At 39.9% G+C, this 66359-nt stretch overlaps 1 protein-coding gene across 1 annotated transcript; it reads left to right on the top strand.

The window, feature by feature from the left end:
* Positions 1 to 1391: 1391 nt before the first annotated feature.
* On the top strand, positions 1392 to 31115 carry FBXW7 (F-box and WD repeat domain containing 7, E3 ubiquitin protein ligase). Its single transcript, XM_010014667.1, has 10 exons — positions 1392 to 1486; positions 4907 to 5048; positions 12400 to 12534; positions 16715 to 16838; positions 18602 to 18738; positions 20333 to 20446; positions 23553 to 23734; positions 24806 to 25031; positions 29265 to 29466; positions 30491 to 31115. Exons 1-10 carry the CDS (start codon positions 1404 to 1406, stop codon positions 30757 to 30759), a joined length of 1614 nt encoding a protein of 537 aa, XP_010012969.1. The 5' UTR covers positions 1392 to 1403; the 3' UTR covers positions 30760 to 31115.
* The last annotated feature ends 35244 nt before the right edge of the window (positions 31116 to 66359 follow it).

Here is a 66359-nt window from a genome sequence, read left to right on the forward strand (position 1 = left end):
TTGCTCTGGTGAAATGCTGTGGAGTGTCCCATGCGAGGCATGGGCAAGGAGACACAGCCACGAGGCAAGCTCCTCTGGCTGCCTTGTAGCTGTTACGGTAAAAATGAGACCAGTTAATTGTAGTTAGCTTTCCTTTGTAATTGCTAATGCAGCAAAACACGAGATCTTCGGCAACTGTTTCTCAGGAAAACCATAAAGGGATTTTAAAAGTAAAAGAGGAAAAAAAACCCAACCCAACAAAAGTGTATGGACCAGAAGCGTTAGAGAATCCTGTGGGTTTTTGGTGTTCTGTTTTTAGGACGGTAGGTTGATACAGGAAATGGTTAAAGAGCTGTGGTGTAACATAACGTTAAAAAAGATCAAATCAGTTGTGTCAGAAGGATGCCAACTTTTAAACTGTGTCTTAAAGATGAGATTTTGAAAAAAGGGAGCAAATGGTCAGACTAAAGTCTGAACTGCCATAGGAGTAGTTTCTGTATTTTGCAGCTCACAGTTGTAAACAGCAGCAGGCATTCTTCTGCTGGCTGAAGTGTTTTGGCGTATCGCATCTTAAAAAAAGAAAACCAACAAAACCCTCAGGAATCGCGTTTGGCACATGTATGTCTTGCTGAGTCCAAGAGCCTGTGGTTAAAGATTACCCAAATATGTAGAAAGTAATCTTTATTTGTCTGACTGGATAAATACGGCTTTCACTGGTCTCTATCTCTTCGGTAATTTTTGCAGACTGGCTTTCCCTTTTAGCAGCTGCCCTGCTCATTATTTCGGTTTGATCAGATCTAATTGCGGGTGACATTCAGGACCGAGGCGCAGTGGGTTTCGTTCTTACCCTTCATGTAGAAATGTCGGTTAATCCATCAGGCAGTTTTATAAATGTTTTCAAGATACAGCTTTAATAAAAAGAGAGACAAGAGAAAAAACTGTATTTGATTTTTTTTTTCTTTAGGCCCTCAAATGACTATTTGCTTTATAATGCAGACAGGCTGCCTAAAATTTAACCATTTCCATGGGAGACTTAGCAATGAACCTGAACACAAAGAATGAAGAGGTTCGGTTTAGTTTTTTCCCTCCCCTCCCAGGAGAATAGAGAGAGAACAGCTTGGTAAATAAACCAACAGAGAGTTCTGCACACTTTTCACATTTGAAATTTGGAAATTAATGTAATTCCAACAGATTTAGAACACTAAATCAGCAATAGCATATACATGCACTGTATAAAAGATGTATCAAATACTGTTGAAGCTAGGAACCAAAATGTTGCTGTAAATCATCTTCTGAGCGTCAACTTTGTTGAAATTTGATATTAAAATAGAAGGTAAAAATGGATTAATTTTACAGAAGTATGTGTAAGTACAGCTGGTCATGTCACTAAATCCATGTTGTTACTCTTTTCCCTCACCTTACAGATGAAGAGAAAGTTGGACCATGGCTCCGAGGTCCGTTCTTTCTCTCTGGGAAAGAAACCCTGCAAAGTCTCAGAATACACAAGGTAATTAAATGCAATACGAGATCACCGGATCCTGATTCTTGCATATATCCTGTCTTTCCAATTGCTAAGCCTGGTTCATGGCTGTGTTAATGTTAAAGCACCGTACAGCAAAGGAGGGGTGGTATCAGCATTCATATATTGCTTAGTTAATTTAAATGACATGAACTGAAGACAAGTTTTAATGAAGTAGCCAGACTTGCATTTCTTCAGTTGAGGTTTGTGTTTCATTCTAAATATAGCATGCCCATTTACTTAGAGACTTTTTGAGGGCTGAAGCATTCCTGGGAATAAAATCAATCAGATTTTTAAAAAGGCACATAATGATAAACCCTTAGACTATTACAAACTGTGATCAAATGTATCACTTTGCTATGGTAACAGGAATGAGAGAATGGAAATTTATGTAGGCAGAGCAGACCATCTGATCTTAACAGGAACACACACGTACTTGTTATCCACAGTATTAAAGCATTAGGGGTTCTAGTCTGCTTCCTTACTACTCCTAAATGGTACCAGATCACACAAACAACTGCTGCTGTTCCGGTCAGATGCTTTGTGGTGTAAGGCACTCTTAAACGTGAGCAGCAGTGATAGAGCAGGGCCCTGGGTGCACGCCTTACAACTGCAGTTCTTACTGTAGAGTTGCCATAACAATCGTGCTTGGGTGTCACGCTGCTTCCCAGCCTGTTTGAGTTTACACCATCTTACGTTTATAACCTGTAATAAGCATCAGCCCTCCCACAAGCAGTGCGCTTGCATCTCCAGACTGTTTGGGGATGTTACTTCTTTTGAACACACAGTAGTAGTGCTCAGTCACTGATGGCTCTTTAAAAGTAATTTGTGTTTTATTTCTCTTCCTTTAAGAGGTTTGTCAGGTGATGAGTGAAAAGTTAGCACTGGGGGGAAACAGGTTCCAGGGTTGCTTTTCAGATATGTAAATGCTGCAGTAGAGGAAAAGAGGCGATGTCTTATTGCTGAGAAGCACAGTTGCAGCTTCCACATCCCCCTCGAGTCTCAAGTTGGTAGCTTCTCTGGGTTTCTAAATCAGTCTAATGGAAGAACACTCTTGTTGGCCACCAGTTCTTCAGGTGACAGACCATTCTCTGCACTCCCACAAGAGTAAACAGTTCAGCAACAAAGCAAGTACCTGTTTGTCAAGTGTATCTGTCAGGTTCAGAGGAACTGCTGGACTTGTCCAACTTCCACGGAAACCTGGCTGGCTGTTTCAGGGGGAAGAAAACACACAGGAAAAATAAAGCATTACGCAAAATCTTGTGGTTTAATCTTGGGTCAAAGGAAAGAGGCTTTTAGATCCTGGTTTTGACCGAGAACCAGTTTACAGCAGAAATTGAGGTGTAACCGTTCTTCTGGGGCAGGCTCAGGGCTACATACTGCTCTGATCCAATATAAGTCTATTTTAAGAGCCTTATTTTGGACCTTAAGTGATAGCACCTGTACAGAGATACAGAATCTCTGTACAGGTGCTGAGAATGAGTAAGCTGAAAATCCAGTTTTTATTTGAAGAATACTTTCAAATTAATGTGGTTTGGGTTTTGAGTTTTACTGGCATAAAAGAACCTTTAAATAACATCCGATCCGAGGATAAGAGGACTGGAGCACCTCTCGTATGAAGACAGGCTGAGAAAATTGGGGCTGTTCAGCCTGGAGAAGAGAAGGCTGCGTGGAGACCTCATAGCAGCCTTCCAGTATCTGAAGGGGGCCTATAAGAATGCTGGGGAGGGACTCTTCATTAGGGACTCTAGTGGTAGGACAAGGGGTAATGGCTTTAAACTTAAACAGGGGAAGTTTAGATTAGATATAAGGAAGAAGTTCTTCACAGTGAGGGTGGTGAGGCACTGGAATGGGTTGCCCAAGGAAGCTGTGAATGCTCCAACCCTGGAGGTGTTCAAAGCCAGGCTGGACAGAGCCTTGGGTGACATAGTTTAGTGTGTGGTGTCCCTGCCCATGGCAGGGGGGTTGGAACTAGATGATCTTAAGGTCCTTTCCAACCCAAAACTTTCTATGATTCTATGATTCTTTTAAGCTGTTTGATTATATTTTATATAAATAGCATTTAGGCAAACGGTGCAGTTCTGTACCTGCTTGTTTTCCATTTTCCTTAGGATCAGACACTCTTTAAAACTGACACGCCTGATGAACTTTCTTTGTGTGTAACAGGCAAAGCCAGTAAACAAATGTCATTGAGAGGATCCTTCTTCTGTAAAACAGTATTTTGTATCAGCTCTTATTGATCAGTAAAATCAGCAGTTAAAAATAAGCCTGTTCAAACCAATCTTTACTTTTTTTTATCACTTTGGGTAAGTGCTAGGACATGCTGTGATTGTCCTTCAGAACAAGGAAGACTGGGGCAAAATACTCGTAGCGTATGACGAGATAAATATTAAAATGAACTTGCATTGTTTGAAGCTATTTCTGTAGCCACTGAAAAGTCAGTAAACCCCTGAAGCTCACATCTGCTTAAAAGCTGGATTTATCGTACACAAAAGCAAAAGGTTTTTTGGAGTCCCACGTTGTGTTTAAAATTTTCCTGCTTCGGCAAACACCACTGGAGTTCCACCTCTCCTGCGAGGGAGCACAACTTCGATAGGCTGTGAATGAAGTACTTTACGTTATGTAAAAAAAAAAAAGAAAACCCAGTCAGTTGTATTTCTTTAGACTCCTACAATAGCAGCTTAATCCCAGCTCTTCGGAAAGCTCCATCCCGTTTGAATGAGCTGGTTTTTAACATGTCAGAGTGAAAACATCAGACTGTAATTCAGAGATCACCTTTGGCTCCTTTTCCCTTTTCACCTCGCTCCCCCTCTTTTAATTCCTGTGTCACTCCAACAACATGCAGACTTCAAAAGACTGTATAGAGGATTTCAAAGCCCGGTTCCAAATCCAAACCACTAAGCTACTAGAACTGCTTGATATTCCTAGTTCTTTGTCAACAAAATAAGAGCTAAAAATAGATACTTTTTTTTTTTTCCTGTTTGGTTTTGAAGCAGCACTAGCACATTTTACATACAGGTGAGACTGAACTCTGGCTTGCTACATCACCATAAACATCAGAAGGCGCCAGCACAGCTCAAAAGGAAAGGAATATACAAATCTGCATCTTCAAAGGCAACCTGCTGACCAATTAACAGAGTGGTAATTTTTCAGCCTTGAGAGGTGGTCCCCATTTTCCCGCTAGCTGGAGGATTAGCACTGCAGTGGTAGGAACTGATTTATGAAGGTGAGGGGACTGACCTCATGAGAGACCAGCAGTACAATTTTTCATGTTGCTCTTTTTGCATGAAGTTAAGGAGTTTTAAGGAATAGTTGCAAATTCTGCACTAGATTATTTTGTTCTTCAGTAGACTTCTAAATCTCCAGTAATGTTTTACATGTGACTATCGGTGTTTGTTTGTATCGTAGTACTACAGGGCTGGTGCCATGCTCTGCCACACCTACTACTTTTGGGGACCTGAGGGCAGCCAATGGCCAGGGGCAGCAACGTCGCCGCATTACATCTGTGCAGCCACCGACGGGCCTTCAGGAATGGCTGAAAATGTTTCAGGTAACCAGTGCTTAGAGAAATAAACACCTGCAGCAGTTTGCCTCCATAATTTAAGTGAAAGGCTCTTCAGTAGAGCCAGTCCTCCACATCCATTCCAGAATATCTCTGTCATTGATTCTGTGGACAGTTGCCAAAACAAATGGGCACCAACTTTTGAGGCATTGTTGTTCCCCGTTTCAGATAGTTACTGTAGAGACACACAAAAAATAACTGCTTTTTCTGGTTTCTTAATAAAATAACCCTTCCTGTTTGATGCTTCTGCATCTTCTGCAAAGTCTGTGCAGCGTATAATGGCTGCTTCCATGGCCTGAAGCTAAGCACATGGTTTGCTTCAGTGCAGGTATAGCACTGAATTTGTCATATGTCTGGTGCCTTCTAAGGATAGAAATAAAACTTTAGCAAAAATAGATTAAAAGGAAACTCAGTGTGTATTTTTGCTGATCTTTGTATATGGAACACAATGTCAGCCAGTACACGTGCATACACAGCTGAAGGGAGCAGGGAAAGAGGTTTTCTGTATCTTTCCAACAGCCTTCAGCAATTCCTAAAACTTAATCTGACAAAAGAAAAGGTGTGAAGGACAGTGCTAGGGATCACTTGCACAGCTTGAAACTGAAATCCGTGTGCACACTGATCAGGTAGTACCTAAGTCAGATTTGTGTGTGTTAATACAAACACAGCTTGGAGCAGGCCTCTGCTCCTATTCTGTAACCTGTACTGTGGAGATCTCTTCACCACACGGTTTTGCTGTTGGGTTTTTAAGAAGCAGGGATGAGTCCTAGTCATTGATTTGAAAAATGCAAATATTATGTCTTCCTATCGTGATTAATAAACTGTTACCTCTAAAAACATTTTCAAAAGGAGTAACTAACTAATACAGGCATTGTTTCAATTACTTCATCAGGCAAAGATAGAACAATATTGTAGATACAGTAGCAAGCATACAATTTAGCAGGCAGAAGTGTGCTTTTGGCTTGTTTCGTGCTGCCACAGAATACCATTGATCTCAATCACTGTCAGTTCTGAACATTAAAATAATAATGCAGAACTCCTTCATTCTTTATTTTTACACAGCCTTCTTAAAACAGTAGAAGTTTGGAATTAAGATGTTCTTGTACACATTCAGTTTCTTAAAAATAAATTTAATTATTATGGTGTATCTCAGACTGCTGATATAAATGTCTTTTTTAACCCCTAAGAATCATATTTGGATAGTATTTTGTATATATGATAATGTTAATACTACATTGTATTTTAACGTTTTGTAAGATTACAGCCTTTGTACTAGCAAAAGCTATTTTTAGCTACAATAGTTATCTGCAATTTACAATGTGTATCTTCTTGCATAAGATTGCTAGTTACCAATATTTTTTAAACAAAGACTGTGAAAGGTTGAAATGTTTTGAGAGAGTGGTGCCAACATGCTTGACAGTAAAAGCAATGACATTGGCTGTTTGGTCAGGATAAGGAAAAGAAGTCTATAAGCCTATGGAAATTCTGCCTATAGTTCAGTTGTTATTATCTTAGGGTCCTAAATTTGGGGTTAGTGATGTAGAAACCATGCTGTAATAAATATATGGTTAGATACTTCTGACTTTTCAGAATACTTGGTTGCAGTACTAAGTGCCTAAATACTGATCTGTACTCTTGAGAGAAAGGCCTTTCTCATAACTGGAGATCACTGAGTAGCACTCACTGATCACTTCTATCACTGGCAGTTTTTGTTGTATTCACAGAACCAAAAGCTTTCAGAGTCATGTAGCTGTACCTCAGTGTTACATCTCCTTGGATAATGCCAAGGCACCTCATTTCTGTGTGCTTATTTTCCATGTGAGCTTTATGAAAGGGGCAAGTCTTAAACAGTCAAAAGATGAAAGCACATTCTTGAAGTAAGGGAGGTTGCTCTGCCCAAAGGCAGAATTAAATGGCACATGTAGAATCTTTCTCGCAATACAAAGTTTTCGCTGTAGAGAAACAGAAATGGGAGCGCTTTCTTCATTATGTACAGTATGCCAGCTAAGGCTGTTTAATAGCACCATCTTCTTTTATATGAAAGGGTATTTCCAATTAATTTTAAAGTTAAATTTCCAGGGGCACGTTAGCTGGACACGTACTGTTTCAAGGTAGAACTGTCCTTCGGCATAGGAGCGAGCAGTAACAAGTGATACTCAGTTATTTGGAAGTCTTTCACCTGTACATTGGCCTTCAATCATTCTATGTTATCTTTTAAAATGAAAAAGCAAGACCACTGTTCAAATATTAAGAAAACTTCAGATGGCCTTGAAGGGTTTCTTTAAAATTTATCTTTCGCATGTTAAATTTTTTGCTCTTCCAAGACTTTCATTTTTAAAGTGACAAAAAAACTAATGCAGAAACAGTTGAAAGTGTAGTTGCACTTTCCCTTTAAAAATGAAGATGTATATTGATTTCAATGAAATGTTAGTTTGGAAAGAAAAATAGAAAAGCATTTTAATAGGTTCAATCCATTTCATTTCTTAAAGGCCTATTTAGTTTTTCTGTCTCTCAGTGGCTCTTGGCTTCAGGTCTTTTTAATATCCACTATAGGATCTTTTAAACCCAGTGCCCAGGTGTATCTTTACAAGAGCTTTTCTTTTACAAGAAATTTTATTTGAAGCAGGATATATATTTTTTTAAATCACTAAATTGCTTGCCATAAGGGGGAAAAAATCAGCTGCATGCTAAGCTCAGTCAGAGATAGTACTGCTTTAAATGTAAGTTCTCTCTTCATTCTTTCTACTTCACATACTTAGAGTGTTGGGTTTTATTTAAGTAATGTGATAAAAAAAACGTATTTCTTGGAATATTGATGTTGAAAAGTTGTTCCACACACAACTACAGGCAATCACTTTGAGTAGCTAGTGAATGCTATTATTTTACCTACAGTTGGAAGCATTCTTTTTCTCAGCAGTTTAGATAATGTCCAAAATCCTTTTGCGATTTCTGGCTGGCAAGAGTACTGTTCCTTGCTTCTACGTAAGTGGTTGGCTAAGCCACCTAAACTCAAATTGCTTTCCATTCTCCATTTCTCACTCTTCCGAAGATCCTCATCAATGCATAAACATGTGACTGAGTAGTCCACCTCTTACGTGAAGCAGGCGGTAAAGATTGTGTCATAACCAGCACTGCTGTGTTTGCTGTTCATATCTCATGGTGGGGCCAGGTCAAGGGTTTAGTGTTTCTGTACAGCCTCCCTGCATAGAATGGGAGAGATCCACACTACAACTACATACCTCTTGTGGCTGTATCACCATTAGCAGTTTGTTTCAGAGGAACGGTGCAGACTTACAGTAGATCTCGTGATCATCCCTGCTTATTTCCCATTGCCTTAGGGCTCAGGGCAGTTTCCATATACACAAACCAGACTCCTTTCGGAAGAAACTCTACATTGTCCAACCCATAGTTGGGACATATGGGTCTGAACCAGTCACTGCTCCTCTAGGCAGGTTCACGTCTCACATGGTGCACATGTTAAATCCAGGGGACTAGACTAGGTCTTAGAGATGGGTTGATGTAGGGGCTTCAGCACCCACTGCTCCCAAACCTCCCCTGGTGTGACAAACTGGTTGCTGATGTAGATAGTGTTTCTTTCAGTGGATTTTGGCTCTGCTATTTTGTCTGGAATTAGATACCTTTAAGGTGGAGGATGGCAGTAAGAGCTGGGCACAGGCAGCCTCCAGAAAAGCATTTCCTCCAGGTCTGTTTAATAACAGACCTCCATTGACAGAACTCAGTAACAGAAAACAGCACCCTGAAGTGAAACCCTTTAACATAGGTGTTCTAAATATACCTATCATAGAACAGGCATGTAATTGCTACGAACAGAGCTAGCAGATGAGAGCTGTGCGGTAGGAAAGCATAGGTCATGGAAGAGTAGGGGTGCAGAAAGAGGAGGTGATGAAAGGATAGGTGGCAGGTCAGACAGGAGGGACGAAGAAGTTGTAGAAGCAGAAAAGTTGTTGATATTGGTAATAAAGTTTTGCATGCCTGAAAAGAAAGGAAGGATTATTTAAACATAATAGCAGAGGGGAAAAGGAAGGGATGGGTAGTGCCGTGGTTGCAGCAACTGCACTATGGAATGAAGAAGTGGTATGAACCAGCCAAAGAGCCTTGGCTGACAAGTAAACATCTCCCTGAATAAATGTGAGGGAAGAGCACTACGTGCCTCAGAAGTGTCTGCTCATCTACAATGTTTGAAACTTTGCGAACTGTTTGGCACACATTTATTTCTTTTTTTCCTCTTCCACAGCATTCATTCACCGTTGCTTCTCATCGAAGCCACAAATGTGTTTCTTACCCTCTGCTCCATGTGCTAGATGCATGTATTTTTCTGCAAACAGATCAAGCCATGGGGCCCAGAAACAGTAATTTACTAGTCTTGCCTTCGTTAACACAAAGTTTTGTTCATCTGGCAAGGCTTCATCCCAATTTTCCATGCCAAGCATTTCCCTCAGAGACCCCTTACTGACTGTAGCTGGAGGTTTGTTTGCTTAAGTGAAAGACTAAGGGGACAATGTCCTAGAGAAAGTATTTTGTAGCAGCTGATTGTTTAAAAAGAGCCTTAGGAAGCTGCCTTAACCATCCCCTAATGATGAATGGACAGATGAAAGAGGATACTGCTTTTATTCATTAGCATCTCTTCCCCATTTTTGAATCTTTTCCCTTTTCTGTTCAGATCTGTATTTTATTTTAAACCCAGAGATGTCTAAGTTTAAGAGAGTTACAGATGAAGATAGCACACGGTGAAATTATTAATCAATAACATGTTCATAACTGCGAGCAGTGTTTGCCACAGCAAAAAACAATGCTCTTCAGGTTGAGTTGTTCTAATTTAATAAATGTCGCTGATTATAAATTAAGGGAAGACTGACCTTGGAAATTCATATTATAAGGAAGTAGCACAGGTATTACTTTGCCTTTTTTTAAATTCTCTTAAATTCAAACACAGCTGACATGTGAGATTATAGATTGCAAACACTTGTACCTAACACCAGCTAAGCTCTGGGTTAATGAAACAAACAGCAGTGGGAAAGTTGGTGAGATAAACAGCTCTTCAGTGCATGATTTATGGAGAGCCGCTCTGTGAGGCAAATGTTTCTATTGAAAGAAATTTATAATAAAAGCTGTTTATAACAGCACTGCTGCAATTTATGCTGAGACATACTTGTTTCTTTTTAATATCAGGTGGTGACAGTCTGCACGCACACATGGGTGGAGACTATTTTCTTGCCCACTTAGACCATTTTACAGTTGCCAACAGTGTGCGGAAGGGCTCAGGCCATAGGAACTTCCTTCCCCCTCCATTCCTCTATTAAGGTGGGCTATAGGGTGGCTATATCTGCCACACATTTGCTGTGGAGCAAGAGCACGTAGCTGGGATGGGGAAGCAGCTACACGCTCCCTGCTTGCTCACAGCCATCCCGGCAGGTGCTTGCTCTGTCATTAGGGTAGCTCAAAACTGCTTTCACTGCCCTGGTGGAATAGGGTCATCTGCTTGAGCAAGTCCAGAGAAGGGCCACAGAGACGATCTGAGGACTGGAGCACCTCCCGTATGAAGACAGGCGGAGAAAGTTGAGGCTGTTCAGCCTGGAGAAGAGAAGACTGCGTGGAGACCTTATAGCAGCCTTCCAATACCTAAAAGGGGCCTATAAGAATGCTGGGAAAGGACTTTCTACAAGTCCCTCTTGTATGTAGTAATAGGACAAGGGGTAACGGCTTTAAACTGACAGAGGGGAAAGTTAGATTAGACATGAGAAAAAATCCTTCACTATGAGGGGTGTTGAGACCCCGGCACAGGTTGCCCAGAGAAGCTGTGCCTGCCCAGTCCCTGGCACTGTTCAAGGCCAGGTGGGACGGAGCTTTGAGAAACCTGCTCTAGTGGAAGGTGTCCCTGCCCATGGCAGGGGGGTTGGAACTGGGTGATCTTTCAGGTCCATTCTAACCCAAACCATTCTGTGAATATCAGATGGTCATCATGTGTGCAAATGACACTTTTCCTGACATTCAAGGTATTTTGTCATTTTAATTAGAGAGAAATGATGCAACATGATGATCTTTTTATATAAGTAAAGCCGCATGTTTATCTGCTTGGTGTTTGCTTTCAAAAATTCTGCCTTCTCCTTCACTTGCTTCATCGTTCTGCAGAAACTTCACAATATACAAACACTGTAGTATTGTGGAGACTAGAGTTGATTGTCAGAATCAAAGCCAGAGAACAGAAATGTAGAGCATGAGCAACAAAGGTCCTGAGATACATGGCAGATTAATACAGAAATCTTAATTGTAAGGTATCTTGCCTTTTTTCTTTTTCATTTCAGTTAGCCTCTTACCATAACTACAATATCATTTGTATGTGCTAATTTACTTGTAAATGTCACTCTAGAAGACATGCGAGAGTATGAATGTGAATCTGCTCTCAAAAAATGTTATGTCTCATTTTCTCTCTAAGGCTTTATTCATGCTCTAATTCTGTTGCTACATCACTTAGTGGTGGCTGTTGTTTTTTTCCTGTAGAAATAGCAAATTGAAACTCTTTGATGAGCACAGATGAGTTTAAGACTTGCTTTTCATAAATGCAGTATATTGTCATTAATTTTTTTTCTACAAATGCTGCTGCTGATCTGCTCTGCTCTCAGATGAGTGCCTTATTAACATCTTCACATTTTATGGTGCCCATTAGTAAAAATGTGAAGTAAGAAAATTACCAATCGAAATTCCCTGTTTATTCAAGTGTAAATTGATGCTTGCAAAATACACGTTGGTTTATAGCCAGGATTCTGAAATTACAGCATTGTCACTTAGGGACATAGCATAGCAATAAGCAGGCAGTAAGCTAATGTACTTCTAGAGAAAGTTTCTTTTTGCTCTCATTTCATTTAAACTTTTTGGCCTACAAGGTGAAATAGAAAGGTTAGAAGTTGTCATCTCACTGCATGCACAGTGGAGAGAGATGGAGAGGGAACGTGTTCTGTTGCAACCCCTTCATTGTCAGCGTGTGTAGATTTCATCAACTTCAAAAGAAGCTTAATTAATTTAATTATTATTATTAAATATTATTATCTGTTTAATTGCTAATCTGTATGTGTGTGTATAACAAATCCTTTCTTAGCTTATGAATCAATGTAGTAATTTTGAATATTCGGTGTTGATGAGCTTCTCATTTTTGTGTAATTAACATGAGCATTTATCTTCCTGGCTTCTTTATATGCTTGTCTATAGGTCGATGAGGAAACTTAACTTGCCTTCTTGGCAAAGCGACAGCACTTACTAATATAAACCAAACTCATGTGTTAAACTGACCTTTCTCTTTCTTTTTTTTTTTTTACCCTTGCAGAGCTGGAGTGGACCAGAGAAACTACTTGCTTTAGATGAACTCATTGATAGTTGTGAACCAACACAAGTAAAACACATGATGCAAGTGATAGAGCCCCAGTTTCAAAGAGACTTCATTTCCTTGCTCCCAAAAGAGGTGAGAAATACAGTTTAATGCTGAACAATGCAGTGCATCAGCTGACACCTTTTAAAAACTTCCTTGCTAATTATGGCACTCAGATTTGCCAGTGTGGCGATGTAAACTGGTGTTAGAGATCCACAGTTTGGTACACTGTTGCAACATGGCTACTGTAATTTCAGATGACCATACTTTTACCTCTTGGTAGGCATTTAGATACCTGGAAATAAAAAATAACCTGGAAATACCTTTGAACAAAATCCCAGTAGCTTTAAAAATACCTCTGTATCTTAATTGGGCTGATTGTGCTTTTTTCTTTTTGAGAACTAAATCTGGTAGTGCGTGCACACAAACATTTCCTCTGGATGCAAGACCTTTTGCACATTGTTCTGTAAGTGTGTTACTCTTTAATGCTTTAAGTGGTGGGTGGGGGGCTTGTTAATATTATCTTTAAATTTATTTTAAACAAACTGAGCCTTAAAATCTCTACCAGAAAACCCAAAAGTAAACCCAGAGGAGCGCTTCTCACCAAGGATAAAGGCGAACCCTAATTAAGCAGATGTGTTACAGTAAATCTGTTACTGCAAATGAGGTCACGTTGTATGAGGTTAAAGAGAAACTAAAATTTAGATTTCAGCATGTGTCAGTAAATGATGTCTGCAGAATAGTAATTCTTTATGTCCTCACAACTAGAACATGAGGGTGCACATGAAAGTTTGCAAATGCTGGTTGCTACAATTATTAGATGAACTTTATTTAATTTTGACATGGTAGTTCTAGCTTTGATTGATTATAGGGAATTGGAAATTGGTTGTTATTTGGAATGGGAGAAAGTCTATTTTCTTTTTCCAGATCTACTGCATGTTGGGTTTTCCATGCGGAAATTTTCATAAGGGCTGACATCTTTGTAAGTCTTCAGTTACTAACAAGTTACAAAGCAAGTTCTGAAAAGATATTCTGGTGCTAGTATTTGGTTGCTGTGTTTAACATAGTCTTGTTAGCAGAAGACTGTTCTGTATCTCTGCTTCTTGTCATTTTTTCTGGTATATATCCTATTTTTGAATACTTGGATGTGTAAGACCCTTCTTACCTTTAATATACTGTCGTATATTCACAAATCAGGGGGTGTTACAGCCTTCCCTTGCTGGTTGGCGTTTGTAAGGGTTGGAAGCAATTTATACAACAGGTATTAACTTAGGATACATGAAGATGCTTTGCCACTTCTGCATCTATGAAAGCTGAAAATCTAACGCAGAGTTGATCACTGTAACTGACAGCTCAGGTGTCTTTGTGTGATTTAGTGGCAAAACTAATTCAAGTACAAGCAGCGATCTAGTTAGGCTGTAATTGATGATCATGTATTTATTTCAGCTTTAGTAATTTCTTCATAGAAAAGATAAGCTATTTAGCTGTAAAACTTTCATTCTCACTTACATTTCTTGACTCCATTGTAAGTTAGTTGTGTTTAGTTTGTTTATTTTTAGTGTTTTTACTTGACCCCAGGATATTGTCAGGTGCATAGTAGCTGCATGAAAGGCTGACTTCACCAGTGAAGCTGGTTTAAATAATCTTTGCTTCCTAATTCTCTGTCACTGTCACTAAAATGAACCAAGTTAAACAAAAAAACCCATTGAGCTAACTCCACCATCTCCTCTCCTTTTTGAAGCTCATTCTTCACCCTGATCTCCTAAGTGATGCTGTCCCCAGCTGCAGATGCCGGCTGCAGCAGGGGGTGACGAACTGAGCTGTGGGGGCAAGAACAAGTTGCTGGGGTCAGTAATTCTGCAAACAGGCTTCCCTGTCAAAGCCAGCATCCTGGGAAAACATGCTCCCTTGAGTTGTCGCTCCGTGTTAACATCTGTAGTTATCTGCAGTGCTGTCGGATGCAAACCAGGGCGAGAAGATGATTTGGACAGGAGAGCTTTCCTTCGAAAACGTTTTCAGCAATGCAAAGACCGTAACTTAATAGCTGAATAAGCAAGAATATCTTTGATTTCCTCCTGAGGAAACATGCAATTTAAACAGTTAATCTGAAATGAATACTCCTGCTTTCTTGTTGAGGCTTTAGAAATAATTATTGAAATTACTTGTTTGTGAAAACCAGGTCTAGAAAGCCACAGATTAGGAGTTTAGCGGAAATCAGCCATTTTTGTTGGTGCTCTCTGTGTGCATGAAGGAAAAGGCAAGAGACTGTTTATTATTGGGTATTATTAACGCTCCAGCAGAGAGTAGTCCTAAGTCCAGTGGTGTCAAAGGTCAGATCTTTGCCACCTGAAGTTTTCTTAGAACTAGATTTATGAGCTGAGACAAAGGGACATCATCTTCCATGCACCGCTAATCTTAAAGTCAGCTGTGGGCTGTGTTGACCCTTGATGACTATTTAGATAAATACAGTCTAAAATAAATGTCACCCATATGTAACTTGTTAAAGAATCAGTTGGCTCGCAGGTTTTAATTAACACCATCTTAGCAAGCATCTGCATCTGTATAGACAGGACACATGATATGCAAACAAACTCTGCTGTCAGTTAAGGAACATCCAGCAGAAATGGAAAGGACTATCTGATGCGTGTTAGGAAACACTAAATAATTTTACGTGCCAGGAGTTAAGCCAAGAAGTCTCAAAGGATGGGTACAGTTGCTCTTGTAATAGAGAGCTTTACACCTGATCCTAAACGCTGACTCCCTGAGTAGGGACAGAAGAAAGATTCCTCAGATTTATGACCCAGGGTATATATGGGATCTAACTTAACTTAAGACACAGGTCCCTTAAATGTGGAGTCCTATGTGTTCAACATGAGCTGCAGGTGATGACCTGCAAACAAGGTGTGTGCGTGGTCAGAATGCAAACAGTTCTGGCATACTGAATTTTTATTTCCTTCTCGGTCACTGGCTGATCTAGATTACTGAAAGTAAATGTTTATCACATAATAAGGTCAAAAATCTGCTGAGGTCAACATCCTATCATTATGGCTTCCTTACTGAATTCCAGTGTGTGCTGCATTGAAGGGCAGATTCTATTTATATGCATCATAACTTGAGCTAAAAATTAAACACAAAATCCTAAACACAGAAAGATATGTCAAGCAGAAGCAAAACCTGTCAGTGAAATCAGATCATCCAATTTTTTTACATCCTATTAGTTACTGACAAAGACCCCGCTGTTTCAGCATGCGAGTAGTTCTGTGCATCCCTTTGTATCAATATGGGTGTTTCTGCAGAGTTTTTAGCCATGGAAGGGACTTCTCTGATCTTACACTTTTATTCTTCATGACTGTGGACATACATTGTTGCTGCCAAGTAGAAAAGCTGTACTTGGTCATCCTACCTTTAATGATAGCTGTCCCTGCGTTTTGGATTGTGTTTTAGATGCCCCTGCCCCATTTAAGACTTCAGTACACCTGGAGATATTTGTGGAGATTTTGGGGGGTTTGTCGTGGGCATTACATGGCTTAGCTCAGTCAGCTCTCCCAATAGCCTTTAATCCTGTCACTTGGAAAAGTTCATCTTTTGTTTGTCTTCTGGTGCTCACTGGGATCTCCCATGTGTTTTTGGTAATGTACTGAGTACAGTACTGAAGTGATGCTTCAGTCCTCCCAGTCCCCAAACCGCCTGTAACACTGCTCAGGGGTGCATTTGTGCTTAGGTCAGGAAATGAGGGGTAGGTAATGCTGCACTTCCTACAGCTGTACCGTGCTCCTGAATGTGGGTGCAGGTAGCTGTTAGTTTTCCTGTAGTTAGGCTTTTACTGACTGATGTTACTCATCAAACTGCATTTGCCTATTTGCTCACATGGTCAGTGTTGTGTTTTCTAGTTAAACTCTCAAAATAACTTCTGGTATACATGTTAGGTAAAATAACATTATTTTAGCAATAATTCTGTTAATGCTTCAAAGTGATTTGAATTACATTTGAAAAGAAAAGATAATAGTGATTTCAGGTGACACCTACATTCTTGCAAATACAAGAATCATTTCTAGTGTGATCTGTGTGGATCTAGTTACTTCAGATGATTGTTACACTTCCATGTGCCTGCTGGAATAAACTGTAGCTCTGTTATGGTTCTGAGACCGTTTAATAATTTATCGTTTCAATTTTCTGTATTTCAGCCCCTGATGTGTGATCATACTTGGAGTTAGTTCACTTTTCCTTCCAAAAGCAATGCAGAAAGTACACTTTCTCTCTCTCTTTTTCACAGCTGGCACTGTATGTGCTGTCATTCCTGGAACCCAGGGACCTTCTGCAGGCAGCCCAGACATGTCGTTACTGGAGAATTCTGGCTGAAGATAATCTTCTCTGGAGAGAGAAATGCAAAGAGGAGGGTAAGGCTGAGCAACAAGATGGATGTAATGGTCGAAGTGCTGCTGTCATGGAAAGTGCAGTTCATTTACATAATCATAAAGTTATATGAAGGCAATTGGTGTGATTTTAAATTTACTGCTAGTGATGCTTTGAGCTACCTGGTACATATCTCTGTTGAAAGTAGGAAGCAGAAATAATCCATGGAGTACTAGAAGTGAAATTAGAATTCATTTTGAGGATCCTATTTATGAAGTGTACTAGGTGCATGTTATTCATATTCAAAATACAACCAAAGCAAGTAAGAGCCAAAATGTAAAAAATGCTTGGACTACAGTCTTGCAGTTTCTAAATAACATGGAGGACAAACTATTTTGGTGGTTGGGATGCCGTAATTTCACGGTGTTTGTAGGAAAATTGACAGAGAAATGGCACATGGTGGGGGGAAAAAGGTGTTGACTTCACAGCTTAGTACGGGGGACATAGTCCATAAGCCTGCTTGGTATTGCCTGCTTGTGCCAAATTAGGGTGGAACAGTAGTAGGAATGGGCAAGTAACCAGGTATTTGAGCCCAGGAAGAATGTAAGCTTTTATTTTTAAGGAGAATTAATTACATGAACAAGGAGTCTGTTTTGGGATCACAGAGCAGTATTCTTCTTGTACAAAGGCAAATTTAGGGACTGTCCAGGCTGCATCGGAGTATGGGGGCAAGAACTTGTGAGAGGTCAATGCAAAGGCTTTAAAGACCATGACAATGAGAATGTAGCTGGTTATTTGTAAAGGCATCTAAATCGATTAATTTTACTCTGCAATGGAAACCAGGTGTCTAACCTCTTAAATCTCTAAAGATTCTTCTCTTAACACTTTTCAGTAAAAATGCATTAGGAGGACAGAATGAGGGAAAAAGAGAAGGTTGAGATGGTAATGAGCCTGCATTTGTGAGCTTAAAAGTAATAATAAATGTGGGCAGGCATGAGAGCACAGGCAAACACCACAGTATTGTAGGCTGGTTAGACTCAGTGAGGTGCTCAGTTGCATGAAGGAACTGTTAAGTCCAGGCTTGCAGATGGGGACACCAGAGAAGGGGCCAAAGGCAGAAGAGTGAAATCCACGTACTGGCAGAAGACAAGACTCTTGCTAGTAATGAGATGCAGTGGAGAAAAGAGAGAGATGGGTGAGAGAACTGTAAGAAAAAAAAGTCTCTGTAGTAGCAAGGCTAAAAGAATGCACTGCTGCCTACATCTGCATGTCAGTTCAGAAAGGACAGAGCTGGACTTAAATTCCAGCCAGGAGAGGACAATGCCAGAAGCACACAGCCTTTCAAATCAAGAAAAGAATTAAAAGCTCACTAATACCAAGACTCATAGTGAACTCATAGGCAGTGAAGATGGGTGGCCACAGACAGAAAGGTTTACTTTCAGAAGGGTTCCAAAACAAGCGTATGAGACATTATGGTGTTTGTTGGACAACACTCATTTGAAAAAGGCAATATCCTGCTACGCTGCCTCAGAAAGAGGGATCCAGAACCAAGCTGGTAGGTTGCCAGCAAGGAATGATGAACTGGAACATTTCCAGCCATGATTACAGTAATGATTAAGCTTAAACAACAAGGAAAGACGTATGAAGGGCTGAGGAGCAGGACTGTTGGTGACACACAGTGCAAATATCAGTGTGCGGGAGGTTGGTCTGTCACTGCAGTATGGAATGAAGACTTGGGAGGAAGAGAAGTTGTTGTCTTTGGGGTGGCCTCATCTCTCCTTCCCTCCTTTTTTAAAATTCATTCTAGGTATTGATGAACCATTACATATCAAGAGGAGGAAAGTAATAAAACCAGGCTTCATACACAGTCCATGGAAAAGCGCCTACATCAGACAGCACAGGATTGATACCAACTGGCGGCGAGGAGAACTTAAATCCCCTAAGGTGAGTTCCTGAGCTCTGTGTGTGGTGCCACGAACAAAGAGGGATCAACTCGTAGGTTTGCCTTGGGGTTTTCTGTTTTGTTTCCTTCAGACAAGCGAGACTATCCATGCACAAAAAGCAATTTTTGTTACAGGAAAAAAACCCCAACTTTGTATTTTAGCTTACCCTGAGTTTAAATTAATTTCTGGGCACCACGTTAGCAAATGGAAACACGACTGTTAACAGAGCAGAATTCTTTCACTGCTGTTTGAAAAATTTCTGTATAATGTAATGAACTCCTATAAATATGCCAGTCTGTGAGACAGATAATCTCAGAAACTTGATTGGACGTACTTATATTTAAACAAACATGTACATGCATATATAATATATATAAATACATATATATGTATGTTACATGTATGTATGTAGAGCTGGGCCGTTTCGCAACATAAAAATACTCCACAGCTATTGTGTGATCATTTCATGCTTTATTTTTATACATATTCTTCTAAATTGAGCAGCACAAGACAATAACTTTATTCCATGTTAAGATTTTTAAGTGTCTGATCAAACCTGGTATTGAAGAAGCAGTGAGAACTGTGAGGGAAAACTACATTCCTCATCTCTTAAGATCATTAGATCTTCCTGTTTTCCTGAGGACTGTATAACAAAATAATAAAATCAGAACAAAAAGATTCCCATGGAAAACCCAGGGCTCTCGCCTGCTGCTTATTTGGCCATGACTTATGTGCATCTCTGGCAACAGCTCTGTGTTTCTTGCCTTGATATGCCACATCAAGTTATCTTGGAGTTATTATGAAAATTACAGCCTCAGGCATTATCCAAATGCCCATTTCACATCGATGAACATCTTGAAAAGTGTTCAAAGAACTTAAATAAAAAATTCCTCATCATATGTGTTCTGATAGGGGTTCTTCTTGCTGCATTGCAATAAAATATACTGTAAATCGCAGTTTTTCCCAAATCAAGCAATGAAAATCACACCTCTCTAAAGCAACATTCCAGTCCCCACTGCCAGCACATTAAATTATTGCTTTTGTTTGTGTTTAATTGAGTTAGCGGTTTTCTAGTTTTTGACTTGGTGCTGCCTGGCATTTAATAGATTACAATGCTTGGCTGGGAAGGAAAAAAGTAGATACAGTCAGCCTTGACCACTGCAATACAAGTATGCAGCAAATACTACAACTCCATCCTTTTTGTTCCAAGACTGAAACAACTCTTCAAAGGTAAAAGTAACTCAGCTGAAAAACAAAGAGATGGAATAACTGCAGGGGAATTGAGCAATGTGCAGGTACTAATTCAGCCTACTTTTATTAGTGATTTTTCTTGGTACTCTGAGGAGGCTTGTAGTAATTGTGGTGCGCTTGCTAAGCAATGCAGTATCACTCCATGAGAGAAGGAAAATACCTTCCTTGGTCCCAGCTGGTGGCAAATTAGACTTGACACATGGGACGAAGGGGCCTTATTATTACTGAAGCAACTCTAGCATTTTATAATTCATGAATGGGGAGAGAGCACTTAGTTCCTCCTGCTTCGCTCTAATCTCCTGTGTTAAGTTGTGACTGTACCTTTTCATGTTCTTTATCGTCAGGTGCTCAAGGGCCATGATGACCACGTGATCACATGCCTTCAGTTCTGCGGGAACCGAATCGTGAGCGGCTCCGACGACAACACGCTGAAAGTGTGGTCAGCGGTTACAGGCAAGGTAAGCCGCTGGTCTGGCTGAACTCCTCAGGAAGTGAGCCACAGGTAGAGCACTGGTACGGCAAAAATGCTGCTGCGCCATCAGAGCCTGCTGCAGGGTGGTCTTCAGTGCTGTCTGGTGCAAGGACTGGAAAAAGTACCAGTAAACATTTGGGTCATATTTTCGTACACAGAAACTAGTCGAGTTTGAAAAAAGTCACCTTGATGTGGAATTGCAATGCTGCTCATGTTACTGTTGGCATAGATCCTTGTTCTCCTGGCAATTCTGCTATTCTTGCCGAGTCGTTTGTGACATGGATTCTAAAGAATTCTGAGAGATACGTTACTTCATCTTCCTTAAAGCTTAATTTAGCCTGCTTTTCCCCCTCTGGATCACCCTTTCTCACTTGTCTTCCAGCATTCTTTCTGTTGTTTTCAAGTTACTGAAATGGGGTGTTCACCTTACTGGCTCTGATTTCAAACACAGAATTTGTTTTTCTCTCTAAGCTACCATATTGCTGAGCCACCAAAAAAAAAATAAAATAGTAACTTGCTTTAGGTTTAAATATTTCCTATTAAATTAGATCCAGTTCAGGCAAGAATTTAATAAGCTTCAATAATTTAATTTTGGCTCAGGGAAGCAAAACAATATGTGCAATCAAAAAGACAGTACTGAACATTTCACTCATGTTAGAACATCACAGCCAGCTACTCAGCACACAGTATTTCTGGTTTAAGGTGACTGACTGACCATGCTCCAAGGATACAGAAAAGGCCTCGGGGAAACAGTACGTCTTCTTTCTAGACTAGTATTGTATGTACTTAACTTTGTTTTAATGCCATAGTTAGGGGAACAACAGGACAGCTATTGAGGATATAACATGTTTAAGATATAAAAGGTATCCACTTTACAACATTGGAAGCTGAATGTGTTAAGCATTTGTCTTTGCATGCTTAGGAGATCCTTGACAGGACTGTGAATACTACTGTGGGGAAGAATAAAATTAAAAGCCATGGGCAGCCTCACCCTGCCTCTGTTGGCTTCCCTACAACAAACTGTCTAATGAAGGAACCCATATTGAAATTTACATTTTTTAATTGAAAAGGGAGCTTAAACCCAACTGAAAAATACTTCTTTTGTACGTATCAGCCTCTCAAAAGCAAAATGTTCCTTTAAATACATCAAATTGATCATAGTAGCATGACTTAACAATTCCTGTTCAGTTAGTTTTTGAAAGTAATTACAAATCCTAGTGTGACTGTTTACCTCAAACTTTTAAGAGAGCCAGAAATTGCATATGAAAGATGGAAGAGTGCTGTATCAGCCCTCATGCTTACTGATGCTGAAGAATTAATAAAATAAAAAACCCTAAAGGTTGGTTTGTGCAAATGAACATGACTAAATAATTCCCTTGACAGATGTAAAGCCCAAAATAAGGATTCTGTGTTCTTGCTGAAGGATGATTTCTTAAAATATGAGCAAATTGGTTGAGATTTAAAAAAAATCCAGGAGCTGTAAAAGTGAATAACAGCTATGAACTGAGCAAGATGGATTTGATAGCAGTGAATTAAGCTAGAGCCAGGAATTTCAGAAGACTGGTAAAAAATGTTAAGGAACAGGAAATCTATGTATAGCAAAAGAGTAAGGCATTTTCAAGGGTGTTAGAACAGGATATTAACAACAGAAATTAGTATACTATCACTGATGCACAAAAAAATTGATTTTGGGAGAAGATTCATGTGATGGAAATACTGAATGCAGTGATAATAGAACACTTCATTTCAGTACAAACTCACAAGGATGTTAAGCAACAACTACCAGAGTTATGGTTTTTCTTAATACAGTTGATTCAGATAATCTGAATTTGATGATTTTTTTTTCTGAAGTTACCTGTGGAGTATACTTGGTGTTTTTCAAAAGCTGTGAGCACCAGGAGAAGATCCAAAGGATGGCAGAAAGCTGAAATATTTCAGTATTTAAATGGAGTAAACTGAAAGACAGGGTATTTAGGATACATTACCTCGGATAAAAACGTACCAGACTATGGCAAGAGGAGTCAACTAACAGTTAAAGGGAGGCCACAGCAATTAATACCACTTAGCATTAGATTACAGAAAAAGAGATCATCAAAGTGTCTTGACCTCTTTTCTCGTGCAGTTACAGGTTTGACTGATAGAAATCATAGTGCAGCAGTAGATGGCTATGTGCACTGCAAGACTGTATCCCCATGACACGATTGAAGAAAATAGAATAATGGAAAAATCAACATGTCACATACTTAAATGGGTTAGAAAGTGAGTAATTATAGAGCTCATGTTGTTAATTTAAATGCAGAATCTTCTTGGAGTATCTTTCTAGAGGGGTCTCGCAAGGATCTCTTCTTGTCTGTGCTAATTAGCACTTATTGCAGCCTGGTGAGAAAGCATATAGAGTCATTACTTGTGAGGAATACAGGCTGAGACATGGAGACAGGTCATTGTTCTAGAGTGACGGAGGTTTTCTAGAAGTAGGTGTGAGCAAACACTGTCTCTGCGTGGTGAGAAATCGTGTCATACATTTGGGATCAAAGAAGGGAGGCTGTGCTTAAGTAGTGTGAGATTCTCTCCAGGCCAACAGTAAAGTCTGAAAAAGGTTTGAAACAGGATTTGGCAGTATTGATGCTGCAGCTAAGGGTTATAGAATGCCATGTTTCTCTGATAAACAGAAAAATACAGTAAGAGTATATGGTTTATGGATTGGTGGTAAAACTACAAGGTGAATGCTCTCTCCAGTTCTAACACTTATGCTTCAAAAACCTATTAGAAAACCCGCAGTGACTCAGAAAAATGCCAGGAAAATGACTCAAGGCTGTAAAACATGTCCTGTGTTGAGAAATTTGGAAAGACAGTTTAGTTTATCAAGGGGAGGATTATAGGGAAAATTCCTTCTAGTCGAAGTACCGACAACACAGAGAGAAATTTGATGAGCATTTTTAAAAGGTGGGGGTTTTTTGTTCAATCACAAAGCAGTCTCCAGGGTTTTTTCTGGCTCTTGCTATGAGAGACTGCTGTTACCTTGTAGATTGCTTTTTCTTAAGTTTCCGTTCAACTCTGTCAGAAGGGTAACTAAGTAAAATATGTCTTTTCAGTGTTTGAGAACGCTGGTTGGGCACACAGGAGGAGTCTGGTCATCACAGATGAGGGACAATATCATCATCAGTGGATCTACAGACCGAACGCTGAAAGTCTGGAATGCTGAGACTGGAGAATGCATACACACCTTGTACGGACACACCTCCACTGTGCGCTGCATGCATCTCCATGAGAAAAGGTAAGGCTTTGTCCAAAGCTACAGCCACAGTTCAGCTTGTAATTTACACTTGTGTTCACAGCCAGTGCTTGGTAAACTTCAGTAGCTCATCCAAGATGGGGTGAAATACAAACCAGGTGAAGCATTCAAACTAAACTACATAAATCAACACAAGGAAGGAGATGATTAATAGAAGCAAAAGCACAAGAGTGCTAATTAAAGAACAGAAACTGAGTCATGTACTTTATAAAGTCACATTCTGTGTTATTTCAAAACTCGTTCTTTGTTACGCTGTGAACCAGTCTCCCACACTCTGAATAATTTCACCTTTTTGTCAGTGCCACAAACTTGTACTCATTTTACAGAATGACTGTTTAAATATCATCACTGCAGTCTTTTCTTTACATTTTAACTGATTATATCATAATTCCTGCAATAGTAAACCATGTCTTGATCCAGGCAACAAATGCTGGCAAAGCTCCTTTACTTGGCTGTGGTACGGAGCTGCTGACAGAGTGCCCGTTGGTTGCTTTCCTTCTTTTTTGAAGAATGATGAGGGTTTATCTTTATCAGTGCCATTAATATTAATTCATCCTCATTTCTGTTCTTGCCTAAAAAAGCCTTAAAAAGTTTAAACTGAAAACAATCAAGTAGAATAACTGTTAACTTTACTAAAACTTCTAAAGATCTTCTTTGTTTAATTGTTATAATTAGTTAACTCAGTCATTAAGACAGAATGCTTCTAGCACTGACTAGAGCTCAGCATATTCATAAGCTTTCATAGATAGATCCAAGAGTCCACATAATTCCTCATGGCATCATCATTTTGCTGTTCAGGAATGAAGTGCCTTTTTTAATACTGATTGCTGATTATATCAAATAGATCCTGAGGAGGTGAGTAAAGCAGGGAAGGAAAAACACTGAAGTCACTTTTGACTCTAATAAAATGCCAAACTGGATCTTTGGTGGGTAGTGGACTAATGCTATCTAATGTCTCAAATTAAAACTCGTAACTGATTTATACCCAAGTCTATTGTTGTAATGCTTTTGTGTCCAATGCTAAGTACAGGAGGGGTTTTCTTGTTTCTCCAGAGTGGTCAGTGGGTCTCGAGATGCTACCCTGAGAGTTTGGGACATAGAGACGGGCCAGTGTTTACATGTTCTGATGGGCCACGTAGCTGCAGTTCGGTGCGTTCAGTATGATGGCAGAAGGGTTGTAAGTGGTGCATATGATTTTATGGTCAAAGTGTGGGATCCAGAGACAGAGACCTGTCTGCACACACTGCAAGGGCATACTAACAGAGTCTACTCATTACAGGTATGTGATTTTCATCTGCTGCTTTAGTTTACTTAAGTAACATTTGAAGTCAGTTTATTTCACCTTGTTATGAAATTGTGGGTACCTACTCCAGAATGACACAGGCCACAAGAACACAAAAGACATCTGAAATAGTCCCCTCTTTCATTTCGTTACACTAGTTATATGTTGTCTTAATTCAGAAACCAATATTATTTTTTTTTTAGAGGAGCATTTTTTAAAGCACCCAGTACAATAAAGCCCAAATCTCTATACCAGCAAATGAAGTAGTTTTGTGGGTTGCTGGGTTGTTTGGTTGGGTACTTTTTTAAATCTTGCATGTGTTTTGGAGCTATGTTTTTGCTTTCCCCATAGAAATTCTAAACTGTTTTAAATAAATCAGATGATACAGTAATTGAAAATGTGCCAAAACCCCCATTGGATTAATGTTCTGAATTATGCAGATCTGTTTGTCCTTATTTTGTAGTCCCATCTTCCAGTTCCAAGCTATAATTCACAGTAAGACTGAACCTAAAATTTTAATGTTCCAATGTAAATCTCCAGCCTTCTACTTCCTCTTCTCTGAGTAGAGGCCAGATCTACAACTGTGAGGCTTTGTCAACAGCGACATGTTACTGTAGATGCAGGTTATTGTGGTAGTGCTCTGTGGCATGGCTCTATTGCCTTCCGCTCACGCAGACTGCTCATCAGAACAAAGCTGGCAAAGACACACAGAGCCCTCGTGTAGATTCTTCTTACCTTTACTAACCCAAAAGATCGTCTTGCTCATTCATAGAGTCAAAGCATCACTTCCAGGCGTTGAAAGGCGAAAGAAATTAATTTCATGCTTGTGCCTGTTCTCACCACAGTCTGGCAGGACTTGAAAAACAAATTAACAAAGACAGTTCAAAATGGGGAAATTGCATTCAGCATGTAACTACTCTGGTTTGTGGCTCAGAAAGCAAAGCTTGGTGCTGAAGACATTTTTCATAAACTTTGGCTTTCATAAGGTGTATCTCACCATCATAGATAAAACATGAACAAAATACCTAATTGCTTTCCTTTCACTAAATATGTAGTAAAATTTATCAAATATCTCCAGCAATTCTCTTACATTCATATGCTGAGGAGCACTCTGTAGACAAGCAGCAAGCAAGTTAAAAATGCTGTACTACCTACCTATCTCTTAAAAATATTCCGAAGGGTTGTATTTCATCTAGGGCAGTTTGGGAAGTGTATGTTATTCTGCCTTATCTTCACCAGTGGCTCTTGTTTTGGCTTATGAATATTCATGTCTTGCTCTGATACTCTAGCAATAATGGATCAAATAATTGGGTTATGTTATGCAGTCATACTATTCACACTTGGCATTCTGAAACAGGAGGGGAGTGGGCAGGAGGCCGCAGGTGCTTACAGTTTCAAGGACAGAAAGATTCTTTAAAATTGCTTGGTGAGCCCCTGCCCTTTGGCCTGAATAGTCCCAAACATCAGAACTCCCATAAATAGAACGATCAGGCTGAACAACCAGCCAGTCCTTCCTGTCCCTGCACCATGGCTGGTTCTGTTACACCTCATTTCCCCAGTTGTACACCCCCTACCATTTTCCATAGGTCCTTCTGCAGGGCTTGAAGACTACTGATGGCGTTGTGTTTTCTTACTCTTCCTTACCTGCATTTGAAGTAACCCAGACTTTCTGGGTTCATAAATACAGCTCAACCAGTGATCCAAACCATTCTCTGACTATAGTAGTATCAGATACAGTTTGTCTTGATGCCCAGCCTTAAAGCTCTTTTCTGAATACCTTATGTACATGGAATACAATTAATTTGCAGGGAAAGGGGAAAGAATTCAGAATTTGTTACATAAATCTGGTTTAATTCCATTTAGGGGAATGTAACATTCTCTAGTGTTTCCACCCAACAAGTCCACTGGGCTACTTAACACTCCTGATCCTTTTATCTGAACACATCCTGTTTTGAAAGCAGGGTGCCCAAAACAGGATGCAAAATTCTAGTCAAAGTCCTGTCTATGCTTACTAGAAGTGAAAAATTATTTTATGTGCCTTATATAGCTGCTTTTTTAGTTTATTTTCACCAGAAATGCAATTGCATGCAGCAGATAAGCAATCTGTATATGCCAGTTGCTCTCTACCTTCTTTGGAACCCTGATGCCATGCTCAACCATGTTTGACTGTAGAGATCCAAGATGGGAGTTTGCTGCAGGTCTTATGAAAAGAAGCAGTCTCAGATAGTTGAATTCCCTTAATTGGGTTCTTTCTTTGCCATTATTAGATACCAGTCAGTCCACGTGACCAAGTTGTATCAGATTGCCCTTCTACAACAAAGGCTCCTGCCCAGCCTTCATTCTCCTGAGCTGCAGCTGTATATTCATTCCCTGCCAAGCTGAGATCCTCACGATTTTCTCTTGACTTTTACACTCTTTGCTTCGGGTCAGTTCTACTCTTTCAAATGTCACCCAAATCCTAGTGAAAATACTAAATGCCAGACCCCACCTGCAACTCTTTCTGATATCTCTAATAATGCTGTGAACGAAGTTCTGAGCAGGATAGTATCCCTGCCTCAGATTTGCCTCCCTCTTTCTGAAAATACAACCAAGACATCTGCTGTTTCACATGGCTCTTTTACTCTGTCACAGAAAAAAATAAATCATACCAGTTAAGATCATTTCCTCACAAATCTACGTTTGTTGCTACTTGCTGCATTGCTAAGGGCTTACAGCCCGATCAATTTGTTAGTTCCTTGTGAAAATTGAGGTTAAGCTGACCGATCCATAATTCCCCATCTCCCATCATCATCTCCTTCAATAAAGAAAGGAATTGTATTTGCCATCTGAAACTTGTCTGTTTTCCATGGGTTCTCAAAGATAGCAGCAGATGTCTCTGAGATTGTCTTAAAACAACTTGCCTTATGTGGATTTTTTTTCCCCATTCTAGCAAAAGCTTGTACTCAGTTGTCAGTGGTGTCAAGGCTGTGAGCCTACACTCAGATGGCTGAGGACTGAAACAAAAAAAAAAAGTTAAATAGCTGGCCTCACGTGATGTTTCCTTCCCACTGAGCATAAGTGAGCTATTTTTTATTTTGGCTGTCCTCTTGTTTGGTTTGGAGTTTGTTGTTTGTTTTTTTTTTTACAGAATAGTAAAGCAGCTTTTGCTAGTTTTATCTTGTTTTATGCCCTGCCTTTCTGATTTTGTCCCAGTGTGCTCTTTTAAACACATCTATTGATCTAGTTTCTACTTTTTGTACAATTCCTTGTGCTTTAGCCAAGTGGGTCTTGGTAATTTACTACACTTCCTATCTTCCCTTTACACAAGGATAGTTTGTGTCTTTAAGAAGTGCCAACTCTCCTGAACTCTCCTTCCCCTCAGAGAAGAGATAGATAAAAACCCCATGGGAAGAAGTCTCAATTTATTGAAGTATTACTCCTTGAAGCCCACTGGTTTTATTCTACTGCTCTTTTCCTTTTTTTGAGAATTCTGGACTCTTACGTTATTGTCACTATCACTCAAGTTACTTTCCACCTTTGTATTCTCTACATGTTCAGTCCTCTTGGTCAGAAGTGTCTCACCTCTTAACTGATTTCTCTACAAGTTCACGTTCTACATATTTTTATTTTATATATACTATATGCTCAGAAAAATCCAAGAATGTGGACACCCACGTTAGCCAGTATGCCCTTCCTTACAATGACTTGGAAGTTAAAGTTCCTTACTGCACACAATTACAATTATAAAATGGCTAAACTCAGCATTTTTCAACTATATTCTCCTTCTATTATGTAGAGGAGTAGTCCTGTGTTTCAACTTTTGTGTAGATTATTCTGCATTGATGCTGTTGCCCTTCTCCATCTTAAAGTTCCTCTGACTTGTGGAAAGCAGTTTTGGCTTTATCATATCTTTATTAGGAAAACTACATCCTCTTACTGTTGCATGCTGCAGTACAGTTAGGATTCTGTTGTGTTTAAAGGAGTTGTATTACAGCTAAAAGACCAGAAGCGTCTTTCTCCTCGAACCGAATACCTGATAGCCCATGTCTATTACAGGAAATCACACTGATCATGAATCACCTGCTCTGATACCAAACATGGCCATCTCTACTTAAACTCAATTCTTACATTATCATGTAGTTTCCATAGTATATATAGTTTCTAATGTTGCACTTAGTGAGTTAAATGCTTAATAACCTTCTTTGTAAGATCCTAATGTAATTGTTTGTAATAGATTTACCTTTCTTGTAGTTTGATGGTATCCATGTGGTGAGTGGATCTCTTGACACTTCCATCCGTGTTTGGGATGTGGAGACGGGCAACTGCATTCACACGCTAACAGGCCACCAGTCTCTCACAAGTGGAATGGAACTCAAGGACAATATACTTGTGTCTGGGAATACAGTCAAAATCTGGGACATTAAAACAGGACAATGTTTACAGACATTGCAAGGTGAGCCTGAACTACCTTCATGTCAGTCAAGCTGCCTGCAGTAATCTATGCTGCAGATTCTCTATTAAAAAAAACAACTTGAAAATAATTACAATTACAAAGAAACAAGCACAGACCACTTACATCTTAAATATTTTTCTGATGACAGCAGTATGATCTTTCTCTGAATTAGAAGAACAAAATGTATTTAATTTAATCTATTCAGATCACTTGCCTATTATGAAAGGCAGATGGTCTGGACTGATAGCAATTTGCTATGGGTGTATTAGCCTAATAAGCCACAGAAATATGTAGGAAGTGGCATCTCAAAACAGTCAACGTATTTATTTAGGGGTCACTTGGATTTTTCAAAGCTCACTGATTAATTGGATCGGGAGGCAAAGTACGCTGTCTGTTGCAATAAATCAAATGAGTGGAAGATGTTTTCTTTATTTCAGTAAGAAGAAAGATTGTTGCTGCTATTTTGACAGTTGCCACTCAGGCATCATGCACGTGAACGCATTGGTTTGTTCCTCCCCACAAAAAAGGTCTTACATCATTCCCTTATACCATATGCAGCGTTGCTGGTTGGAACAGAAAATTGAATTTCCCTGTAAAGCAGATTCTGCTGATTTAACAGTATATATTTATATGTCAATATATAACTGTCAATATTTACTGATGGTGTAATCTCATAGTAACACTTCGGAGGGACTTGGAGACAAATGCTTACAGCAGTCACCTCATTCTGGATGGTTAAGTTCATTTTCATGATCGTCCAAGTGCACACTTGCCCTCCCGTTTGTACACAACAGAACAATTTCACTGTAACAAAGAAGGAAATCCTGGGGGACTTGCCTGTACCTGCATTCACTTATTGAAAGCATGGCAAGGCTTCTGTACCTCTTAATGCACAAAAATTGAGTTAACACATCTAATAGATAGAAACAGCTGTATGCAAATAGCTAGGTATTTATTCTATAGGCAGTGCTGTCTGACCTTGCTTTCTAATTACACATGAAAATGTTTTGGTTTACCGTTACAGGTCCCAACAAGCATCAGAGTGCTGTGACCTGTTTACAGTTCAACAAGAACTTTGTAATTACCAGCTCAGATGATGGGACTGTAAAACTTTGGGACTTGAAAACGGGTGAATTTATCCGAAATCTAGTCACATTGGAGAGCGGGGGAAGTGGAGGCGTCGTGTGGCGGATCAGAGCTTCTAACACAAAGCTAGTGTGTGCGGTTGGGAGCCGCAACGGGACTGAGGAAACAAAGCTGCTGGTGTTGGACTTTGACGTGGATATGAAGTGAAGGGCAGAAAGATGCATTTGTCCAAACGTGTAGACGATGTTCTCCTGTCCCTCCCCCTGGAAAAAAAAAAAAAAAAAAAAAAAGAAAAAAGAAAAAAGAGAAAAAGGAAAAAAATATCCCTTGTCCTTGGTGGTGCAGGATGTTGCCTTGGGGCAGCAGATCCTAAAGACCTACAGACTACGAAGGAGAAGACAAAGATGACAAACTATAACTGACAAGAGAGGCATTTGCTGTCTCGTCACATAAAAAGGCTACACTTTTGACCGGGGCAGCTTTGCAAAAATGCGACTTTTGAAATGAAACCAGGTGCAATTATTTCTTTATTTTCCTCCATCTGCTTCTTGAGCAATTTGGAGGTGAAAAAAAAAATATTGTTACAGTTCTTGTTAAAAGGTTATTTTACCACAAAGATCTTGAAAGAAGCTGCACAGGCAAGCCTGCTCGTGCACCCCTGGGCCACCCTGGGTCCCGGCAGCCCCTCCGAGCAACACGCTGTCCTTTAGCCCCGCTCTGAGCAGGGGGTTGGACCGGACAACCTCCAGAGGTCCCTTCCAACCTCTACGAGCAGTCACTGGTTGACTTTCAAAAACTAGAGAGCATCTGCAATGAAACAAACAGAAACAAAGAGTCCATTCCTGGTGTGGAAAAGCTAAAATATTACTGTGAATTGTTTTGTACAGTTTTATCAGAGCTTTTTCTTTTTTTTCTTTGATTCCTCTTTTTTTTTTTTTTTTTTTTTTGCCAACCATTGCCAATGTCAATCACAGTATTAGCCTCTGTTTAATCTATTTACTGTTGCTTCCATCTACACTCTTCAACGCATAAGTTGCTCTGAGGTGGCAAGTTGTCCTGGGTTTTGAGAGTCCTCTGATGGATTTAATTCGCAATGCTGGTGCTAGAAGTAGGTCTTCAATTACGGGATTGTTGTCCCACCCCTGTACTGTATTCCCAGTGGCCAAACTTATTTATGCTGCTAAATGAAAGAAAGAAAAGCAAATTATTTTTTTTTATTTTTGTTTCTGCTGTGACGTTTTAGTCCCAGACTGAATTCCAAATTTGCTCTAGTTTGGTTACAGAAAAAGACTTTTTGCCACTGAAACTTGAGCCAACTGTGCCTCTAAGAGGCTGAGAGTGGAAGAGTTTCAGACAATTAAGAGTGAAGTTTGCCTGCAAATAAAGAATTGAGTGTGTGTGCAAAGCTTATTTTCTTTTTTCTGGGCAAAAATTAAAACACATTCCTTAGAACAAAGCTATTGCAGCCTGTTCTGTGGGGAAATTTTTCTTTGTGAGGGCTGTGGTGAATGGAATGAACATACATTAAAAAAACTGACAAAGTTTTTAAAAAATATTATAAACTACAAAAATGAAAATAAAGTTGCTGGTCAGTCTTAGTGTTTTACAGTATTTGAGAAAAAAAAAGAAACAACTGTTACAGTTATTGCTGGGAGGAACTGACAGAGCAAAAACTTAACGTTTTTGTAAAGATGTCACATGCAAACGAAATGAGAAACGAAAGAGTCAAATGGTTTGCCTCATTCTCCAAGAGCCACAACTCAAGCTGAACTGTGAAAGTGGTTTAACACTGTATCCTAGGCGATCTTTTTTTCCTCCTTTTTTTTGTTTTGTTTTGTTTTTGTTTTATTTATAGTCTGATTTAAAACAATCAGATTCCAGTTGGTTAATTTTAGTTATGTAACAACCTGACATGATGGAGGAAAACAACCTTTAAAGGGATTGTGTCTATGGTTTGATTCACTTAGAAATTTTATTTTCTTATAACTTAAGTGCAATAAAATGTGTTTTTTCATGTTAGTATGTCTTTTTTTTTTTTTTTTTTGATCCTCTCCATCCCCCTAGTTGTTAATTCAATATCATCTCTCCTACAAAGGGTAAAGCAGGTCAAGTTGCTCAGCTTACTGGTAGATGCTAAAATATGTCGCAGGACTTTTTATGTAACCCTTCCACAAACAGGTGCGTGAGTGCCCTCTCCTTCAGTTACTGTATAGGATTTGTCACATGGGCTTCACAAACATGGGGGAAAGCCATTAGCTTCCCATCGCTAAGAACGTGTCAGGAGTTGACTCTGGAGGGAGTTTGGCTATAAAAAGCTGCTCAAGTACATAAAACTTCCTCCAATAGCATCTTGTTACTGCATTAAATTGAAACCTGATGTTTATTATTTATGGATTTCAATCAATTGATTGCAGTCTGACAGCAGAGAATAAATCCATAAATACAACTGAAATCAAAGTTAGGATTGTAGGAGAGCTTAAAATAAAGCTTTTGAGGAAGAAAAAAATCCAAAACCCAAATCATTCCAGATCAGTCCTACAGTGGTGCCCTGAAACCAAGGTAAGTCAAGTCATCAGCTGTCTTAGAAACTTACCACTTGAGTGTCAGTTTCTCTCTCAGATCTCCTTGACCAAAATCACCATTTTCTTCTGTGTAAGACTCTTCTATGAGGGCAGAGCATTTACTTGTTCGTGACAGTTTTCCCTGTAGAAAACTGGCATTGAAGAAAACCAAATCAAAACATTAGAAGAGAAAATACATGGAAAAGCAAAATATTTATATACTTACTTACACATCTATGACTATGTGCTATTCAAATGTAGTTCCAATCCCAATGTTATGCAAAACAAGCAATGCTGAAGGATCACGCTTCCATCTGGCCCTAGAGATTAAAAAGCCATACAGAATGACTGAGGAGCTACAAATTGTAAAAATCTGTTCATTGAGTTGGCGTTTAAGGGGAAAAAAATGCAGCAAGCACTGACATATAAAAGCTATGATCGTCTCGGTATTTATGTGAAAACAATGCGAGAGCTAATCCTCTCCTAAAATGACAGTGAAGGATTGCCAGGACTTCACATTGTTCTGCTGAGAATGTGGGCCAGGACTCGGCCCCCAGATGACAGAAGGTACATCAGGCTGGGCTGAACTTCTGGTGAGAGGGGATGGAAGTACAAGGGTAAAAATATGAATAATTGAATGCAGAGAGCAGAGACATAGCTTTTAAGATTATGTAATTCTTTTCCATGATTTGTAGAAATTGCAACAACATGTATTCAAAGAGGTAAGGCACTGGCCTGACAGTGCAGGAGGAGAGATTTCTGAGTACCGTTGCGCTGGAGGGCAGGAATACAGATGGAAGCAGAAGAGAGAAATGACAGAGGAGGAAAACTTAACAAATCTAAATCAGTTCAGGTGTATTTAAGCAGCCAGTATGACCGGGAGCAAAACGCGCTTAACTAGAGTTGAGAAGTTTTCCCATTGATTGATAGTGTAGTTCCAACACTATCTTAAGTTCACCTTCATGCAGAGTAACTTGAACCTGTTAAGCAAACAACATTTATAGCTTCCTTCATCCCAGATTTAGGTTAAAAGAAAAAAATACTGGCTGCAAAGTTTAGATATGACAGATTGTAACATTAAATACAAAGCCCAACAACACAGTACTTAAAAATTACTTTTTAGAAAGTCTTTTTCCCCTTCAGTAAACGAACTTTACAGTAAAATTAATTGTGTAGCACTCTGAAGACTTCTATTTTGTGAAAAGTCTGGTTAGGTTTGTAGGAGTTGATGTTGCTGATGAGACATCTGAACAACATAGCTCAATAAGCAGACATTTGTTAGTTTATTTAAGTAATGGCATTTCAAAAATGGGCCTGTAGCAAACACATGTGTAAGAAACTGTTGAAGCAGTTTTGCTTTACAGTCTCCTTATTACCCACTTTATGTTGATGCACTCACCCTAACACAGTTCACTTACTTACTTACAATATGAAGTCTGGTTTGGCAGCACATGCTCCAACCGAGACTGTTCAGGAAACATTTTCCTTTTGTGTAATTAGATTTTGATTTTAAGGTGGGTGGTGGTGTTTTAAATAAAAACATTTAATAATACTAGTAGAAGAGTAACTGCTTTATGCTCTCAATACACAGGCACTTCTTGCATCTAGTGGCTTAGTCATGGTAAGCTATGTCAAAATATCCACAGCCATCCCAGAGAGATAATTGCAGTAATGTTTCTGGCATCTTGCCCTCTTGTTTTAATGTGGATTCCCTTTTTTCTTCTTGATTTAGCCCAGAAAGCATAAGGAGCTTCCTCATTTTCTCCTGTATCTGAAGCCAAGTGAACAACATTAAAAGAAATTTTTTAATAGGTATTATTCTTAGTGGACCTTGATGTTAGCTAACAGTAAGAACAAGTGTTGCCACTGCTTCAAAGAGCCTGTTCCTATGGTCTGAATTTCATTACTTAGTAAGACCAGCTGTGTCTATGCCAACTTGTAGTTCAGATCAGCAGCTCTCCCAACAGAGCACTGTGCTGCGTTGGAGCCCACAGACAGGATTCCTTTGGGGTCTAACTAAATCATCAGGAGCAGCTCTCCAAGAGCACAACTCAGGCACTTGAGCCACTACAGGAGGATGTGGGACCAAACCAGAGCTAGTACAACATCTCAAAAATACATTCATGTGGACATTAGGTCCTCAGGACCAGCAAATCGGCAGTACTGCTCTCTTCCTACTGCACAGCACTAAGTGCTAGTGCAAGCGTAACCTTCAACAAACCCTCTCCCACAGCACCTCTGGCTCCTGGTTCATAAGCCGCAGCAACCAGCTCCCATCCAGACACCAGGAGCAGAAAAACAGAACCTGCCTGACTGATAGCACTACAGAGGTTTTGCCAGAGAAAAAAGTTTGGATGTTTTCAAGTCTCCTTCAGCATGCTTATGGACAGATTCTTCTGGTTGGCTTTTGGAATCCAGTTTAAAAGAAAAACGTATCTCTCAGGATCAGTCTAGCCAAAATTTCCTACCAGCAAGTCAATACCTGAATCATTAAAAAAAAAGAAATAATGGAATTCTGTAATTAGGTAGGTGAAAGAACCAGATTCTAACAACAAAACAAACAAAGCTTGCCAGTAATTACTTGAGTCACTCTGAACAAACAAACAAACTGTTAGTTACTTCAAGGGTAATATCCATACTGACCACTGAATCTTTAATTAAAGTGGGATTTTTTTTCCCCATCTCCTGCCATTTTATCTATCACCTTGATCCCTGACGCTGCGCAGATACACATGCTATGTGATGACGTTTAGTATTTTACGATGATATATGATGTTTAAGATTATACATGAAGTATATGACCTATATGATATAGGACAGGCTTTTCAACCTTCATCTACAAATGACATATACAACTTCTCAAACACCTCTTCAAGCATCAGCGCAGATTTGTAAATACAATAGATGTTTTAACATAAAAGCGGTTCCAGATCCCTTCTGAGATAAACAGTCTGACAAAGTAGGTGTCACCAAAAAGTCAGCAGCCACTACAGGCTCCTGCTCCCTGTTCAGATTGCCAAACAGCCCAACAGCTGTAGCGGCACTTCAGAGAAAAGAAATGGTGCCTTGTGCTACCACAAGCACACACTGACAAGGAGAAATGCTGCAGCACTCCGTGAGTGCAGCTGCCTAAGAACCAATGGCTTTATGCCACTGCATTGCTCCAGCCTGGATGGGACATAAGAGTCCTATAAAATCATAACTAAGCTAGGACAGAATCTCCCCACCAACTAGAGATGGCAGAGATCATTAATCACAGAGGTTGCTACGCAAGAGCTTGCGGCACACAAGAATCCAGCAGTGATTCTAAACTACTCGCTGTACATGACAACTGAGACTTGGCCAAAGGCATCCTCCAGCTCTCCTTTATCCTCACCTCTGCCTTGCTTAGATCCAACTTCAACTACCTGATCCCTACTCACATTTCTGTGATTTTGTTCAACCAATTTGTCTTCTGCATCCCTGTGCTCTTGGAATCTACACTGTACTTTTTGCCACTTTCTGCACAGGGATAGGACAACCTCAAGTCTTAACCCTTAATGCTCCAAAGCAGTACATGAAGATGAGAAGACATGATTCAGCCCAGTATGACAGATTCATCATCAGTATTGCTAAAATTATTTCCACCCTCAGTCTAGACTGAAAATAGTATTCTAGACCTGGTGTAATTAAATGAGTTTCGAGTTCATTTCAATTCCTTATTTTCTCACGCGTGAAGCTTTTAATGTCACAAACCTCATCTGGCTTGGGTTTCCTCATGCCTGCAAAATAGGCACATCCTAAGAAGCTTCACAGTTTAAGTAGGATCATGAATCTTGTTGCCTAGAAGCTGAGAGAGGTCATGGTCTATGGACAGTGAAAAACAGGAAGGCCTATGTGAGCTGGATTAGAAATTACCTATGGAATTAAGGGAAAGGGAGGTGCAATGAATTTGGGGCTTTTTCTGTCCAAGAGATCACAGTTTTAAGTCCTACAATGGCTAATATGGGGTATTTCATCATCCTGGCCAACAAAGCACAGGAGTAAGCTTTCTTAAATGAACTCTTTAGTCTGGCTGCCCTGTAAATGAGGATATGACCAGCCATGTTAGCTCTGAGTCGCATGAACTTCTCTTACTTCAGGCAGGTTGTTTGATGGGAAGATGAATGAAATGCCCCCGGACCTCCTCCTTCTGTCTGGCTCCTCATGTCAGCTGGCCAGATGTCTGACATGCAGCTTTCACAGAGTGCTTACAATGCACTATTTAAGAGTGCTTTGTTCTTTCAATTTAAAACAGGAAACACAGAATGTAGAAGATCCAAAAACTTCAAAGGCAGTTTCCATTGCCAAAGGAGTTGCATTTCAACTCAAGTTCACTCTCTAGATTAAATATTCAAATCTGACAGTGTGGGAAGATGCTTCCCACCTTCAAGAGGACTGATGGTTTCTAAGGAATAGAGGAATTTAGATTAGTTTGCCATAAAAATCAGTGTGGTAAACTGAGCAGTACAACTGTTCCTAAAAGGGAGTTTTATTTTGAGCTCCTCAGTTTGAGATGAATTTCTAATAATACCACAGCTTCGCAAACACACAAACAATATAAAACATGTTTCCTGTACCCTGATATACAGAAGATCTGAGTACTACATTTCCCTCTCTTTTCAAACTGTCATTTGCTTTTAAGTTTCTTGATAGATTTCATTGCTGATTTGAAATTTTCACATTATAGTTTGGTAAAAGGAAGAACTCAAATGCTGTAGACTAGACAGGGCTCCGAAAATGTGCCTGCAGACAGTTTGCTGCTATTTGTCTTCTTTGGTGTTCCTCCCGTCAATTCTCAGTTGACAGGAGTGAATGTTTCAATTAACTAGCATACACATTTTCCCAAGCAAACAAGTTTTATAGAAACATGTTATGATGTTGTCCCCAGGGGAAAAGTTTCTTGATTGTTTCTGTTGATGTTTCTATTGCCCATTTAGCACATGCTTTAGGCATGTACTGGATCCTGTCTTTACCACTCTGACTACAGCCCCACTTCAAATACCCCAATTTCATCCAGAACAACATGGTAAGCATGACGTTACTTGTCTCCACCCTTCAGTCTCACACACATTTTTACATTTCAAAAGCAGATAACTGTTCAGTCCACTCGCCTGTTCACCCGCAGTCATTTACCAGCTGAACCAGCTCTTAAGACCTCACCATTTATCACTGTTGGCCATATGGCAGAATAGGGACAACCCAGGGCAGACAAGCAGTAAGACAGAGGAATGCTCTATGTGAGGTATCACTAATGTGTCCATCTGTTAGTATAACTAAATGGGAAATGGTTCCACTAAACCACAGGTCTCCAATTTGAGTTGAAAAATTCAAGATTACAGCCTGTATTTTAAAAGGCCCAAACTACAAATTCATTCTATACATACACATTCACATCTTGAAACACTTCTGGTTTTACGTATTTTAAAAAAAGACTTGATAACTACATAATCTTTCTGTTTTCCTCTATTTGCTTCCCTCATTTTCTCTTTTCTTTGACACTCACACTTCAGTTTCCTTCCTCCTTCAGTTTCACTTCCTTTGTCCTGTTCCCTAGGTTTTTCTCTTCATGTTTTACCAATCCTGTTCCTATTTTTAACTTTTTTTCTTTTTTTTTTTTAAATCCTCCCCATCTTTCCCCATTTGCAGACTTCTCCACTTAAAACTGTCATAGCCAGCTACTCTCTCTTCCCTCTGAGTTGGCGAGCTGGAGTCTTTTTCACACCACTCTGTAGATACAAGATATACAGGAGAAACATAAGACAGATGAGAAACAAATAAAAAGCACTCAGAAAAAATAATTTATTTGTCTGCTTGACAAATGAAAGATCTAATGTTAGTCCATCCACAGTCCACAAATGATTCAAATGGTCCAACAGCACTAGGATCAGGCCCTCTAAGCAATGACTGGTCTACCACCAATTTCACAAACAACTGAGCAACAACCATTGCTTAATTCGGGAAGCAGGCAGAAGCATTCTCTCTTCTGCTGTCTGCCAAAAGACAGTGTTTTCTTCAAAAATCACGTGTTTTCTTGCTCCTTAGGAAACAGGCAAGTTTGAAATTATTCCTCATTATGAAACGTGGGTGATACATGGTTTGCTAAATCTGTGCACAATTTGGAAGTTACTTTTGGCAACAAGCCTCTAGACAGATTCACCTCTGGACAGAAGCTATCACCCCTGCGGATGCCTACTTCATAAAGCTCTGTATAAGTACAAATAAGAATTTGAGGCTGTAAATGAACCTGTGTTCTAAACTTAACAACAGTCACTGATATTCCTGCCGGTACTACCAACACAGCACAGCTGGGATAGCATGGTCTGTCAGGGTATGTTAGGAATAATATATAAACCACGTCTAAAACAATCTAGTGCACACTGCTCACTAATTTTTAATATGCACTGACAGCATAAGCAATAAAAGCTGCAGAGCCAGCATATGAAGTGACTGCATACCAGGTATACTACCCTGGCACTGGTGAAATTTAACTCTTCTAGTGACACAATCTATCTATATATAATTGAAAAAAGGCCAGGGACATCCAGCACTTCTCTGATGCTTGGCTTCTGAGTACTGTTAAACCAGCATAATTTAATTTAAAAGGATAAGCAACTATTAAAAAAGGCACAAACTGTCCAAAGCAACAAAGCCACAGATAAGACATTCTCATCTTTGCAGAACAAAAAGCAGTAAAAACAAACAAACAAAAACCACACAACAACAACCCAAACCAACAAAACTCAAACCTAAATCCCAGTATCTTTTATCTCCCTGTTTCATTTCAGCTTAATGATACTATTAACAATTGCAGGTGACCTCCTCTCCTTGTAAATGCATTCCCACCCCAGCTCTGTGTATACCATCCTCACAGACTGTATGGCTGCATTTACCCCCTGAGAAAGATAAACAGGATTTGCCTCACAGTTCTGTTTTTATTTTTGCTCATTCTAGTCAAGCATTTTGCTCTTGCTTGTTGTTTTACAAACAGAACAGAACAGCAACTACCCTACTTCCCCACGGCTTGAACAAAGCTGACAATAGCTGAGTGTTGCAGCTTAGCCTTTCCAGGCTGAAGGATCATTGGATCAGGGAAAATGAGGTAGAATTAAACAGAGGTTCAAAGTCCAAAAAAGCAGGACATGTGCATCTCGAACGCCTGAGGTAAAGAAGCCTTCCCCACTGACAACCAGACTAATACCCCATATAGCTAACAGGAGCCACCACGTACCACACAAAGGCAGTTCAAACTGACATTAAAGGGAGCAGAAACTCTTCCATAGACATAAGGAGCACACCAGGGAAGAAAAGGAACACAAAGGTCTAATATTAGGATATTCTGATTTGCTCTTGGAAAATCCACACAATACCCCTTTATGCGATCTGATTTCTCAGACAGCACAATGCAGACAAAACTGTTCTGACAGAAAGACAGGAGTTCCTTTAATTTTTAATTCTCCAAATTAAGCTAATTAATACCTGAATCCAGTTATTTATGCACACAAATTGGAGCTTAAATTTTCTGCATCACAGAAGTGCCCTCTTCCCACACGCTCAGTTAGAATGAGCAGATGCAGATGTACCTCCAGCCATCAACCATTTCCTCCAGGCTGGCCATAGCCACCAAACACCCAACAGACCCTCTATAAAAGGATCTCTCTCCATGGCTGTTCTATAAAAGTTTGGATGATTGCCTGTAAAGATTACTCTTCCTATCACTTTGGCTTTTGGTAAAAGCAATACAGGTGAGACAAAAACCACTGCTGCACAGGCCTGAGAATGGAAGAATTGTTCTTTTAGCTGTGTGATAAACAGGAAGAAGTTATCTCAGTCATAAAATAAATAAAGTGACAGTAGTAATACCTCACACTAAACCAAATTTACCTTACCTACATTGTAGGACACTTTCCCTCTACCTAGGGAGCATAAGGAGACAACTAACTGTGAAGTTCTTGTGGTATTTTTCTTTTCCAGGAGGGACAGCTATTCCAACTTGCTCTTATTGCAAAATGTAGAAAACCTACTGTCAGTGTAACCTTTGTCTCACCTTCTGCCAACTCAGGATACAAATTTTGCACTACTCTTGGAAAGCCGTGTGGGTTTTTGAGAGGCACTCCTGTTCAGAAGCCTGCTGTGGGATGCAGCATGTCTTCTGACATCCATGTTTAGTAACGAGAGTACCTAAGTTTCTATCTCACATCTTCTTAGGCATTTTCCAGCATCCACCCATTATGCATTAAACAGTGAGCAATTGAGAGTTCAAGCAAACGATAGGGAGGAATTAGCCCCTAGGAACACATCCAGCTACAGTTACACTCTATGAAGGTTAGAGGCCCAATTCCTCTTCATTTAAATCTGATATTGAAGGAATTTATAGAGCTTTATCCAAGCTACTAATTTGCAATTTTACTGCAAACAATTTACAATCAAATGAAGTGAAAGCTAGAAGCAAAGAGTACATTAATGACTTCATTTTCCTTTTGCATTTCTCTTCATTTTATCTTCCAGTGAAGACCAAGAATTAAAAAATTGTATAATTGGCCAGTAAACAAATACAAACTTTTTTTCTTATAATTATTACTTGCATAAAAGCTGAACTGCTGGTATGAGCTACAGCGTTGTCTTCTGCTGAGGACAGTCCTGTATGGCCAACCTCCAGCAAGAGAAATTAGGAAAACATCCTATTTCTCAGACTGTAAATCCATGCTCTAACAAAGTATCATTTTGTGCATGAATACAAAATTTATTGTTCCAGACTAGCAATATGCAATTTGTAAATTATACAGCCATATGCACTGTAAGACGTTACTTAAAAATACAGTAACTATTCTGTCAAAAAGGAAGCATGATTGTCAAAGCAGCTTTTGTAATACTCCACTGGAGTTTCATCTGCAGTGCAGCTAAATCAGTGATGATTTTTTTTATTAGGTTTGGAGGCAGTCTAAAGGCATTGGTCAAGCAGCAAGCCTCGGTCTGGGGGAGGGAGGGAGGACAGGTGGCTCTTTCACAGGACAGCACTCAGTCCGAGGCTTGCTCCTAAAAGACACACCCTGCTGCCCTCTGGAACCAGCTCCAGTGCTGAGCTGATCTGTCGAGGCAGGCAGAGAACTCACAGTTCTATAAATAGTTCATTTACTGGAGGGTTGGTGAGCTGAGCTGGCTCAAGGCAGTCAGTTACCTGCCAGCACATGGGAAGCAAGTGGCCAGGAGCAAGAGAGGTCTGCCCCTCCCAGCATCAGAGAGGTGCTAAACGTCAGGAGACACTGAGCCAGGCTAGTATTTCAAATCAAAACCTGCCAGGGAAAGTGGGGGTGCTGCACTCATCTCAACTCCTTCCATTCCCACATCTCATCTCACTTATTCTCATGTTCATCTGACATCCAAACCCCATTCAGATGGCTAAATCCCTTTGGCAACAGTGATCAGCGAGATCGACTTAGGTGCTGTGAGAAGCCTAGCCATCTCGGCAAACATCACCATAACACTGGACCAGACTGAACTGGTCTTAAAGAAGTGATCTGAAATTTTGCCCCAACTTAACGTCCATGGCTAGGCAATCAGCACAGACTCTGAACACAAAGCTACCTGCTGCTTTTATATAAAGAAATCTTCTGAAGGAAACGTAATGGCTGGAGAAACCTATGCTCAAGATGTCTTAGCCTGCACATCCTCAACAGAGAACACAACCTCTGCAGAGAAAAGGACTCATGCACCCATACAGTAAAGTTTCAAACTCATCTCTGTGCCCAGACCTGTTCATTTCCATGATGCAGCATGGGAAAGTAGGAAGCTGCTGTAGGAGCAGAAATCCCACATGCTGCTCAGAAGGTATTCAATGTCTGGGGTGGAACCCGCTGCTTTTGCCTCCAGGTATATCTGTACCATGTTTGCTCATTATGAAGAGCAGTTACAGAGCTTGATCCCAGCATGGAGGAACAAGTCTGAGCCCTGCTTAAGATATGAAAGGGCAAGGCGCTGAGACACGTAATTGGGCAGAAAGCTGGGCCTGGCCCAACTTGGCTGAGTAAAGTAAATCAATATGCCATCAAGGAGAGTAATGCAGCAAGACAGAAAGTTTGGTTTGCAGAACACACTCTCTCCAATGGTTTGAAATCAAAATGCTTTCTTCTATAGCTGGGCAAACACAGCACAAAGCATTCCTCTGAACCAGAAGCATATGACAGAAACCCAAGGTCTCATAAGCACTTTCCTGAAAGTGTCCTCCTAGGCTGACAAAAGAGGCAGAGAGAACCTGTACAACTGAATCAAACATCAGTACCCAGAAAAAAACCAGTTTCAGCCCAGGTCTTGCTAGGCTGGTAAAAAGAAGAAAGAACTGAATTCAGATAACTTGCACCGGATATTAAACATTACACTGGTGAACAAAGAACAGACATCAATTCCAACACCCAAATACCTGTCAAATAGGCCAAATTATTCTCAGGACTGAATCACAGAAGGGTTTGGGTTGGAGGAGACCTTTAAATATCATTTAGTCCAACCCGCCTTTGATAGGCAGGGGCTTGAACACTTCAAATGAAGGGGCATCCACAACTTCTCTGGGCAACCTGTTCCAGTGGCTCACCACCCTCATCGTAAAAAACCTTCTTCCTTATGTCCAGTCTAAATCTACTCTCAGTTAAAACCATTGTCTGTTGACCTGTCACCACAGGCCTTGGTAAACAGTCTCTATCTTTCTTATAAGCCCTTTTTATATATCTCACTAACGATCTCACTGGAAAATGCTATGAGGAACAGGATAAGGAAATGCAGACTGGGAAAATATTCTGAATGCCCAAGAGAAAAGATAAATGCTACACCAAGCTTTAGGAAGGCAGCAAACTCAACTAGAGATAAAAGGTTACATCTGAAAAATGTAAGCAAATGAAAGCAGCCACGTTTCTCTAGTATTCTGCAGGATCATTCACGCTCGTACAAAAAGAGCAAAGTGAACATAAGTTTTTCACATAAGGCTAGAAGTGCTTGTACAAAGGGCTGCACGAAGTGCATGCCCTTGGGCTGAGGCCTACGCCCTCCTAAGAAGGAACACTCGGCAGGCCAGCAATACCAATCGTTAGCTCTCACCACGGAATACTTGGCAAAGACAGGAAGCAAAATGCAGTTGTAGTTTTAAATCAGCCTTTGCACTCTGCTACCCACCTTGGAGCTGCTTCATGGTGGTCCAGCCTTCCAGCACAAAGCAGAGGAGCTGAAAGACGCCAACTGCCAGTGGCCTCAGGGCTCATTACAGCAGTCACATCTGCCATAAGTTTTCCTCAGGTGCAGAGATTACCCAGATACTCTTCCCGCCTTCTCTTCCCTGCAATCATGTTTGAATTGAACAACAGTTAACCTAAAAGCTTTATGCTACACAATAAATGTTTCAATCGTTTCTCTGTGCTAACGCCTTAGGAGTTTAAATTACCTGACTTGCATTTTGGCACCAGAGCAGGGTAAAAAACTTTCAGAAATTACCTGGGAAAGGTACTTGTGAAACACAAATTTGGCAAACAAATTAACAAATGAGAGATTAGGCTGCACAGGGAGAGGCGTAAGTGGAAGATGTACGTAAAGGTACGGGTAATGGATCATTTTAGGATTATGCATTCAGGGCTAAGTATCTTAATGTGGGAAAACAATGCAAGGATTCACAGGGCAGACATCCAATGACCCCAAGAGACCTAAAAGGAAGAGGACATAAAACCAGATTACATAAAATCTACATATATTTGCAGATGCTAAGCTAGGAATTTTGTAGATTAAAATAATGAGAAAGATCTAAGCATAACAAGAAGAAATCAAGAAAAAATCAGACCACTGGGATAAAGATGTTTCACAGTAAAAATTAATAGAGAGCGGAATGGTTTCCCAAAACAAGCAGCTGAAGTTTGAAAAACCTTGGCTTTAAAAGTGCATCAGAAAAAATATCTGAATACCCATTTAGATTAGAAACTTGGAAAATATATAAGGCTGTAAATCACTGAGAATAGAAGCATACATGTTTTTTAAAGTCCTCTGCAAGGAAGTATCTCACAGAGAGTATTGCATGAGATAGGAATATGGGTCTAGAGCTTTTCCCACTTGCAGTATGCAATTCTCTTTCCTTCCCCCACCAAGCCCGTATTGACTATTTCTACCATGCAGCAAAGCGGGACATGTTCTAGTGATGTGCAATTACTTTTTGGAACAAAAACAGTACTTCCGACATGCTGCTGAAACCTCAGCGGTGGCCCCTAATGGAAGTTGTCCGCTTTTTCCCATTTCCATTGGGATGGCAGACTATGATGCAACTCTACTGTCAGTCTGGCCTCGACTGTTCCCCTGAGACCCCAGACCCATTCAACGTGTTGAAAAAGTAATTTTAAGAAACACAGAAACCTAAGTACTTTATCCCTACTTGACTCCACACCAAAGGAGTTGCACAAAAACCTCAGGATGTTTCAGGGCTAACTATTATGTAACAGCTACTTTTCTAATTTAAAATCCTCAGTTGTTACCAAAAAACCCCCTCCAAATAAAACCCTCCTGATAATTAGAAAATCCTCACTCTGATAGTCCAGAAACTGTGACAACATAATAAGATTTCTCAGTTTATCTTTCTCTCCTGCAAACACAGAATTTTTTTATCTTCAAGCAAACTTGGTGTCTGTTCTCATTGTTTCTTACGCAATGGTGTAGTCAGACCTGTTCCCTTCTGAACCACCATTCTATGCCATTAAGAACAGCTCTCTGCTATTGTTAAGCATCAACATCCTTTAATCCCTTCATTAATTTAAACATATTCTAAAACGCACTTAGCTTTCTACTGGGACTCCAAAACAACCGCTCTATTAAAAGAGTCCTATACAAGCTTTACTTTCTAAGTGCAAGACAGCTGTTGCACTCACTCCCTGGAAGCATCAATACTGGTAGATATTTCTGCTGGGAGGCAAAAATACTGACCTCCTCTAGCTCAGCAGGATGACCAAGGGCTGCAAAAGGACTAATTTTTGGAAGAGATCTCACAAGTCTAGTGACATTGAGGTCTCTAAGTGCCAGTACAAAAAGCTGAACACATTTATTTTTTTAATGGAGGCCTGAAAAGGTTTCTGGAAAGTAAAGAAGCGTCACTTACAGAATATAGCCAAAAGTTCTCAGACAAAGATCTCCAAGGGCTTTAAAGAAATACTGGTATCATTATCATCACTTTACAGATGAAAAGATGACAAGTAATGCCAATGTCAGGGTCATCAATTCAACTCAGATTTCTTGGGATTGTTCACTGAGACACAAATCCATTCTTTATCCAGATTTATTTAACATGTAATGAAATAGATTGCAGAGAATTTGGCCTTGTTCTGTAAACATAAAAATTCTTATAACATTGGTTTTGTCTGTACAAAAATCAAGATTATATGCTCTCCTTATTCTCTACTTAGTTTTGACTGAAGAGTGGTTAGAGAGAAAAAGTGAGCTTAGCAAAATGAAACACATTACTTAAGGCTGGCAAAATACAACCATACTTTAAATTCAAGGGTAAAATTTCTGACCTAACTGAAGCTCATACTGAATTCAGTGGGGCAAGATTTTCACCTCGTAACATGTGGTAAAAGGGAAGAAAGGCACTTTAAAGAAGTACTATATTTGAAGGAGAGAAAAGTTAAGTCAATGAAGTTTTTCATGTAAACTCAGTGAGCTCATTTCCCAGATGAGCCAGATATCTGCTGAACTTGCTTTAAAGGGCAAAAAGCAAAGATGGCTTCACCTCCTAAATGTGGCCTGGGGCACAGTTAGGATGATTTACCTTAAGACAGTCTAAATGCTCTTGGCTTACTCTGACTGAAGATCACGTCTCCTGATAACCAAAGATACCGAGGCACTGAAGTTAGGTCAAAACCAGGCCCCAAGACTCCAGAATAAAATAGAAAAGACATATCACAAACAGCTGAAAAGAACAGCCTTCATCTCAAAAAGCTATCAAAGAACAGCTTTGCCAAATAAGAAGGGGCAGTAACAGTAATTAAAAAGAGTATAATAATTGAAAGGTTGACACTGACACCTACAAGCAAATAATTAACAAGGAAGCCTAAATAAAAAGTGTCAGCCTGATATAAACAATGACAACAACCTTGTAGGCAAGAAAAGTTTTCAAGAAAAGTCTTCAAGAACTTGTAGAAGACAAAAAGATACTTAAAGACTGGAAAGAGACAGATACACATAGCAGGAAATGAAGAATGGAGAGAATCAGATTTCAGTGCACCTACCTGTAGTTGCTGACAAGGTTAGAGAACAACAAAGATTTAATCTACAGACACGGAGAAGATAGCAAGGTGATCAGTAACAGTCAACACAAATGACATCAATCCAAACCCCTATGACATTACTAGAAATCCTACCAATAATGCCCTGACCTACCTCATGCAACGCTTTCATAATGAACCAAAGGGAATATGAGAAACATAAAGCAGGCACATTCCTAGCTGAAAAACTGTATTTGAAGGACAGCTATCACTAGCTTGTTATCTTACTGAGACTCGTAACGTACAGTCGTGTCATCAGCGCCTTGGATGATGTAATACACTTGCTGCGTTTGCAGATCACATGAAGCTGCAAAGGGCAAAAACTACTGGAGAACAGGATTAGAATCCCAAACTATCCTAAGAAAATGGAAAAGTGTTCTGAAATAAATAGGATGTGCCTCAGTAAAGACAAACACTAAGTGTTACACTTCAGATCTCATCAGCCAGCTGAAGGTCACAACAATCAGCTGCACAAATACTGAATGCAAACTGACCAGCTAGGAGACAGACGACAACGTGAGGGGTTAAAACGCCTCAGAAATTAAATATCAATCAACACTGACACACTGCTGGGAAAAGAAAATAACCCCCCAAACATTACAGCGCTAAGAGCTAACAAAGCCTCCTCTGGAGTGGTTTGTTCAGTTTAGGACTCTACATTTCAACAAATCCACTGTCTGTACACCACTTAGAATTTAGATGCAAGAAGACAAGGATGAGCAATGTCTGGATAGAAGGCTCTTTTAGCGAACACTGAAAGAATGAAAGGTGCTCCATCTAAGAAAGAGAGACTGAGAAGTCAGTTAACATCTATATAACATGAAGTGTTGCTGCAAAGACAAAGAAGTAAAATGTCCTCCACATTTAGGGGTATAAGAAACCACTAGTGAATGAAATATGCTACTTAGGGATATTGCTCAATTTTCATAATGGAAATCTCTTTGAAAAGGTTAGATAAACATCAGTAGCAATGTTTGAGGTACAGCTGAACTGCCCTGGAGATGGGGGTTAAAGAGATAAATTTGAGGTTCCTATTTTACATGAGTTTTATGATAAACCCTAGTTTTTAGAACACTGCATATGATTCACTCACTAGGCATATGTGTCATTTACAAATGACTATTTTCAATGTGTTTTCTCTCTTTAGAAAACACTGTAATTTTCTTGACTCTGGTTTGCGATATTCCCCCCACAGTTTCTATCTACAGAAGCATTTACTTTAGAACTTTGCACATCAGACATGCACATTTGAACAGTATGCAGTATTCATGACACTATCCTGGCTGAGTAAGGCATGGAGCCAATGATACTCTGAGAGCGTAGGCAAGGGAGAAACAGGAGGGAGCAGTGCCAGCAGTGCCTGTGGAGGGAAGGGAATGTAGGCTGGAAAGAGAAAAATTAAAGGAATGGGCACAAGACTAGCCAGAACTGACCAGAGAGTAAAGAATTTCAAAGTAAGGCAACACTCCAAATTTAAAGTGATCTGTCTTATTAAAACCCCACTGAGCAGGCTGTTGTGCCTTTTCTCCTCTCTTCCTCTCTCTCCCTGAATAACTGGAGTAGAGAACCATGTTTATACTTGTTCTGCTTATTGAGCGGGATCTTAAAATTGTGTGAGGTGGAGGTGGGACTGATGCTGAGCTGTCAAAGAAAGTGGAAACCAGAAATAATCAAATGTCAACTTCACTGGGAACTGAAGTCAGAGTGGCTTTTGAGGTTTGTACTTTTTGTAATGGGCTGCAAATAAGAGCTTAGATGAAAACCACTTTGTTTAGAACTTCCTTCCCAATAGTAGATATCCCATGCCGTCTACTTTCCTAAGCAAATGGTGGCAAAAGACCATGAAAAGACTAAAATTTCCACTCCCTTCTTAGGTACTTGGCAGCTCTGCCTCTCAATATACTGCTTCTTATTTAATTACCACTTCAGACAAAACTGCCTTATATCCACAGTCAATGCTTTGCTTTCCAACAGGCAGAGCAACATTGTAAAGAAGATTTAAGGTGCATCACTTTAACAGCCATAGGAAGAGAATACAATATCGTTACCAGAAAGGAATAGAAGAAACAATCGATGCATGACAGACTGTTTAAAAAGGGAGGGCAGGGCAGTTAGGGAAATAGTAAGGGCAGGGAAAGAAGAAAGGGCACATAGAAGTGGAAGGATGTGGATTTTGTTGCTTCAGCTTTTACACTGAACATTGAAGAGGTATGATCTAAAACATCCTTCAAATTGATGCTAACATTTTAGTTGCACAGCCACAACACTTGAAGTACTGCAGTTACCAAATTGGGAACACAGAACACAAGGCAATTGCTGCCTTTTGCTATTTTACTTACTAGGCAGCAGCTACTATCTTATCTGCCTATCATTTTCCCCATATTGGTCTCCTGTTGCAAGGTCCCAGCAATGCTACCATTGCTCCAAAGGAACAGAGGGGGCCTCAGGCAGTTTCTATTGTTTCACCACTGTATTAGTAAAATCAGTAGAGCTTTATTTGATACAGCTAATGCATCAGCAGGCACAAGAGCTTTCTCTGCACTATACCACCTGCCACTCTTCTGTTTCTTCAGAAGCACTAAATGGATGTGTTATGAGAAGGAGCCATGAAATCACCTGAGATGAGCAGATATAGAAAATCTTTTTTCCAAAGTAAATTTTCTTATACTGAAAAGTGGCGGATTTTGCCTTGATGTAGTAATACATGGATTGAGTTGGGATGGTATTTTTCTGCCTGTTTAAATTTGCATCTCCTCTCCAACAGATGGAATAGAATAGTTGTTGCTGCAGGCCAAGCTCTGAGAATTATTCTAGTGTAGGCAATAATAATGGCAAAATGAAGGGAAAGTTCAAATTTAACTCATCAATACATTACTCTCCTCCTTACCACAGAAAACTTGGCAATAACTGCTCCCTGCTTGTGATCCTTTCTAAATGCAGCTAAAGACTCAGTGTGGGATTTCCAAAAGTCATCTAAGGGATTTCAGAGCATAGCTGGGCAGGAATTCTCATGTTTCTACTCCACAAACAACATCAACCTTTGGAATATAGCTAGGGAACATTTGTTCCCTAAAGGAATAAAAATTTAAATTATCTGTGTTTCCTACCAAACAGGAATTTCAGGATTTCCTTTCAAGTAAGACAAAGCTGCTAGATTACTGTATAGTTGAGGAGTGTGGGAACTGAAGCACTGAGAAGCTGCAAGCTTAGCAGCTCCAGGAATTCAGGCTCATGAGGTGTCACAAGTCAGAAATGCAGACGTTTCAGCTGCCAAATGGCTGGTGCACAGCAAAAGAAGCTGGGATTTGGGGAAAATGACAACTGACCATACTGCCCTTAAAAGGCTAAGCAGGTACAGAACCAACTCTCGTGAGTTTCATCTAAGTACACCAGGAATTATTATTTTTTTTAATAAAAATTCAAATTTATAAATTGATTCTGAATGAAATCTGTGATCTCGTGTCACTTAAGTAACTTAGAAAATCCTTCCCTCCTCTAACAAGTATGAAACAACACTTTCAGAGAAAGATTAATAAATATAGGTTAAATTTATCTCTACATGCAACAGAGTTCAGTTATACTTACCAGATTTCATTTTGTAACAACATATTATAATATCAAAATGAATTGCAACCCATTGACAGGCCTGAGAGAAGCACGAGAAGTCTAACATGACAATATGAAGCTTATCTGGACCATTAGGTACTTGCCAAAGTGCAACAGCACAGTATATTTTTAGGATCTTTAGTGCTAACATTTCCTTGCACTTTACAGTTCCACACAAAGGTGACAAGATCTATAGGAAATTCATCTCCATCTTGCCTATTATTACATAAATTGTGAATATCCATAAGTGAAGTATGGGATCCAGCCAAGAAACATGTAATGGCTGGTCTCCTCTGAGGGGGAATAAAAGCATGAATATTTGGGTGTTGCCTTAAGAGAATTAGAAATCTTTCAAAAATACTTAAAGAAAAAAAGTGGTTTATGTAGTTTCTTATTCTTTACCTCTCCAGGTGCAATACCCCAATTCCCCAATGACACATCCCTGTCAACACTTAGCTGCAAAGCCATGCAAATATTTAAACTGAGTTGGAAATCCCTGGAAGGCAAAAACACCTTTCCAAGGTCTCAAAAAAAATTGTTAGATTACAGCTTTTTACACTATACAATCTTCTTACCTACCATAGAAAATGGTAGGTAAGGTACCAGATTAAATCAGTTGCACAGCCACAAGGCATAGTGCAATAAAGAATCCATTACCCAAATCATTTTATACCTAAGCAAACAGAAAATGTAAAGACATCTACATTACTGCCTGATGTGGATGTAAACCCTGTGTTACTGATGGGGAAATGATAGTACAGCTGTCCATTCTGTGTGATTGCAATACCGGGCCACCCATTTATCAAACTGCCTCTTTTATTTAAAAATGTATTAAATATGTGCATGAGCTCTGCATTATACAGTAGCAACAAAGCCAAGAAACATTCTTCTACTATTTGTTATCTGCCATCAATACAAAATTGGAGGCTGAGAAGTTATTATAAATCATATTTTTTCACTGAGTTTCTACACAAGCCTATATATATTTCCCTTAGAAATATTTATTATTCCAGAGTTGATCACATAATGCATCCAGGTGACAACCATACTTAGGTTTTCATTGTGGTTTCTCCCTCTCCCCCATTTTCAAAGCTTTGAAAATGGAAAAACAACCAAATACTCATGTGGACATTTTTCTAGATGTCTAAATTCTCTATCTCAAGAATGCTCATACAAGGCCCAAGAAGATGAACCAAAATGGGCCAAATTTTGCTTACTATATTCATGTGCATAGTTTAGCTGAAATGAGTCAGACTGCCTTAAACAGACCCCATCATCCATGAAATCCATGTGCAGAAAACTAAAATGGAAGAAGGAGTGGAACCAAACAACATCCTTTGGTCCATAGTTGGACCATCTGGCAGCAACTTCCCTGATGTCAGCTTTTTACTAGACACCTTCACGGATGGACTACCAATGACTCAAAACTACATGCTCTGCTTCGGGCATGAGTGCATGAACAGCGATTTCCCACCTAATACTAGGAGACACTGAGGTACTACACTATGACACAAATGACACCATGTAAAGCAGTGCTCCCCCCATCACTTAAGGCTGTTAGATAGTTCACAGCTTTTTTCTTAAGAAGAGAACAGGTCTTGTCTAAACACTGTCCAAATCTCAATTTAGAAGATGGCATTCTGCCTTTCTAAGATTAAGTTCAAGTAGAGAAGTTAAAGAGAAAAAAAAAAGAGAAAAGAAAAAGAAAGTATTTCCCATGAAAGTCATTAAATTAGACTGATACAGGGACTAAATTCTGCTGGCCACAATTTGTGAATGAATACATAGCTGGCATAATTTATCATCATACCGCTATGTTAATAAAAGATTATAACATGTACTGCCATGTCAGGTCACATTCAAGATAGTTGATGACTGTTCACGAAAAAGACAGCCCCTATCAAAATGAAAACAGCCTTTTAAGAACGTTATTTCAGTGCTTCTCAATTTCTATTACCAGCTCAGCTGGTGAGAAGTGAGATAGCAAAGTAATTTCCCTTTCTTGTATATAATGAAAAGAGTTGATTTTTTTCTTCTTTTTTTAATGGTATCCACTGTATTATTCATTTTGTTTCCATTCTTATTCCAAGAAGATCTGTTTTTGTAAACAGCCACTGAAATGAAAACCAATGCACACATTTAAAAGACTAAAGGCTAAATAATAAGCCAGCCTAGGATTTCTCACCCATATAGCACACAACTGAGCTCTCTCCATCTTACCATGGTTAGAAGTTCCTTTCAGAAAATAAAGCTGAACAGAACTACACTTTTCATTTTCACAGCTCTATAATAATGATACACCATAGAAATAATAGTCTGCTATGGTCTTGTAGCAAGTATTTTTATAATAGTCTATCCAGTGAGAAGTGCTATCATTCGACTGGAGAACAAGTATATGTAATGCCTGCATTAAGAATACGAAAGTAATACAAATGAATACAGTCCTGTAAGTCTGACCTCAGGAATATGGAATAATTTAGAACGAATTTTGGAAGGAAGGTTAACAAGTGACATGGACATAAATGCAAAATGGGCTAAAATTCAGAGTTCTCCAGGCTGACATGGAAAGATAATCGGTGTTTTAGGCAAAGACAAAAGAAATACAGGCAGTCTCCTACAGCTGGACTTCAGTAAAGCATTTCCAGTGGAAACCATTTGTCAATTTAGAAAGTAGTAGCTGGTAGGTAGGCAGCTGTGTGAAGGAAAAACAGCAACAAGAAGTATTAAGGGGAAGAATGCCAGGCAGCAGGGAGCTTGACTACTGGAGCTTTTCAAGGGTAAATCTAGTTCAGAATTTTCTTTAATAACCTTGGTAAGAACACATGGACTAATGAGAGTCAGCGATATGGGGTGTCATTGCCAACATAGAGGAGAATTTCAGTAACTACCCAAAAAGAAATGGATTTCTTTGGTGACAAGAACAATAGAAATGAGTCTCACATGAACAAAAAAATATTGTGATTCCACGCTTGGGAGCTAACTGCAAAAATTCTTGCAAGAAGCTGAGAGCTCATCAGTAAGACATTATTAAAGGTGAAGAATGTATGGTCTGTAAGAGCCAACTATGAAAGAGACAAATGTAATGTTAGGAAGCATCAATCAAGGCATTTTTAGTAGATAGAAAAGTATTAATGCCACTGTATAAGGGCTTTCTTTCAAAAACTGCATATGATAATGCCTACATCATTCAAGACAAATTCACAAACCAGAACAGGATAGGGAAGAGCTGCCACAACAATCCAAAAGCATGTATCTTACAAGAGAAGGTCAGAGAAGCTGAGATGTTTAGCTTGATAGACAACTGGGATGTTATCTATAATTACAGTGGGGTAAACCAGGCAGGAAAACAAGCTGACACAAGAATAAAAAAGGTATAAACTGGCCACTAGGCTGAAAATTAGCAGCAGTTTCTCAGGTGTTAGAAGAATTTGGTTGCAGAGGAACCAATCAGAGCATCTAAAGCTAAGAAACCCAACCCATGCTGGTAGGTACAAGATGCAGTAACCCCTGCCACTCCATACCACCAAGGAGGACTAAGATTAAATGCATTTTATGCACTGATGATGCCTGCCAGGGCTGCAGTGACAGAGTGCAAAGGGAGAAAGTGTTCAAAGTGTCTTATTCATAAGAAAACAGTTACTACATCAACAGTGGTGCTTGATATAATATAGCCTGCAACAACAAGGGACTCAAGATGACACTTTCAATTGTATGTGTGTGAATATGTTGGCCGGCATTTGTTTATAAATAAAATACATAAATAATAATAATATGCATGGAATACCAAAAAAGCAAACAAAGCCTGCAGTTTTATTTACTTTCTATTTCAGGAATCAAAACCAGTAAAAAACAATTCAGAAGAGACTAGTGGGTGCTAATGCTTTCACTTCATTAGGTGACCTTCTCATAGGAACACTGACATGGTGTTTTAGGGCATAACACTGATAAATAAAGACGGAATAGTGAATGAAAGAGATGCGGACATTCTCCAGAAGCGTTCCAGGATGATGAAACAAATGAATTCTGTGTATAATGCCTGAAGAGGGTTTTTTCCAAAGTGTGCTTATTCCTATAAAATCCAAGGCACTAATGAGAACAGTTGTAACAGACCTTCCCCTATCAGTACAGTTAACTAAACACAGCACACACAGTGCATGGTTTAAAAGCATTAGAGCAAACAAATTAATAAACTATCAGTCTTAATAACATACATCTGGCCATTAATGTTAAATATTTTCATGAGCTAAACTTTGTTAAGGAAAATAGCTTCATGCAGTCCATACTTAAGTATTAAATATAGCACTAACATGTCTGTCTCTCCTCTACTCAGTGTTAACAAGAAGTACTTACGAGTCATACAACACCTTTTACTACCAACTGGCTTCAAATCTAGGTTGACTCTAATAGCACAAAAGTGAATGTGCTGGGGGTGATTGGGTTTGCTTTGCTTCTCCTGAAGGGAAGTTTCTGGCAGCTGGTAACTACTCGCATGAATGTAGATTTTTGGGTTTGCCATATAGGATTAAAAAAAGATGAAGGAAAATTGAAAGAAAATAAGTAATTTTCCTGAAAGGATGTTTAACGTTGACAGCAGATTCCAATGTGTATTTGGTTCAGTTTGTCTGGACCTGACATCAGGATCACACCTACGCAGAGCAGCTCATTCCCCCACCCCCCACCCCCAGGCCTGACTGCTCAGCAGTATTATGGCTTTGACAGTTGAGGGAGACTGTCTCAAGAAAGTACTATTAATTTCTGAGGTGAAATACCAGAGATTGACACTTATGGTTATCTCACACAATAAGTCCATTCAATAGCACTCAGGGACAAGCTGAACAAAAATGAGGTTTGGCCTCTTGAGTACACATATAAGGAAAATTACAATGAACCACCATTTTGCACATCAAACACAAACCACACCTCTCTGTCTGAATGTGTTTCTGGGATTACCAGGTCTGAGATTCCTTGGATGCATGCAGAGACAGGAGAAGAGCATAGCGAAGGGACAATTAGCTTTCTTCCCATTGAACAACATCCATGGCTCATGTAAATCAATTTAACATGGCTGTTATGCTGCAGAAAAAAAACCCACCCCAAACAAAATCCAGCAGTGCTGAAACTTGATGCCTGCATAATACATGCTCTCCTGGGTAACCTGCAGCATCCAGACATTGCCACTGCATGAGTCCCTTCCCTGCAAAGGGACGTTAATACAGATCAGTGAGAGAAAGAGTATTCTTTTCCTTCTCACAGCTCTGGCTGGGACATGATGTAAACAAGCAGCTCTTTTACCTTACCTAGCAGGAAAGTTCACCACATCGCTTTGAAAAACCACTCTGTGAGCATATCTTGACTCATTCAGCATCGTTGCACAAGCCCCCCTTTTTTGAGTTATGCCACTCCATCATTTTATTCTAAAGCTAGCATAGCCACGTGGGGTATTGCTCAGAAGCTTTCTGAAATGCAGTGAGAGCTGCTGTTGCCCTGGGATTCCTGCAGAACTGCTGAACAGGTGGGACAAGAGGCCACTGCTTCAGACAGCTAAAAGATGCCATCACACAGCTGACTTGCAGCATCTCACTCCCGTGGCAGAGATGAACCCTGAGGTCAGTGGGAACCGGGAGACTTCCTAACCCCAGAGGCAAGAATTCGCCTCCGTGACAAGGAGGGGCTGTTGGGCCAAAGCAACCCTAATAAGATGCAGAGGTCAACAGGGGCTAAAAGACTGCATGGAACCAGGAAGGAAGATTTTGTTTGTGTTCATCTGCCTGAAGTAGGCAAGGATTTACCAAGGGGAGCTCAGAGTTCTAAAGTTTTTCCGTGTCCCACGAACAGACTGCTGGCAGCTCCCACAGTCCACAGTGCTTCAGGGCACAGCAGCTTCTCCCCAGCTCCTTCAAAGTGAAAGAAACACAGCACTGTTGGGTGGTAGGCAGGGGCATGCATATCTTACTCTAGCTGTATAACTGCCACTGCAGGGTATGTCCCCAACCCATGATGGGTCCTAAGAGTTCAACAACCCTCCCCCACCTTTTTTGTCTGAGCACTCATTCATCAGTGTTACAAAAGCCCAGCCAAGCACAGGGGACAAAACTGAACCGTGAGACTATGCAGAAGGTCCTGGATTCACATTAACCTCCTCATTCTTAACCACATTATTCAATATAAAAACATGCTTTCTTCTTAAAACTATGGCCTGGAGATTTCTGAATTTTGAAATTTGTAAATTAACATAAGAAAAGGTAATTAAAATGACAGGGAGTGTGAGGCAGTTAAGACCAAGGTAGAGTGTATCACAGAGCAAGTGGGAGAGCCAGACCTTTACAGAAATGTTGGATTTACCTAGTGAACAATTTGCACACTGAAGGCTTAAAAGTGTTTTCCTTGTGTTTATGTAATGTTAGTCCAATATACGAATAACCACAGAGCCAGTTTCCTCTTATTTCTTGTCTATAAATCAGTGCATGTCATCTTTAAACCATGCTGAACTGATTTTTCTACCCCAAGATACTCAGTCCACTGACTGCAACTGCCTTGGAATCATACCTATACACTATGAGAAAGTGTTCTGTGGACCTATATGGGAAACCCAAGAAATGTAAGGAAATTTGGGATTTGAGATTAAGCCAGCAGAATTTTCCAGTTCATCTGCCGGTATATAAAACTTCATTTATCTTCTGCAAACCCCTACTACTTTCCCACTGTCAGATAGCATGGCTGCAAATGAATGTGGTCCCTCTGCAGTCCTTGGTCGCAGAGACTGCTGCATCCAGATTCCCAGTTGCAGAGCCACATGACTCCAAGTGAGCTGCCCCATTGATGAACCGATACAGGCTGATAGAAGGGAGGAGTATTACAGGAGAAAGCCTAAAGGTTGCTTCAGAAGGAACTTCACCTGAAGTAGCCTCCCTGGCTACAGTCCTGTTTCTCAGCTGAGAAAAGGAAGACATAGTGAGTGGACATGACTATGCAAGCCCTTGAGAACCATCCCTGCATGTGGCAGTCCAGGACAACAGAAGCCTTTTTCAAAGCTTAGGCAGCAGCATATCACCACCACAATTCCCTTCCTTCACAGGACAAAGAAAGACTTCCTCACTAACGTACAGAACATCACAACTTCAAGCGAGCATCCAACTACTGCAGTGCTGGTAGAACTGCAATCAGCTGTAAAGGAGGAGGCAATGTGCCAGCACATACAGCCTGACTCAAGGACAATTTCAGCCGGATTTGATCAGCTGAGGTTCACAGATGGGCCATGTGACGTTGCCACTTACCAACCAACAAAAAAGTTATTTCTTCCTGTTGATTTGAAACCTAGATGATCTCTCTGGAACATCCATCAGCAGCAATACTGAAGGAGTCTAAAACAAAGCTGGACCTCCCTCCTTCCATGAGAAAGGGAATTTTTTCTCACAAGAATGCTACAATGATCCACTGTCATTCAGGAAACTCAGATTCCCTGGCTTTGACTTGTCATTTGGCAAGGAGACATGAGTTGTTTAATTATCTCCTAAGGAGCAGCAAAATGACAGTGGAGCATGCATTTGGAAGGCTGAAAGGCAACACCTAATGACAAGCCTGTAAGCTGCTGAGCAAAATACTCTTCCTGTGATAACTGCTTGCTGCTTTTTGAACACTATCTGTGAAGCTGGAGACTGATCTTCACTAACAGAGGCAAAGACAAGAAGGACAGTAATTGCATAAGTACTGTTGCAGATTCTCTTTACACTGGACACAGGAAGGACTTGCTAAAAGACAATGCACAAACCAGTAAGATATGTGGTGCTGTTATCCTTCAAACTGGCCTGAACCCAAGAAGACCAGCATCAGTGCAAGCAGTTTCAAAAGCCTGCACTGCCTTGCAATATGAATGCCAGCCTAAAATCAGGTCAGTTTCTGTCTGCAATAAACAACTATTTACTAAACTGTCAGATGTTAGAAAGCTCCTCTCAGACTACAGGGTTTTATTAGGTGAGTGTACAACAAGAGAAATCTACCAAGTCTTAATACATAGACCTTGGTCTCTGCTTCTGTGATAGCTGAAGCCAGGGAACTTTCAGAAGTTCTGGTCCAAACATCACATATGCATAGCAATAAAATAATATTTCTCTATCAGCACCTACCACTCAAGTGTCTTCAGCTGGGAATATATAATATGAGTTTTGCAGGATGCTGAAAGTGAAAGAACAGAATGACCAGCACTGATTCTGACTTTCCCTTCAGAGGCTGCTGAGGTCAAGATTTGCAAGGTGTGGTAATGTTCCAAACTCAATTTTAATCCTTTCAAGCCCCTGCAATGACACAAAAGTCTTAGAGTGTCAGATCTAGGCATACTGTTCAAGCCTTCCCATGACCAAGGCTCCCGTGTTCAGAATAGGAAACAGCTGCTATCAAGCTGGCAAAGAATTGACGAAGAGTGAGTGTAGTGTCTGCTCTGCCCCATGGAAAAGTATCATTTTCAGTTTAACCAAAAGCACTGAACCAGGCTGTTATCAATGAAAACTACAATGGTGTGTGACATCATGTTGAATAGCGGCACAAGTCCTTGGATTGCACTACTACATCTGCTTAAACAGGCAAATGTAAAAGCTATGAATCCAGTAATAAGGGACAGGACTGTAATTCTATGAAGGCCAGGTGAAGGGCAGGTTATAGGCAACAAGGAGCAATCCAATTTGGTTACACTAGCTAAGGCAAAATTTACAATGGCTATCAATCCTCATGCTTTAAGGCACAAACTGAGCACCATCTGGGGCCAGAAAGAAATTTCCCTCTGTGGTACACTATAACACAATTGGCTGTGTGTATTTCTTCCTGTGAATCATCCCATATTGGTTACTGTCAGAGACAGGATACAAAACTCTATGGATCACTGGTCTCTTCCACAGCAGCAATTTCTATGTCGTTCATTTTCTTCACAGTCCTTACAGATTACAATAATGTTATTAATACTGCAGCAGTCATTTTCCCAATATACATTAATAGTTTCTCTAATTCTTGCAGCAACTTAAACTAATCAAAAGCACTAGTCTACGTTTCTATGGGGTCCGAGTGATTTACTAGTTCTGTTTTGGAAAACAAATCTCACCATCTAATTACTTGTATTTTTAAATTACACATCAAGCATATTATCTAGCATTCAATTTAACAATAGCAACAGCATGAAGAAAAGGCGTCAGCAATGTTTAAAAAAGTAATTTAGAATTCAGCTTTGAATTTATTTTAAAGAAAAGATGTAAGTATTGTCTTCCTGAGATTTATTAACATTCCCCCTTTCCATTATCTGAACATCTCACCTGCCCTAAAGCACATCCGTAAAGACAGTGAGAGACTGCATGTGTTTTCTATATCCATAAATTACAGATGTTGCTCTGAGCTACTCATCTATCAAGACAATTTTCCATAAGAGTAAGACCAACCTGAAAAGTATCTATCTAACAGAGAATATGGAAAATAATTAGTAAAAGCACACAGTCTGCAGACCTAATTTGTTTTACTGGGAACATTCTCTACCCCAAGCTTTATAATACGGTGTGACAGAACACAGAGAAGCAAATCAAAGCCCAAACAACACTTGTGGGTATCAAAACAAAGACCTTGATGCATCAGTAACATGCTGTTGTGTACACATAAACTCAGTATAGAAGATAATTTTAGGACACATTTTGTGTTGAATAACTTATGCTAGTTCATATTTTCCAAGTAATAACATTATGTCATATATTTCACAGGTTAGCACATCTGTGGTATCTTGCCTACATACATCAGAATTATATTCAGTTCCATGAACACACTATGTGCATCTACAGAAGACCTGTATCTAACATAATATGTGATTTCCTGCAGCTGAAGTGTGTAGAACAAAAGGCAAATTGAGAAGAAAATGCAAGAAGCAAGTCTTACAAAGAAGGATTCTGCCATCACAGAGCCCAGTTACTGTATCTTAACCTTTCCACTTCCATAGGCAATTGAAAAATGAATAAATGCTGAGAAGGCAGATAACAAGATTAAGAACACAGAGCCTTTTCTAGGTTGCATAAAATACAGAACATGACTTGATTGAGCAGAAAGAGGGAAAACACTACTTGCGGGAGATAAAAGAAAGACACACACTTGAACACTTAATGCCAATCGTGCTTATCCTAAACAGAAGACAAATAATGCATTACTACCTTCAGAGCTGGGTGAAATAAAAAAAAGACAGAGCTTTCACATATAGAAAAATGACCCTTCTTCACTGCAATTTGCATTTCAGAAATAATAAAATATCCTGGGTTCCCCCAGGTTCTCTCTTTTACAACCTCTGCAAAAGCCATTGTTTCCCTTTGTTTTGTAAAGCATTTCTGTAAAGATGAAACTATAGGTTTCTAAACCTATGAGACAAGTTGTTGGTTTTCTTTTCTTTCTCACTGAAACAGAAATCTTCAGTGGAAAGAAAAGTACTTCAATGCTGTTCTGACTTATGCAAATAGAAAAGAAAATGATAGGGGAGCAGCTGTAACACATGATACAACAATACTTTAGGCTTGATTTCCCCACAGTGAAATGAAGAATGTCTTATGAAACGAGGGAGGGAAAAGGAAACACACTGGAGTAGAAAAGATCAACAGCCACTTTTCATAAAGTTATTGTCAGCTAGGAAAAAAGTGGTTTATATCAATGGTTCCATCTTGCTGCCCAAGGAACCTACCTAAAATTTCTCCACCACCCACACTGCACCCAGTAGGCAACACTTTCAAAACTTGGTGCCTGTCAGACATATCTGTATGTGGGTACTTACATAAGTACTCTGATTCTCTTAAATACTGAGCACCTACTAGTCCTCTGCAGATTAAAACAAGAATTGCTAGGTACCCAGCAGAAGAAATTATTGCAGTGGTTTGGAGCTTAACTTTTAAGCCTCACTTTTAAAAAAATATCTTGGTTTGTATCATTACGGTTAAAGGACTGAAAGAGACTCCCTTTGGAGTCCATTTGTGCAACTCTCAATAGGCTGCAAGAATACCTGCTGAAGAGAGACAAGCGCTGCCTCTGCTTCAAGCATAAGCACATTTTCCCCATTGCAATATTCCTAGCCCTTGTGCACATTAGGAACAAGAGACCACAGCTAGAATCAAACCTAATTTTCTGGAAATCAGTACCAATAGGATATAGGGCACACTCCAAATATGCACTTCACAGGTTTAATGGTGCAACTGACTTGCTTTAAATCTTCTATTTAAAACGTCAGTATTTCTCACGCAGATGAGCCACTGTTCTTCACACTTCCAATACAATCAATCTAGAAAAAGGAAAGATTGAACACTACCCTTTTTCATCATAACAACACAACCTTTTGCTTGATGGTACAAATAGAAAAAAAAAAAAAAACCAACAAAACAACCAAATTTCCTTTTCTTTCCTTTTTCCTTTTTTTTTTTTTTTTTTTTTTTGCCTATCAAGTAGATTTCACAAGAAGGTTAGTAATGAAACCCTAAAAAAACATTTACAGGATTAAAGTCAAAACCTGGAAAGGCAGTAAATCATCTACTGTAAACACAAAGAAATTGAGGGCCATTGAAAATTGAGGCGCTATCTTTGATCCACTGTCTCTCATCACCAGTGAAATCTGCGAAAACACAGAGAAATATGTTGTGTTTCCCCAGGAAACTGAAATAGAGTTAATTAAGAAACAGAATTTTGCCTTTTGATCCTTCTAATAATTCTCCCTCATTCTCACTATACACAGAGCGGTAAGACAATGAAGGGTTTAGGTCATTGTTGCTAGAGGCATTATTTTCTACAACCTTTGCCTCCCATGGTGATATGGAGAGCTTGCAGCTCTTGTCTGTCTTCACTATGCATTATCCTTCTCATACACTGATGCTTACAAATAAGGAATGTGGTTGACCTGGCAACAGGATGTTCATTTCCTAATTTATCCACCATTTCTTTTAATAACATTAGTCTCAGCTAAGTAGAGAACAGCTCTAGCATTATGCAATTTTGCATGTGTCTAGTTATACCAAGTACAAACAGCAATCCCCAAAGCACTCCATGATTGTGAGATACAGTTGGCTATCAAGAATGTGTTTCTACCAAATGGGAAAATAGACCATCATAATCAAAACCTTCTATCTAACTTTTATAATTCAGGACATTTTTTGACCTTAGGACATTTTTTTCCACAATTTACTTATCTAGAATCAGGATTGAAAATTATGCCCTGCAAAGAAGATTCTAGGCAAGCAGTGGTCTTGTCAGAGGAAGGGAAAAAACAAGGTGATAGACGAGGCAAAAGATCTGTCCAGGATGGACCGACGTCTGAGAAATCTCTGATCAATGCAAAGGCCCAAAGAGGCTGATGTGATAGTAATGTATGTAAGGGGAGGCTTTACCCCATCTCTCCCAGCCTTGAAAAATAAGAGGAACATTGGTACTGAAAGTTTTGATTTCGGATGTCCAACCTGAGGCAAATTTACAAGGCCTTGATTCTTCAAGAGAGGATGATCTCCATCATCTGAAATGTAAGCCTATATTTAACAAAGCTCCTGAAAAACACAGCTAAACAGGAAGATGAGCTCATGTTCCCATTCTGCTATGATGATTATTTCATTCATGTTCTGTATCTATTCCTCTAAACTTTATGTACAGATCAAACGATCCAATTTGAATTTGCCATATGATTCAGTAGTCTCTGTGAGAAAGGCAGCATCAAGATGCAGTTAGTTGTACCATAAGCAGTCTGCACCATGTCTTGAGCTTAATTTCTCTGAATAAGCACTACTATAGATAAAGCAGCACTACAGATAAGCTGTGATCACTATCACGAGTGCCACACTGCTCACAAGACATTCAAACCTTTCCAGCATATTCCTGCAAGATTCTGTAAACAAAACCACAATACACAGTGCAACTCCCCTCTTCTTAATAAAGACGACTGCAATCCCCAAGGCTGGCCGTGTGAGCTACTGTTGTGGGTGCACAAGCATTGCCTACATAGTAGCACAGTACCAGCATCTAACTGTACAAAATGAGAAAGAGGATTCAGTCCTTTCTGGCACAAAGTGCTTAACAATCAAAATAACCATTTTATTCTGTTTGATTACTCCCTTCCAACTCTTTCCAGCTAAATCAGGCTGACAAGCCTATTTTCAATATATATAGCAAAGAAGTGTAAACTCCAACAACATATATTCCTTTAAACTGAAATTTTGCATCACCTGGTTCTTGCAAACATAGTGTATTGAAACACAGCTAATTTGAAGGAAGTGTTTGCCAGTAAAAGCTGGAACACAGCCAGAAAGCTACAGTACACAAGGATTTTAATGGCTGTGAAATGCTTGGTATTGTGTGGTGAAATTAGCTAATAGACTAATTTTTCCTCTCTGGGGGGCTACATTCAAAAACCTGCAGCTGTGAGACCTGAGTGTATGAGTATGCTTGTCCACACCTGAAACCATTTGACTGCCACACAGTTTAAGCAGCGCTGCACCGTTCAGGAGCACTGAGGAATATTGTGCCTGTAACTCAGTATTTTAAGTAGTATCAGCAGCATACTGTGATGAATGTGCACCACAGCAGTTCACACTCCTGCCTGCCTCTAGACTGCAGCGTCTGTTCTTCTCGCAGATAATGACTGAATTTGATGGCTATATTCTCCAGAGCCTCCCCCTTCCAGCACTACTTCACACCTGAACAAACCCAAGTGCAAAACGCTTCTACTCTGATTTGGTAGCAGTTAAGACTACCATCTTTACAGGGTATAAACAACATGCAAGACAGCAAAAGCTCAAGCTCCGCACGTAGCGACTCAGGAGATCCATAGCAACTACATCAAAACATCTTCAATTTTTGCATTAGCAGCATTACTTTTAGCATACTATCTACCGGACTACCCGCTGGCTCCCTTGCTAGGTAGAGCTTTCCAAATAAGGCATAACACTGGCAAGATGTAAGTCTATGTATTGTAAAAAATAAAAATAGCTACTATGCATAGTGGGTAAGTCCTTAGCAACACTTATCAACAGGAATCACTTGTAAGAATTTATCCAAAATGTTCACAGTACAGAGAAATTGTTAATTGGTAAGGAAAATGTAATTGGCAATGACAGGTCCAGTCCTTAACTAGATACAGAACTGCAGTCAAATTGTTTACCCCTAGTACGGAAACACATCTTTTAGGTTCTTGTCAGTCCAGAAGCAAACCAATACAGAAAAAAACCTGCAGATACCTGACCATCCTTTTCTGGGCAGACGAAAGTTCTCTTCTATACACATCATTGACCTAGGACATACCTGCACACAATCTGGAACTATTGCTGGGCCATATTAACATCACACATTGCTAAAATGACCAAAAGACATTTGACAAACACCAGTGTACTACAAATGGCACCGCCACTGCACAGCTCCACTTATCGTATACACTCTATCAAGCAGGTACTTACAGTCTTCAGGGTTCTCTTAAGAAGTCTCTGACGTTCCTGTTGTAAGGCTAGATGGGATTTGTAGGTTGCCTGTACTAGGACAGGACTTCTGCTGCCCCTCAGGCACAAAGTGGATGCCAGATGCAAAACCCAGAACTGCACAACACTCACAAAACCATCCCCTCAGATACAAAACAGGTGCGCTCACTGTGAATGTGTCTGAAAGACTTCTGATTGATCAGACATGTCCACTGTCACCTGTGAGGGAGTCTTTTCTAGGCTCAGAATACTAAGAAACAGTGGGATTGCTGCTGCAACCACAGAGATTCAGGGTGCTGCTACTGCTGCTGATAGGGGGAGTAGGTGCTGCTGCAGTGAAACTTCCCTTTCCAGCAACAGCCCCTTCCTCACTGCTCTCCTGCCTTCCCTGTCACCACCCAATTCTCCTTGTTAGACTGAACAAGGAAAAGAGGGAGCATGCCACCCCCTCAGCTGCATTTCTTGATGAGGCAGTTCCCTTTCTCCTCTAGAGGGAACAAAGCAGTCAATGGGGCAAAATCACCCAATGGACTCTCAGCTGAACCACACTGGCTTGCTCATCTTGTCAGGGAAGGAGACGATACAGCTGTTCTCCTGAACATCCACTTTTATCCATGTGTGGGGAAGAAAACTGGTCATCAGAAACATGGATCCCTGCTGAGCGGGGGAAATTGACCCATACATGCTTCTACCCGGTTAATCTTCTTCCATATGTCCTCAGGAAAATCAAAGGACAAGGGTTTCTATAAGCTCCAGGTGGGTATTACAATACCCTCAAAACACTGCTGCAATTTCTAACAACAGAAACTTCTCACTTTTTCCCATGACTGCCCAAGGCAATTCTCTGCACTCCAGAATCCCTGCGAGGGACACCTCGCACTAAACCATGTTGCCCA

The sequence above is a fragment of the Nestor notabilis genome, unplaced genomic scaffold (assembly GCF_000696875.1).
Source record: "Nestor notabilis isolate BGI_N333 unplaced genomic scaffold, ASM69687v1 scaffold8565, whole genome shotgun sequence".
Classification (NCBI taxonomy): Eukaryota; Metazoa; Chordata; class Aves; order Psittaciformes; family Psittacidae; genus Nestor; species Nestor notabilis.

Bases quoted from the DNA above. Each gene is read 5' to 3' on its own strand.
- FBXW7 (XM_010014667.1), top strand. From the start codon at position 1,404: ATGAAGAGAAAGTTGGACCATGGCTCCGAGGTCCGTTCTTTCTCTCTG. The intron at 12,535-16,714 runs GTGAGAAATACA...TCTTTTTCACAG, and splicing joins TTTCCTTGCTCCCAAAAGAG to CTGGCACTGTATGTGCTGTC. The intron at 18,739-20,332 runs GTGAGTTCCTGA...CTTTATCGTCAG, and splicing joins GAGAACTTAAATCCCCTAAG to GTGCTCAAGGGCCATGATGA.